Raw genomic sequence first — 65,717 nt, 5'->3', positions numbered from 1 at the left:
CAAAGTCACCAGATCTGTACCCAACTCGACATCAATGGGAGGCTTCGGAGTGTTGGACAGCCCTCTCCACCATCACCATCATCATCATCATCATCATCATCATCATCAAAAACACCAGATGGGGAGATTTTGATCGGATGATGTTTTTCGCTCCAGTAGAGTTCAAAGAAACATAAGCAATTGTTTTTTCCTTTACTTTGTCACCTATCTGTAAATATTCTGTCACACTAATACGTAACAGGTCCAAACTGTTTATCAGGGATAAGTTGTCTGTGTCCGTTACAACTAGTAAAACGACTCATGTCCTCTTATTTTTCTTGTAGCTGCGTCTCCTGTTTGTAAAAGTGATCAACATAATCTGCTTTGGGAGGAAACATCCAAAACAGGAACAGGCTGTGAAATAAAATCAGCACTGCAAAGATTTTGGCTGAGGGTGACAAAAGCTCTTCCAAAAAAAACCCCACACACACATTTTGATTATGGCTGTTGACAAAATTGCCTCAGTGCTTTGCTTCGAAATGGCGCATTTGAAGCAAATCCAAGGAGAAGCATTTCAGATCAGCACAGATAAAAAAAAAAACAGAGCCGGCCGCCAGGATGCTTTGTCTTCACTCAGCAGTTGGACTGCGACTGCTGGAGAGAAGTGGTCAGCTCAGCTTTTTTTCCTGTGTGTGTGTGTGTGTGTGTGTGTGTGTGTGTGTGTGTGTGTGTGTGTGTGTGTGTGTGTGTGTCAAACGCAATCCCACCAAGGTGCAGAGTTAAGCAAAAATCACAGAGATTTATTTCCTTGAACATTTAGTGTATTAAATGCGATAAAATTGTGTGATATCCCGCTCACTGTCATAGAAGACAAAGTAAAAGGGACAAATCCTTATATTTCAGTACCAATCATGTTTCATGGAATTACTTTTTGTGTTGTATTTGTTGAAAATGTTATAACATCCGGACAACAATCAATAAATCAAATGCTCTGGAAAAGAAAAAGGTATCTGGACTGTCATAAGCCCGTCCAGTCATGTCATCCTGAAGTCTTCATCAAGCTGCGAGTGCTAACAACAGCCATCTTCGTCGTTTACGTTCTCAATGAGACCTTTGGAGGAGGGGCCTGAAGCGACGTGCTGTCAGTGTTGATGACATGGCGACTTTCTTGCTAGATTTCGGGCCTTTTCAAGCTAATGCTCCTCGTTACTTTCATTGGAAAAGTGTCAGAAAACACTGGACTTGGCTTTTTGGTTGGATCCTTTAAAAAAATCTATGTTACTCTTATAGTTCCTCAATATAATAGACCCCAGCTTTAATTAGAATACAGCCCCTTAGGGCTCAAACCACCTCCAAGGATAGGCATTGGGGCCGAGGGTCTCGGCTCTTTGCAGATGAGGTCATAAAGATGATCATAAACCAAAGTATTGAACAAAAGAATAAGCATCAGTTATTATAGGATACATCCTTGAGGAAACGAGAATATATGTACCACATCTCATGGAATCAATCCAATGGTTGTTGAGCCGGAAGCAACATGGTGGAGCTTTCCATATAGAATATCTCTAAAAAATGACTTTTCATAAAATACTTGCAGATTAATACTCTTGTCGACTGACAACTTGATTAATCATTTCACCTCTTAATGTGATTGCTTTTGTGGAACTGGAGTTAGGCATCTTGTCTCACACACACTCTCACACCATCCATCATCCGGCCTGTCTGCTGTCTCAGCACTGGGTTTTGATGCAACATTGGCCACATCTCTTCTCATACACACACACACACACACACACACACACACACACACACAGAGAAAACATCGGAGCAGGAGGCCGTTGTCAGTCACTCTTTTTCCACCTTTCATCCTCTCAAGCTGACTTTCCTCTTGGATGCTGGTTAACAGGCGTGTTTTTGGGGTCAGGGTCGTGCTCGATGCTCCGTGTCTCAGAGGAATGAGATGTCCCCGTTTCATAAAGTGTGAGCGCCAAACGAGGCACCAGTGTAATTTTCTATCCATGTGCCCATGTGATCCCCTGAAGCTGTGCGAGAGAGATTAGTTAAATTCATCTATACTTCACAGAGTTTTGTTTTACCCACGGGCCCCCGGGTGGGAGATTACTTGGGAAATTAAACTCTTTTTTTTTTTTTTTAAGTTTCAAAGTTTCCCTTGCCATCGAGGCCTTTGATGTCGGTGTTCAGTAATAACAGTGTGCTATCTTTAACCTGAATCCAATTTCTGTTATCATCATCTTTCTCTCTGCTTATGTCTCTCTTTTTCTAACTTCCTCTTTATTGCATCCAGTGTGTAAACACCATGGACCAGAGCAGTAATAAAGCAACGCCATGCACATATATAACAGTAGATGTCTGCTTCTGCCAGTTCTTTGTCTGTTCCCCACACATGCCCATATGTGATCCTGGATGAGAGTTGGCATCACGCTGATTTTTTTTTTTGTACAAACGCCCGGTTGTCACGGTAACGCGGCGGCTCCTCTCTCAATGTGTGTGTATCTCCCCATCCTTGACTGTTTGTATAGCGTGCACGTCCAGAACAAAAGGGGCGATGGGTGAAAGAGGGAAAAAAACATTTAAAAATAAAAAACATGAAAGAAGAGGACGAAAATCACAACAAATTAAAATCACTGCCTGTCACGATGGATTTCTGGAAAATGGTAAGAGCTTTGAAGATTAACTTAAAACAGGCACGCACACACACACACACACACAGCCTGAGGTTTTGTTATATGTACAGTGTGTGTGTGTGTGTGTGTGTGTGTGTGTGTGTGTGTGTGTGTGTGTGTGTGTGTGTGTGTGTGTGTGTGTGTGTGTGTGTGTGTGTGTGTCGAAGTTATACCCAGAAGCACTTCCTGCAAATCCCATTACACCCGTGCACAGCTCGGCTGAGGCAGTTGGTATGGAAACAGATCAGTAAAGCTCCAAATCTGTCTTTTAACGAATCATTACGTCGCTGCTGCCCGTTAATATCAGCGCCTGGGTTGGTGGGCTCAGTGGTAATCATCTTGCTCCCCGCCTCCCCTGTAATGTTTCCATTCCCTCCTTTTACATGCAGATGCTTTAAGAGGCCTTTGCTGCCACAGAGAAACACTTGATTGGATTCCTGCTTTTGCATCTGAGCCACGCCTCTCGTGATGAAATAACAGAAGGGCTACAGGAGCCCACGGGGGCCATTCTGTCGTTTTTGCATTTCACACCCCATGAAATCAAAAATGAAAACGACAATACAGCATCAATAAAAGCAAAAGGGCCACGGGTGTAGGTGTACATGGAGGGGGGTGAGGGGGGGACACACAGAGTGTTGATTCTGCAAAGGAAGAAGAAAAAAGATCACAGCTATTTTATCACTCTGAGAAGCAGAGTCCCCGCGGAGAGCTCTCTGCTTTCTGCTCTGCCTGTTCTCTCATCTCGCTGACAGCCGCAAAACAGAGGCACAGAAATCAGGAGGATGGCGGAGGAAGACAGGGGACACGCTGAGGGTGGAGAGCTCATGTGCGATGAGAGGGACCTGAAAGGAAAAGCTTACTGATGTTACAGCCGCTCATCCCCAACCTGGCTGGATAACGTGGCCCCGGGGCTCGTGTTATAGATGTGGCTGCAAACACTTACGCAATCTGTTGGTGGAGATCAGCATCCTAGGTAGTGACACCGTGTAATAGGACTTTTATTCATGGAGGGTAATACACATTTACATATTTAATAACGAACAGAAGACTCTCAAAAAATAAGAGATGAAAACTGAAAGATTTAAGTTTTGAGTTAAACGCTGATAAAACTGAACCCTTGATTTCTCATGGATTTAACGGGGAAAAGAAAGTGAGGGAGGAATCAGAATCAGAAACCATTCATTGCCAAGTATGTTTACACATACAAGGAATTTGTCCTGGCTGGAGGTGCAGAACATTTAACATTTAACAATCAACATTTAACAATCAACATTTAACGATAAACATAAAACAGAGTGCAATAAAAACTGAGCATGAATATTTACAATTGGGTCTACAGTATATAAAAAGTAAACAGAATGAAGTGATTATGTGAAAGTGACAAGTGTAAAGTAAAGTGGCAAGTATATTTAAATATGAAGTGTGGAGGGATGTGCAGGGGAGTGAACGGTAGGAAATAGTCCTGGGGGTGACAGAGTCAGAGTCAGCCAGTGAGGGACCCGGGCCCTGTTGATGAGCCCGACTGCTGACGGGAAAAAAACAGTTTGTGTGGCGGGAGGTCTTGGTCCTGATGGACCGCAGCCTCCTGCCAGAGGGAAGGGACTCCAACAAGTTATGTCCAGGGTGAGAGGGGTCGGCTACAATCTTTCTTGCTCGCTTCAGAGTCCTGTAGGGACGGCAGATTGCAGCCAATCACCTTATCAGCAGAGCAGATGATGCGCCCTTGTCCTTGGCAGTGGCTGCAGCGTGCCAGACGGTGATTGAGAAGCAGAGGATGGACTCAACGATGGTTGTGTAGAAGCGCACCATCCTTGTCTTTGGAAGGTTGAATTTCTTCAGCTGCCTCAGGAAGAACATCCTCTCATGAGCCTTCTTTGTGATGGAGCTGATGTTCAGCTCCCACTTGAGGTCCTGGGTTAGGGTGAGACCGCAACAGGCCACCAGGTGGTCAGTCTCCCACCTGTAGGCGGACTCGTCCCCACCAGAGGTGAGTCCGATGAGGGAGGTGTCATCTGCAAACTTCAGGAGCTTGGCGGACTGGTGACTGGAGGTGCAGCTGTTGGTGTACAGGGAGAAGAGCAGCGGGGAAAGAACGCAGCCTTGGGGGGAACCGGTGCTGATGGACCGAGAGGCTGAGACGTGTTTCCCCAGCCTCACGTGCTGCTTCCTGTCAGACAGGAAGTCTGTGATCCAAGACAGAGAGGGTGAAGAGGTTGATGCTGTACTCATCCTCATACTCATCGTCCTTCATCGTGAGCTGGCAGGATGTTTCTCAGACAAAGGATCCACCATGGAGAATGTAATCATTTTTCTGTGGTCTGATCCGGGGTACAGTAAACACTTCCTTTTTTTATCAATTTGTTAATTTATTTTGTGATGAAATTAATGATTTAGTGTCAACCGCTTCTTTATATGAATCAAAGGCAGACTTTTATGTTGGGAATGTTGAGCTGAACAGGGAATTCAGATCTAATTATGAGGCTACACTGCCCCCTACTGGTGGAAATACACATCATCATAATGCAGTTCACATTACACTTAGCTGACGCTTTCATCCAAAGCGACTTACATTTTGCTCTATACACCGTAGACAATTCAATTCAATTCAGTTTATTTTATATAGCCCAACATCACAAATACAAGTTTGCCTCGGAGGGCTTTACAATCTGTACACATGACATCCCTGTCCCGGGACCTCACATCGGATCAGGAAAAACTCCCCCAATAGAGATAGTAAAAACCCTTTCACAGGGAAAAAAGGGGAAGAAACCTGAGGGAGAGCAACAGAGGAGGATGGACAGAAGCAATAGATGTCATGTGCACAGAATGAATAACGTAACAGAGTTACATGAATATGACAGAAAGTATTCATATAATGAGTAGTAGGCATGGTCCATGATCCAGATAGCCAAGATCCATTAAACAACAGGGAGCACTTAGGGGTTAAGTGTCTTGCTCAAGGACACAGTGACGTAGACTAGCAGAGCCAGGGCTCGAACCACCAATCCTCTGATTTAAAGACGGGTATGCTAACCACTGAGCCACAGTTGCCATAAGATTGATTGATTGAACGTAAACGGTCACTCCAGCCATCAGATACACAAATGTGTAAAGTAGAAAAAACAATATGAGTTATTATTTAATTTTTTACAAAACGATTCATAGTTTGACAAATACTATTTAAATTTTTGAATCTGCAGTGTAATAAACATTACTTTCCAATCTCAAAAGTATATAACTCCTGGAATCTGGGAAATACTTTTGCTATATGTCTAAATATATATTCTCGTCCTTGGCTGAAACAAAGATTGAGAACCTCCTCTGTAAATGTGTACATAACAATCAGTCCAGGTGTGTTTTCATCACAGCAGCGCCCTCTTGTGGTCACCCGGACTCAGTGCGCTGCGGTTTCCACCGGACGAACCTCAAGAGGAGCAGGTGTGGTGAACTGACGGTCAAACCATGCGTCAAACTCAAGAGACACGCAGGTCTAAACCGGAAACCACGCCAACTACTCTTCAAAATAAGAGCACAAACTAAAAGCACAAACTACTACTAATAAACAAGACGTCGCTGAACTGCCAAAATACAAACTGTTGGATGATATGTCGAGACACACTATCATAGTTTGATTCGTGATATATTTTTGTCTAAAGATACACAAGGTTTACAGTTCAAAAAGTAGGCTGCAATTAACTTAAGCTTCCTGCTGCAGAGGATTAGCCACATCATTCAGCTCTACCGGGTTCAAACTGAATTGTAAGAATGATAAATGAGAGCAGGAACAAATGCATTTAATGTAGTGCATTAGTCGAGAGTTATATTAATTTATATATTAGTTTAAACACACACACACACACACACACACACACACACACACACACACACACACACACACACACACATTGATATGCCACCAACAGGTGGGGTGTTTGGCTCCAATGACCCCCTCGCCTCTGTCAGTCTCTGGCAAACGGCAGCGTTTGCTTCTTTTATTTTGAAAACTCCAAACCGGAAACGTGTTCGCAACGCAGCAGAGCCGTCAGCATCAGCGAGCTGTCCGTCCGTCCGTCCGTCTGCAGATGAACGCACACCGGTGCCGGTTGCATGCGTGCAGACAGCGGCAGGAAGGACGCGGGCAGAGCCGCTCGTCATGTTCGAGAAGCGGATTCATCCTCAGAGAGAGTGACTGATCTGAACCGCCAAGATGTTGACAGACATGGTTGTGGAGCAGGAATTTGAGATCAAGGAGGAGGAACCGTGGTACGACAAGCAAGACCTTGAACATGGTACAATTTTTCTTTTCAGTCTTTGTCTCTGAACCCCCATTGAATCATATGCATCATTTTATAATATCATCGGTCAAATCAAACAAAAAGGAAAACGGATTTAGGACATTTAATGTGTGTGTTGCGTTACAAACTCAATATTTAACCCCGCTGGTGCACGGGAGGTTAAATGTGTAAGAATTTCCACGTGATTTTCTGAACCTGTAATGCGTAATATTTTCAGCCGGGATGTTGTATTGGGTCTACAAGCTGTTTTTGTGTGTAAAAGAAGCACATAGGGGTGCAGGACAAGGCAGGAGTCAGCAGGACCCTCACATATGCGGCAAAGGGGGGGAAAGGAAAGCAAAAAGGTTCTGTGTGTAATGAAGAAGTGGCTTTGACTTCGACCATCCTTCTCATACTTTTGCATGAAAAGGATTGAAACTTCTGGGTTTGTAATTTGAATAATTGTATTATTTTTGCTTGATCTAACATGTTTTTTTATTGTGTATGAAAGAAAGACAAATAATAAGTGGCTGGGGTAATTATCTGAGTCAGGTAAATTAATAGGCCCGTTAAGAAATAACCAGCAGTCCTTACTTGTCTAAAGACCTAAATATTCAGTATATATATATATATATATATATATATATATATATATATATATATGTGTGTATGTATATGTGGATAAAAGTAGGTTACTGGACTCCTGCCAACCAACAACAAAACCCCACAAAGCTGCTTGTGCTGTAAAGTCCTGCATGCCTCCATTAGTGGGACTGAACTATGAGCGCTGAAGCACTAACGGCTCCTCTCTCCGTCTCTCCTGCAGACCTGCAGCTGGCTGCCGAGCTCGGGAAGACTCTCCTGGAGAGAAACCGGGAGCTGGAGCAAGGGCTGCAGCAGATGTACTCCACCAACCAGGAGCAGCTGCAGGAGATCGAGGTAAAGCTCACATGCACGGCTTTGTGTCTTCCTCCAAGGCACCCGGAGAAAGATACAAATAGGAGGGTATACTGTCATAGAAGTACCTGCTTGGTTCATGAAGCATGGCTTCCTCTTCATTGCTGTTACACATTGTACCATTGCAGGTTTATATTGCATCAGAAACGCCTCAAAATAGCCTAAAAGCAGAATACAACATGCTTACGCAAAGGCGTAACTTCCCCTTTGGGATGAGGAGGACTTGTCCCCGTCAGAACTTACAAGCTGCCCTACATGTTGCTGAAGTTTTGCTTTTGTTGACACAACACTGCTGCATTTTCTGGGTTACGTTTCTTTTTATATGTATTGAAAACTCCCCGAAACAGATGCTAGAGCTGATCATCAAGCACTGCATTCAAAAAAACACATAAATAAAACATTGTCAACAGGGTTTACCATGTTAACAATATTTAAAAGTATCGGTTTGTAATGATGCAACAATTGAAGAAGGCTTTCTTGGTATATTAACATTATTATGGAAAGCGTAACTAATTTAATCATGATATAGCATTTGCTAGATAATATAAAAGTGGATAAATGAAGAACATTACAATTACATTACTTGTGAATACGTGTCTTCCTCTGTACAGATTTTAAAAAGGCGCATGCAGGATCTCAACCTTCAACCGAATCGTTAGTTTAAGGTCTTATTTCAAACTTAAGTTACAGATGTATTTAGCTTCATGTTTTTCCGATTTTTCAGGTCTCCTGCCTTTTTAATTTGGTCAAGTAAGGTTCGTCTGGCACTAAATCTCTCACTGCTGACACTCGGTTTAATCTCTTAAGACCTTTACTGGATCCTTGTGACGTCACATTTCTGAATCCTGCTCATGACCTTGTGTGACAGTTGATTACCTTCTTTACTGTCAGCCTGAACCGGAATGAAAGGCCTCTGCTAAGGAATCCGGCATTCCTTGTAAACAATCTAAACAACTAGAAGCAACACATTACGTTTTTAACATTCCAACGACACGGTATGCTTGGATTTTTAACTGTTTATTTTCAGTGCGCCGCCACAGTCTGACATTGACCTGCAGGTCTGATTCCACTGTGAAGTTCATGTTTGCTCAGTTGATTGACAGCAAGCAGATTACATGAGAAAAAGGTTCAAAGTGTCCTCGCTGCAACAGCTGATAAGATAACCTGTTCTTAAGGAAATTGTTACTTAAAGGAGCCACTGATTTAGAGACATGCAGGTGTAACTGGGAAACAACTTACCTTTTTCTTTTATGATGAAAAAACACATACTTAGCAGCTAAAACGTCTAACTGATAATAATATGGGTTTGTTTCCTGTACGAGCAACATTGTAATCATTAGGAAACATTGATTCTGCTGCCAGTTTGACCTACTTATTATGGATTTGTTTTAATTGTCAATATTTTAAATGCCTTGTAGTAAATAACTAAAGGAGGTTTAAGACCTCAATTTAGTATACATTTGATTTGTTTTAAAATCTTATTTGTTTCACAAACTTCTTCAATGTCCCTGTTTCTTTCTTGGCTCTGTCTTTTTCCGTGCATCTTTTTGTATGAAATGTGCTTTATAAATACTATTTTATTGTATTTGTGATTCAAAATGTCTTTTATTAACTAATATAAACATATCAATACCCGACTGCACTGATAAAAAATATCCTGCTTGATCTACTTTAGAAAATCGAGGCAACGTTTTGCATAAATCTATTACATAGAATAAGCAAAGCTGGTTTTTGTATGAATCACTAAAAAAATGTTATGCAACGAATCAATTTTCCAAGTAAAGTCAACTTAATTTGTCAAGTAAATTTCATGTCCAGGACTAGAATTGTTCATGTAGAGATAAAAACATATATTTCCATTGTTAATATCATACATGTAATTGTGTTCCATGTACATCTTCTCATAATCACTTTTATCAGTGTGGGTGTCTCGTTGTTAAAGACCCCTCGGGAGTTGACGATGCACAACAGACTGTCCCGTCACTCATGCGGCCCTCGCCCCCCTCCCTCTGTCCCCTCCTCAGTACCTGACGAAGCAGGTGGACCACCTCCGGCAGGTCAACGACCAGCACGCCAAAGTGTACGAGCAGCTGGACGTGTCGGCCCGAGAGCTGGAGCACAGCAACCGCAAGCTGGTGCTGGACGGCAGGACGGCGCAGCAGAAGATCCAGGGGTAAGACCGGAGAGGAAAGCACTTCTTTCTTTTTTTTGGACTCGAATGTCCCTGGTTGGTAACGTAGCGGACCTTCTTGGCTCTCTGGCCAGGCTGACGGAGACGGTGGAGCTGCTGCAGACGCAGGTGGAGGAGCTGCAGCATCAGGTGGAGGAGCTGAAGCTGAGTCCAGCTCAGCCGCTGAAGCGTCCGCACAGAGAGAAGTGGGCACCTCGCAGCTCCCAGAGCGTGTCCTGCCTGAAGGAGCTGCAGAACACACTCAGGTGAGGACACTCGCGTCCCGTCGCTGGATACATTATTGGACAGACTTCTGCTTTCCTCCATCTTAAATTGTCATAGATGTAAATATTTTGGGCTTTTCATTTAGACCGTCAACTTGAAGACGTGACCTCAGGCTCGTAGAACCTTTGATGGAACCTGTTTTTATCGATCAAACTAAATGAAATATTGAATTTACTTGAAAAGAGTTTAATCCTGAGACAGTTGGTTGGTCGATCAATCTGCAATCATTTTTCATAATGAGTTCCTAGTCAAAGTGGTTTATCAAAAGCAAAGATGCCAAACATTCGCTTTTTTCGGCTTCTTCAATGGGAGGATTTGCTTCTTTTCTCTGTTTTCATAAAAGTAGTGTATTGGAACATATTTGGCTTTTGGACTCCTTGTTGGAGAAAACAAGCAAATGAATGGAATATTATTCAGGAAATACACGTATTCTCCTTCAAATGAAAAGATCGACACCCCAAATAACTGCGGATTAATGGACTGACACCCGCAATTAACAATAACAACTCGTGATTTGGGGCCGCGACTTATTGAGCTCAAGTGTCTCTTGTGGATGTATTGAGCCTTAAAAAACAGATTTTACGATGGTTTGTTATGAACGTATTCCTGAGCCAGGTAGAGGAACCCTCTTAAAGGCCTTGTCACTGATCCAGAAGCTCTTTGTAAGCTTCAAGAAGAGAAGCAGCAAATCCTCCACTGAGTCCTGCTCACTGCTAATCCTCCCCGCTGGCAGGCGGCCGCCTCGCAGCACGTCGCTCCCTGAATGCCTCACGCTGTGGTCACTTCCTCCCGGCCCGGGCCGTCCTGTGACGGCTTCATCCCACTGAGTTTAGTCTCTTGTGTTTGTGTAAACCTTGTCAGGACCGCTCCCTCAAAACACGCCGATCAGACGGCCGTAAGCCTCGCTGATGAACTCGACACAGAGACATGAAACAGGTGAACTGTGAAGGATGAGGTTGGAAGGAAAGAGGTCAAAGTCTGAGCTGGAGGGTGTGAACGTGTCTCAATATCTCTCTGAGGCTGAGATTGATCCTTCAGCTGATTTCTAATCTACTGATAGGTTTTTGATTCCTTGCTTAGTTTGCTTTTCTTTGGCTTATCTCTTATATTTTTCGCGGTCAAACGCCTACTGTATTTAGGTTTTATTTCTTTCTGTTGTCGGTTTTGTTTTTATCTGTGTGTTGGTTTGGCTTATTCAATCAAAAACATACTTTATATGTCGCAGAAAATATCAGTAATTTAAAACACACATATCCAATTGGAATGGAGGTGAAATACATCATTGCGCAAGACTATATTTTTATTTTTGGTTTGTTATTTTTACCGTCTTCATTTAATGTTGCTTTTACTTAAAATGTAAATTTGAAAAAAAACACAGATATCCAAGACAGACTACAGTACAGTATCGGGTACATATTTGCAAAAATGAAATATTAAATACATTTGGATTTAATGTATTTAAATCCCCAACACCGTTTGTTTGCCATGTACTGCAAAATATGAGTTTTTCTGACAATTGTAAACGTCACATTGTGAACGTCACATTATGCATCCTCAGTGTTGTGAGTTGAATCCCGGCCCGTGACCTTTGGTTCGTGCCGCTGCCGTCTCTCCACGATGCTCTTCCTCGCCACCTTTCACTTTGTTTTGCCGGTTTTATGAATCACACAACCGAAAGTTGTAAAATAGAGGACAAATTATCAGCCTGCTTGGTGCTGATTAAAGTCATCTATCAAAGTTGACAAAGCAATATCCACTCAAGGTCCACTTACTCGCCTGCTGTGGAAATGTTGACCGCATCACATGGTCTTTATCAGCAGGAGGAACTTATTGTGAATTCATGAAAAATTGAGGAAGATGACAAAGAAAATCCAAAAATGTAATTCTAACAGAGGTGTCAAGTAACGAAGTACAAATATTTCGTTACCTTACTTAAGTAGAAATGTTGGGTATATATACTTTACTGGAGTATTTATTTATCAGACGACTTTTTACTTCTACTCCTTACATTTTCACACAAATATCTGTACTTTCTACTCCCTACATTTTAAAAACAGCCTCGTTACTATTTCCTTTTGGTTTGTTTTCACTCCGGCTTGTCATCGTTCAAAAACACACAAAACCTCTCCGCCCCGTTGCCCACAGATACGTGCGCGCGCACACAGGTGAGCACTGAGCACACACACCAGCGGACAGAGAGCGTCGAAAAATATGTCGCGTGAAAAGTAGACCGCTATATCTGCGTTTTAAACGCTCCCAGGGTGAAGATGCAACAGCAGCTCTCCTGTGAGCAGCAACCGGAGTTCTCCTCGCACCGGAGCAGCTCTTGAACCCGGAGCAGCTCTCCTGCTCCAGGTGAAACGAGCCAAAGTGCTCGTGTCTTCTACCAACAATGAGCTGCTGGCTTCACATATTACAAAAGTACAAAGTACACGGATATAAAACTAAGTCATTAATAAATACATGGACAAATGCCTGTACTTTCGGGTAAATGGTTACGGTACGCCGTTAACAGGTTACGCTTGCGCATGCGCGATTTGACGCGACGCCGTGACGCCTTTTCTTGCTGTTGCGTTTCTCAAAATAAAAAAACAGATCTAAGCTCAATATTGAGCATGAATTGAGAGAGGCCGTATCAAATCTACAACCCCGTTTATCACATATGTGTCGAGGAAAACAGTTTACTGCAGACACTAATATGGATACAACCTGATGGCTCACATATCTGCACTCATTCTGTTTTGTTTGGCAAAAAAAATAAAAAAAATATTGTTTTCCACAATGAGCTATTTAGTAGTAACTAAATATGAGTTATTTTTTTGCACAGATAGAACTTACACAAAACATTGTCTGATGGGGCAATCTGATTTACTTGAAAGTGATTGCAATTTTCTTTATTCTGTTATTTATAAAAGCACAGATGAGTCACACAGTTATGTTATTTACATAAAAAAGTTTGAGAACCACAGCTTTAAGTGTTTGTGTCGGAGTCGCCGCCGCCGCCGCCTATTTTGCACTATTACAATACTTATAGGCAACTAGTTATCATGTCTTCCGCTCCATGAAACGCATGTTAATGCTCAGTAGTACACATATGGTACTTTAATGTATTTGCATTGTAATAAAATGTGATCATTTTAAATGGGCATATATACAGCTGAAGCGGGTAGCCTAGTGCATCCCACATTTTTCAACATAACATTTTAAAACATTATAGTCATTATGGCCTTTATAAAAATGATTGTTTTGGGGGAGGTGGGGTAGTGCACTATAGGCCCCTGAGACGCGGCTTAAGAGTTTGTCCTTAATGGAAAAAAAACATTCCCCTTACCTTACTTTTATACTTTTAAGTAGTTTTTAAACCAGTGCTTTTACTTAAGTGAAAAGCTTGAGTTGATACTTCAACTTTTACAGAATTATTTTTATATCTTAGTATCTATACTTCTACTTGAATAATGAATGTGAATACTTTTGACACCTTTGAATTCTAACATTCCTCAGATTGTGTTTTATGCGTTTCTAACCGTCCGTGTCTCTGCGCAGGTACGACTCTGACGAACCTTCAGACGGCCTCGAGTCCTCCGACGTGTCGTGGCACGAGGAGGAGCAGGCATCTCTACGGCAATCCCTCCGCAGCCTCCAGACTCAGTTCGCCAGTGAGCGCGCTCAGAGGGAGGAGTCTGAGCGAGAGGCCGAGCTGCTCGCCGGGGAGAACGCAGCGCTGGAGCAGCAGCTGGCCGGGATGGAGGGCTGTCGGGTAAGTTTGATGAGTCTCTCACCTGTTGGCACGAGGATACTAGTATAGCAAGTCAGAGCTCAGCTTGAGGGATGAACTCTATTTCGCTCTCTGCTCCAGGCCAGAGTCTCCGAGCTGGAGCGTGAGGCCGAGGAGCTTCGCCAGCTCTGGAAATCGGATTCCTCCACCAGGTCCACCAGGCCGGACGTCATGCACGGCCTGCTGCCCAGCGCCATGTTCCTCCACCCGGAGGAGGAGAACGAGGCGGACGCAGCTGCTTCCAGAAGCCCCTGGGTCCTGAAGCGCTGGGACAGCGAGCGGCTGATGAAGGCCACGCAGATGCCCGACACCCCCGACAGGGAATCCAACCACGAGTGCTCCTGCGTGCGCCGCGCCGAGGTGGTGAAGTATCGCGGGATCTCGCTGCTCAACGAGGTGGACGCTCAGTACAGTGCCTTGCAGGTGAAGTACGACGAGCTGCTGCGGCGCTGCCACCTTGGGCAGAAGCAGGATGAGGAAGAGGAGGAAGAGGAGGAGGAGGAGGATGAGGATGAGCCGACCCACAAGTCGGCCCAGACTGCATCTCTCGCCGCCGCTCGTCCCGCTCTGACGGACATGGAGGACTTTCACCAGCCGGAGTACAAGGAACTTTTCAGGGAGATTTTCTCCCGCATTCAGAAAACCAAAGAGGACCTGATTGAAAACCGAGTGGGACTCTCAGCTGGTGAAATGCTGCCTATTGTGCATTAGTAGCCCTCTCTCCTCAAAAAATAAATATAAGACCTGCTGCAAGATTAATTATTGTCTTCCAGTAAAAGAGCGACTGTTTGGAAAGACTCTTTCAGCAGCACATCAGCTGACTAACTCTACACTCTACTGTATATCTGCAAAAGGGGTTCAGAGACGAGGGTGATGCAGGAAGCAGAAGGCCCAACACCACCAGCTCGTGTCTCAGATGGGGCTCATTTTGCACAGAAACACCGGTGCCTCACGCTGCCGTCTCTACTGTGCGCTCACTCTACCTCACTTTGCACAACCCTGTTAAAAACACACAAGCTCCCGGGGGAATCCTTTCTGGGTCTTCCTCTCATGAGGCGTAGCGGTAACAACAGTTTATTCTACTGGTGCCAATTTTCCTGGAAAGACGTAGATTGGTAGAAAGCCTCCTGGAAAAGACGTAAAGACGTGTCATTTGGTGCTAAATATAGAAGAATGGAGGCGATGTTCAGTTGGTGCAATTCAAATTAAACAATTAAAACAATATAACAATTCAATATATCTGAAAAATCAAGTTTCCAAGTCGATTCCTCTGGAAAACAAACTGCAACTAATGATCTTTTCCACTACTGATTAAATTGTTTAACAAAAGAAAATGATTTAGTCTATTAGATGTCAGAAAACACAAGACAAAAATGACGTCTTCAAACCTCTTGTTTTGTCCGAGCAACAGTCCAAAACCTGCATTAAAGTTATCATAGAAGAAGAAATATTGACTTTTGAGAAGCTGGAACTAGTTGGTTTCAAAAACGTCTAAGTGACAATTCAATTATCTAAATTGTTGCAGGTTTTTTTTGATCAGTTTGACTCCTTTACCAGTTTCATCTCTAATTGCTAGTGTGACTTGAAAAGTATGTTAGTCTGTGAACTTTGTCTAAATTCAGAAGTAACAGAGCGAGTCGTGTTTCTAATCCAATATTCACTCTTGTCGCTCTGTTCTTGGTCTCCACCAAGCAAATAATAGCAGCTTTAAGTCAATTCTTCTGCTAATAAACTCAACTAATTGACTAATGTCCCCAAATTAAACCCCTTTCATGAGGAAACTCGCCATAAAACGATCAGGAGATTACTGATCTATTGAATAAGATGTTATCATTGTTTCTGCTGAACCATTTTACTTTGCAGCTACTAAAAAAAAAAAGAAAGAAAGAAAAAAAAGTACTTTTCTTGGTGATAGTTTTGCCTGCGCTTATAAGAGCGACCAATGCAAGTTTTTAAATTGGTGAAGGAGTTTATATTATTAGACTTTGGTGATTGACGTTCACATACATAGGGATGTGTTTTTTTCCAGAAATGCTACTTGACTGTTGTGCGATAGGTTAGATGACTGTGAGTGAGTGTTGCTATCTTAAAGGGAAGTTCTGAGGTTTACCAAAAGACTAACTCCATGTACTTGATAATGTATATTATATTTCACGAGATGGTGTTTGATTAGAAGCTTTTCTCGGCAGCACTTCTGTTGCTTCGCTGCCTGACGTTCGTTTGTCTTCGTTAAGCTAAAGACGGTGCACACTGTTTGTAGATGTCTGTAAAAAAAAAAAAAAAATCACGTTGAGATGCACTTTAGAAAATTGCACATTGTCAATGCTCTTTTGACACTTTCCACGTCTGTTAAATGTAGTTATTATCATATGTCCTGAATAACCTGCTGTTTGTATGTACGGTGTGTTTGAACCGGTTTCATGATTGGACCTCGTGGTTTATGTTTGAGCCATAAAACATGAAGCGAGCCCAGACGGCAGGTTTGTGTCTTTTATTTGTGTTGTGAAATAAGATTCAACTTTATTTATAGAGACACATCCAGACACACGGCTGCACTTCAAACACACGAGCACATCACCAAACAAAGGAGAATCATTAACGGTTAAAATGAAGAGGTGTAATGGGAAACGGTGTTGCTGTGGTAGATTAAAATGATGATATACAAATCCTGAACAACAAAGACATTTGAGGTTGTGGTAATATCTGTAACTGGCCTCTTTAACACAAAACCAAAAAAACAGATTGTTAATTTTGAGAAGGTATAAATTAAAGATCATTGACAGGGAAAGTCCCGTCAGAAAGTGGGGGGGTGGGGGGGAAATATGATCGGAAACTTTAACATAATACTTAGATTTATGAGATAAAACAATATAAATAAGAATGTTGATTATCACATTGATCTAATGAATTAAACCAGATCCTTTCAAACTAAACAGATTTTCTAACAATCGTTTAAGACTAGAGCATAAAGTAACACTTCAACTATTGAAATATAAAATACAGAACTACGATTTAAGTAATTTTAAGTTTCTGTAGATAGGTTGTTGGACTTCTGAGCCATTAAAACGACTGTTGCAATTGTGAAATAACTTTTATTGAAACATTTCAGTGCAAACAAAGATGTACGTCCTGTCTCGAGATCGACAGATAAAATCTGCCACAAAACGCAAAACACTTAAGTTTTTTTTGTATTCATCGAACCAGAATTACATAACTGAACTCAGAATTTAGTTTGAATACAACTTTACGTTTCCTTCATCAATAGAGCGTCTTTCTTTATGCACATAACGAACAGTTTGCACCGAACATTATGAATACTTCAGCAATCTATTCTTTAAAATAAATAATTCATACTGTAAAAAACTGAAAAAGGAGAAGTCCCCTCACTAATCCGGGTTCCCATCTCGTAACGTCTCACCACCGATGACTTCAATAACAGAAGAAAACGTCAGATAAGTCAACATTAACAATGTTTATTGAGCAAAGTAACAAACCAATGCAAACGAAATACAGCTCTGATGCACTATTCCTACTCTTTAAAGGGGGTTCAAAGTATTTCAGGAAGAATCAAAGTATTTGTGTTCCTCTTATTCCGCGTAGGAGTGGGTGGGAGTTTGTTCTGTGAGGCACATTTAGATGGAGGCTCCAGATAGCGGCCCAGTGTTTGTGATCGTCCACGCAGCCGTTCCTCTTTGTTTGGACAAACTAATGAAATCCAGGCAGGTTAATGAACAAAATGTGAAAAAAACATTCAACATTGCATCTTCATTGGCCGTCATCTAAATCAGTCTCTCTCAAAAGGAAAACCATTTCAAACTCTGTACATTCAACCAGAAACAAACCTCAACATCAGCCATTTAATCCACTCCTTCCTCTAGTTTTAGATGATTTCAGTACACGGTCGACTGAATGACCCACAGTGGACCAAATATTCTGAGACTTCAGTTGTACAAGGCGAGCATAATGACATCAGGGACTTTTTGCTTTTTGCATATTGCTTCCCCCCTATGCGTTTCAGTTTTGGCAACGTTTCTTTACGTGCCTCCATGCGTTTTAATCAAGCAACCGTCACAATCAATCATAAAGCTCAACTCTTTCATGTGTGTATTGAGCGTGGCGTTAAATACTCTAAACAAGTCAGATCAAAGACTATGTGGTAAGTTAATAGAGGAGAAAACAAGTCAGGGCTTAACCAATGTTTGCTTTGTTGATGATACGATAAAGCAACGCTTGTTTCCTCTGGCAAAAATGCATGAATCAGGAGTAAAATGAAAGCAGTTTGAGCCACGTTGCTTTAAATGGTGAACGCCATTCTGAACTGGAAAATGTTTATTTAAAAAATATTCAAACATGGAGGTCCAAACAAAATCCCAAACTCTACTTATAAACCGTATATATATATATATATATCTTGCCATTTCTTCATTTTTTTATGTTCTTGTTTGACCCCTCAGACACTCCAGCTCTCAGTGAGAGGATGTGAGGAGTTTCTCCTCCGCGCTGCATCAGAGCGCTCGCGTGAATGTCAGACATGCTTCAGTTGAAACGAGAAGCGCTTCATGTTCGGAGCAGACGGCTGACATCTTTTGTCCTCCAATCTCCCGCCCTTGGAGCTGGGCGAGCTGTGATTGTGATTGGCTCTCATCTCTACGGATGCCCTCCCACTAGACACCCGGGAGAGGATTTGATTGGCTGTTGATGAGGAGGAGGGCGGGGCATCAGACCAAATCAGGACTGTAGGGTTCCCTTTAGGTGCCACATCCCCGCGTGGCTGATGCAGCACTCCTGCAACAACAGACGACAAGTTAGATCAGTGATTCAAATAAAGGCTCCTGAAAAAGATGGTGCATGTTCAGTGTCATCTCTTCTCACATGGAGCAGCCGGTCAACGTCCGCCTTCGGGACGTCTCCGAACTCCTGAGACAGTTTGACCTGGACCACGTTCCTCCTGATGCGGTAGTTCTTGTTGAACAGTTCATACAGCACCCGACGATGCTGCGGGAGGAGAACACAGAACACAGAACTAATTTCAGGTGACAGTTTGGCATTTCGGGAAATACGCTATTATGCCGCGAGTTAGATAAGAAAATCTATAAATCTCAGGCAACTGGGAAGACTGGAAATGGGAGGGAGGAAACACCTTGTCTGAATATAACAAAATCCATCTACCAGCACCTCAAAAGCTAACTTGTGCTTGAACAGAGGTGTTTATACTCTATGCGCTGCATTATTCTCCAAAGCGCCTGAGGGCGTACAAACAACACGGTGTGTGAAGAATCAAAAAGACAACGAGTGGAACCCAGAGATATGCCCACAGACCGAAGGTGTAACTGGCAAAAAGACAGAAACCATCCTCCACAATGCCGAGGAGGGATTGTAATTATCCGTAAACTCGCATCTCTAGACTACTGTATTGCCTTTGTAGTCAAGCATTAGATGCATTAGAAAGAAACGAAGGTTGAACATCATGTAAACAATTTGGTTTGAAGAATATACACAAATGAAGACTTTTGTTTCTAAAGCAACTCAAAACAAATTGGCCTATTTTGTATAATTCCTAGACATGTAAATAGAGTTTTTATCCGTTAACTATTTTGTGAGAGTCACGTGATGGTGTGCGCCAAGGGACGAAAAGGACTTGCAGGACCTACGTGCGCCGGTTGTGATTACGTCATTTAACTAAGCTTAAACGTAGATAGATCTCAACCAGGTGTGTCTGCAACAACCGCCGCTGTATTGTGTGATTAAATTAACATAACACACAACTGTCGTTGCCTCCCATTGCACATTAAAGAAATCAAGAAAGACAAGAAACACACACACACACACACACACTCGGCGTGCAGCTTTGCCTCTTCAACTTGTGGTTTGCTTTACAAACCGAGCCGCGTCCTACTTTTCTCTTCTGTGTTGCTTTGCAGTAATGAAACTAGCTGATCACGGCAACACGCTGGTTTCTGAAATGCAGGCTCTGACTTGTGGTCTGTGGAGCATTTCAACTGCAAAAGTCTGCATGTAGAGTCAGGAGACAAGGAGGATGTTGTGAAATTACTTGTAAACCCATTTAAAAAGTGTTTACCTTGTCGAACTCCTGTCCAGTCTCCCACAAAGCAAACACCTTCTGCTCATCAGCGGCTGCTTTGGTCTGAGCCGGAAACTAAAAGGAGGGAAACAGAAACGTTAGAAAAGCTTTTGCCAGGTCAAATCCCTAAACCTGCTCCGGATGTTAATGCTCTTTCCTCAGTAAAGGTTCTCAGCCCTGAGCTGCAGGTCTGCTGAGACCCTCGGCTCCTTTAAATCCAGATTGAAGACTTTTCGGTTTTCTGCTGCCTTTAATTGAACCAGATTAAAGGATATTAATCAATTTCTGCATCTGACTACTGCATTTTATTTCTTAAACTGCACTGAAACTTTTATTCTATTTTGTTCAGGTTTTAATGGATGTTCTTAATTCTTTTTAAATCTTGTTTTCTTCTGCATTATGTTTTGATGTTCTTAATGGTTTTATGTGAAGCACTTTGAGTCGCCTTGTTGTTGAAATGTGCTTTTCAAATAAACGTGCCTTGCCTTTCTCTCAGACACATTTGTCTGTTGACAAAATGCCAAAACAACACAAGGCCGAGCCCTGCTGCGCCCAGCAGGACCAACACAGGATTACCATCCAGACTGTAAGACTCAAAAACTGATCCATGAACTGTCAGACGTCTAAGCAATAATGTGCACCGACTCCAGATCGCCTGACTCCAGATCTGCCTGCGTCTGCAAACAACAAACCGGCTTAGTCCCCTCCCGGAGCCGTAATGAGCTTTTCTTCGAGGCTAATAATCTGTTGCACAACAAAAATGGCGTCTGGCCAGTCCCTCCTCCCCCTGCGGTGGTTAAAATCCTTTAAAGTCAAGCATACCGAATGGATCAGACCTAAACCAGGACAGGGCTGGTCCTGGCAGGAGACCTGGCTGCTTAATGCAACAAAAGGATGCGGCACCGCCCACGCCCCTCCCTGCGAGCAAACACCAAGTGAAAAACACAGCGACAGAAACAGAAAACATCTCTAGCCTACTAACAGCAACTTTAGTCCAAACACAGAACTGATCAAACACACTGAGGTATCAGGTGGCTGCTGGAACTCGAGGGGAACCCGAGAACCGGGTCTGCATTGCTTCAGTGCACTTCCCGCTTTCCAAGCAACAAAGCGCTCACGAGCAAAACGGCCGTTAAAGCCGTTATTCTGAAAACTGATAGGCTGCATTCAAGCTGAGAAAACCCCCTTTCAGCCCCTACAGGCAGTCTAAGATAGACATGGACCCCAGTCCAGCTCGTAATCAAGACAACGGTGGAGAAATCTCAGCACTTCTAAACCTGATGTGCAGTTGGAAACAGAGGACCACCAGCTCTGTGTGGCCCTTGATCAGATTTTAGCAAAAATCGAGCTTTTGAAATCAGATCTAACTACTAATGTTTGGGCACGCGTTTGAAACTCAGTTAAAAAAAATGCAGAATAAGACACATGAAGCTATCCCGCATCACAGCCACAGAAATAACACGGATCATGTTTAAATCAGTGATGTAGAACGGCTTTCTTACTCACGATCAATTTATCTAAAAACATCAAAATGTGCATCATAATTTCTGAGTCCATAGTGATGTCTTCAAATTGGAAAATGTGGGTGTTTTTGCTTTGAAGAAAAAAAAAAAAGACAAACAATGAATTGATATTCAAAACAGCTGCAGGTATATTCTTTGTCGATCAACTAAGCGTGTCAAACCTAATGGTGATAGAAGGTTTTATCCTTATTATGCAGACCACACAGACCGTGTAGCGTTTACAGTGTGCGCACAAACACACACACACACACACACACACACACACACACAAACCCAAAATATTCCCATTTAGTGTGATATAAGAGTAAGAAAACCTGAACATATTCACATTTGAGAGCCTGCGCTTATTCACTAGCTACAACGGCTCGTCATTCAGAGTTGTAAATCCCTGTCGTAAAGCAACATAAACTGTGTGATCATACTTCAAAATGATTGTGTGTTCCTATTTCCTCATTCTCTCACCGACACCTTTTGCAACGTGCCCACATCCGTGCGGCACCCCTTGCAGAGTTTTTACCCGACCATCGACTTATACGGGGACATGTTTCACTCAACGGTTGGGCTCGAATCGTAGGAATGTGAAAGAACGGTTAAAAACAACGATGGAGAGCAGGAGCATCTAGTGTGAATGAATTGGGCGCTTTACAACCAAAACCTTGTAACTCCGTTTGACAGTAGGAAATCCGGCCTGAATACTCACAGGCACCATTATCTGTTTGCACTGGCAGAGCAGTATGGCGTCCTGTAGCATGTGGTCCGAGATGGAGGGGAAGACGCTCCGTCCCACCGGCATGGAGGCCAGGTGGAGGCTCAGCAGCCTCTTAAACTCATTCAGTGTCAGTACAAAATGCTTCTTGAAAGTCTTTTTCACAAAGTCCTGCAGCTCCAGGGACGACGCGTCCCCGCCGTTACCGTTGGTGTGATCGAAGGCGGGGGAGGCGGCACCGGGGTACCCGTTGGCCGAACCGTTGGGGATGGAGGAGGTGTCCATCGGTTCGTCTTCGGGTTCCTCTTTGACCTGGACGCTGCTTCCTGCCCGCCTGGCGTCCAGGTTCTTCTGTAGCGACGCCTGCTTCCCTTGAGCGCGCTCCTGAGCCACCTTCAGACGCTGCTCCCCGCTGACATGTACAGGCTCTGGAAAACAACACGCACACACATCAGCTCAATTCTGCCGAACGCTTCATTTTCAATGTGTTAACAGCTGACTGCGAGAAACACAGCTCGGTACACACCAGGCTGCGGGGAATTCTTTGGGTGGAAGTCATCTTTGGAGAAGTTGAAGACCTTTTCCAACCTTAAAGGAAATAGATACAGCACTTCCATGACTGACATCAATCAACACCCTGATTCATCAGTTTAAAAAAAAAAAAAAAGAAATATTCCTCCTGCGTCTTTAGAGTGTGACTCACTTGCTCTGAATGCCGAGCCACAGCATTTGCTGCCTGTGGGCAATATCTGGGTGTTTCTTAATGAATTCTACATCAGTAGTCAGCAGGAACTCCCAGCCCCGGTTGACTCGAGGAACGGCCACATGCTCCAGGAACTCCTTCACATCATCTGGAGGAAGCTGGCAGAAGACGGGAGGAAGACGTCGTTAGTTCTTTTTACCTGAATGAACGGACTGATATCAGTGGAGTCTACTTCCACAAACAACTTCCTTGCACGCAGTAGAGTAATCTACTATGAAAGCGCCCTCTGGGTGGTGGTGCCTCAGACAATTTTGAGTTTTTCACTGCTAATTGCTAAGATAGTTGAATTACACAAAAGGGTTGCAAACTAAAACATGTTGGTTTTAAAAATGTACCCTCCATTAAATACATCTATGTTTTGCACAACAATGCATCTGTTGGGCCATCTTGCAATCTCATTACATTAAACAGGAACAATCAGCCATTTGGGGAATATGGTCTTACTTTGATAATGGCTGCGATCTCCTTCCTCATCACAGAGCGCTCCAGAGTGAACCTCCACATCTACAAAAGGAACAACCGAGTCACTGACTTTGAAACCACACTAAACACATTCTCATGGCACGGCCCTTTTATTGGTTTAACTTTGGGTGTCAGGTATCAGCAGCTCACCACAAAGTCTCGGCCACGACAGAGAACTTCAGCAGGGACGCCACTGTGAGGACTGCAGGTGTTTTTAGGATACAGAACATCACTGCAGAAAAAAAAAAAAAAACACAGAGACGTTAATCTGCTGCCAGGTGTGGGAGTTTAATGTGAAAAATATATAACCGTTAAGAACACACACACTCTTGTTGTAGGCTGCCGAGTTCTGTCAAACATTAAACACCTTTAATCTGTTTAAATTCTTTGAGTGACATTTTCTCTCACCTCTTGACGACCCAGTTGCCCTGAACCAGCAGCGACACCTGCTGGATGCAGCGCAGCGCTGCAGTGGAGTCTGTGCCAGAGGCGAGCAGGCCCATCAGGTTAGCGAACGGCATCACCTTCACTAAAGACGAGACATGGGCAAGGAAATATGAAATATTACTACCAGAGGGAGGACAACCCAACTGAACGTTGATTTTAGGGTGTAAATAGGATGCATTGCATGTTTGTGAGAAATGTACAGAGCAAAAAACATGAAAAAGTAAAAGTCTGGCAAACTGAAAACAAGCTGCTGAGGAACGTCTGCACCCGTTTGAATGCATTCAATAATTTTGTACAGAGTTTTAAGTTATTTAAAATGTTTAACATTGATATTAAGGCTTTATTGCCCCCGTCTGGCTTAAAGAAAGACTGCATGAGAAATCTTTAAACGTAATAAACAGATGTCCTACCATCTGACTAATGTGTAAATGGACTGCATTTACTACCTTACCAGACAAATAACTTTACAATTTTCCTCTCATTCACCTATTCTCACACACATATTCATAAATACACTGATCGTGGCAGAGCAGCCATGCGCAAGGCATCGGGAGCAACTTTGCAACCACCAAGCCTGTGATTAAAGGACGACCTGCTCTGCTTCCTGGCTCCGTTTTTGTCTAAATGTGCTACGTTTGGTCTTAAACGCGTTGGCCTACCATTCTTCATGAGCGTCTTGACTTGCTCTCCCAGTGGCAGAGTGCGGAGTTGAGCCATGGAGAGAACATTACTGGGACCAACTGGTTTCACACTAACAAACACAGAAAGAGGAAAATATCAATGAAGCATCTCTGAGTCATCCTCTTTAAATCTCAGACTGGTTAGTAGGGGGAGGAACACTTACATTTGTTCCTCTTCAAGAGGCGGCATCAGCATTGCCAGGTACTCCCTGCACACAGAAAAAGCGAGCATGTAAAAAGGGAATTATCAGGAATTATATAAGGACAGGAGAACTAGAATAATTGAACCAATAGTCTGGAATCCTGCCAGAAGATAAATCAAAATCAATACAAGCCAAACCCAGGGAACGAGTGGTCACCACTATCAGACATCAAATCCATATGTGTGATATTTGCAATCAGACCAAACAAGTATTTTGGTGGCAGAAAATACTCATAGATGCAACATAAAGTAACAAAGGAAAGTCTGGCCAATTAAAAAAGGGAGTGACTATGGACAACCAGGGAAGATAACACTGGCTTGAGATGTCACAGGAGCGGGCTCGACACTCTTGGCAAAATAACAAAGCTAACAGTTAACGGAGGTTCATCATCTTAAACTGCACTGCAACTTTTATTCTATTTTTGCTTTTTGATAGTTTTTTATGTTTTAAAATGAATGTTATTAAATCTTGTTTTCTTCTGAATTATGTTTTGATGCTTTTAATGGTTTCATGTGAAGCACTTTGAATCGCCTTGTTGAAATATGCTCTACAAATGAACTTGCCTTGCCTAATGTGTTCAAGCTCTATTCAGTAAAAATGAGAATTAGGTGATGGTAAGTTATAAAGTCAACATGATGTGTTCAGATGTAATCTTGTAAAATAGAGTTTTGAGCGAAAAACCTGAATAAAATACAGTTGCGTTTCACAGTAATTTAAAAAAAATATTAAAAGAGTGAATCATCAGCGGTTTAAGTTCCTAACACTAGCTCCAAGAGTTTATCGTCTTGTTTTTAAATCATGGAAGCGTAAATCATGGCTTGTATCGGATATCGCGGCATCCCCAATGCAAAGTAAAACATAATCTACACTTCAAGTCACAGTCATGAGATTCAAATGTCATTTGTTGATACTCACTTAGGAGTTTTGACCAGCTCAGAGTTCTCGATGGAGTCTCCCGACTGGCAGAACAGGTACTGCCTTTCATGCTCCGAGCGCCCATCCTACAAGGTAAATAACACGACGAAAGCTCTGTCACGTTTGCCCACAAACCCAAATCTAACGGTCAAAGTATTCTGTCGAGGTAGCCTGATGATGAGTGCTCCCCTACCTTGACACCGTGGTAGCGCAGGTGAACCCAGGGCTCCTCCGCCTGCTTCTTCTGGAGGAAGTCGTACGACTGGATCCTCCTCTGCCGCGCCTGCTCCGACTCGGGTCGAGAAAACCTCACCTGCAGTGGAAACATGTAGAGTTCATGTATATATATTTTAGAAGTGATGGGTTCAGAGTGTGTGTGTGTGTGTGTGTGTGTGTGTGTGTGTGTGTGTGTGTGTGTGTGTGTGTGTCTTCACCGTGATGGCCTTGACGTCCTCCTCAGCTTCATCCTGGGAGGAATCCCCACCTGCAGACAAAAGACTCTGGTCACACAACAGTTGCGTTTTAAGCCATTTTTACAAGTTAGCAAAAGCATCATGGGTATTTCTTTAAAAATAGAACAGAATTCTACATAATAACAAAACCTGGAACTCTATATTTCATGAAGTATTTGTGCGGAAACCCAAAACGTGAGCTCTGCTGAAGGAGCTCTGGGTTGCAACAATATTTGTTCTGAATAGTTTGATTAATTTTCTCCACAAAAGGTGATCAAATGACAAAACATGCAAGACTAATTCTCTATGCGCCGCAAAAATGGCTTCAGCGGAAGAATGATATGAAATAAAGAAGGTTATATAAAACAAAGAAGGGTAGCAAGTAGGGGTGGGAATCACCAGAGGTCCCACGATTCGATTTTATCACGATACTTGGGTCCCGATTCTGCGATATATTGAGTATTGCGATTTTATTCCCTTTTTTTCACCGCAAATTGTCGCCAAAGGAAAACTTTGTCAACATATTGTATCTAAGAAGAAAACGTTTTCAGTCTGTTCATCTCACTTCAATCATTTTTATTGCAGCAAAATGTGATTATCAAGCAGACAAACACTTTCATAAATGTTGCACCTGACAAACTGAACTGCTTGTGTTACAGTCTGCATAATCGCGTCATTCGAGCTGGACGCGCCAGAGAAGGGGCGGGGCTTATCTCTGTGGTTTATCTCCGTGCAAAGAGTTTCCATTTCTGCCGTCCACCATGAAAATAACTACTATTTCTGCGTTATACTTGTTGTGGAAATCCCAAAGAGGTCGGAGCATCAAACGGCGTCGTGTCTGGGTTCATAATATTACTTCTCCAGGAACTGCGTCGGGATGACGGTGTTACGGATTAACAGGCGGCCGTGTTAACTGCCGACTTTCGGCCGGAAGTCACTAGTTAACACGGCCGCTTCCAGCACTACGAGAGTACCAGCAGCCAGTTTGATTCATGCTTGAGTTAACGTCTTTGACCAGCGCCGTGTCTCGGACTTTGTCCTGTGCGCCGTGCAGCAGCTGTGCAGCAGCGCCGCTACGAGTGACAGGAAGTCCAGACGTTTGATTTTCACGCGGATGCCGCATTTCTCATTTCTTTCTCCGATGCCTCCCATAATTGATTACATAAAAAAAAGATCGATACTTGGCTTCCGTGTATCGATACACTATCGCGATACTATGCTGAATCGATTTCCCCCCCACCCCTAGTAGCAAGTATTGTGGCATTTTTGCTTTAATAAAAAAAAAAATGAAATTGATGCAACACTGAATTCTGTCATTTGGTCATTCGTTCATCTTAAATATTATAATGAAAGACAACAGTCCACCGAAAGAGTGAAAATACAAACAAATCTTTCCTCTTGTTCTCCATCATTTAAAAATTAAATAAAAAAAAAAACAATCTACTCTGTGTCAATTATTTAATTTTGAAAAACTGGCACACCTTCATTGGCCGCCTCCCTCTCTCTGGTTTTGGTGTCAGCCTTGTCCAGGTAAGAGAAGCTCGGTCTCATCTGGAGGATTCCCGTCAGAGGTGTGATGTGAAGCTCACCTGTGACACAAATATTAAAACAATCACAAACCCAAATACTACGACTAGTGCTCAATTGTGGATCATAGGGAATTTGGTTATCTTCAACGTAAACACAGAGAAGTTTACACAGATATTAAACAAAGACTGTGAACATATTAGTATTTACAAGAAGCAGCGACGAGGTTAAGACAAACCAAAACACAAGTGCGGTGCTAAAGTGGACTACTGGATCGATTCAGACCTTTACGAAACACAGCAGCAGCATATCTGGTGGTGTTGGTGGTGGCCTGGATGGAGGTGAAGGACTGCTTATCCATCATTTTCCTGGAGAAAAAAAAGAGAGAGAGGAACGCTCAGACCTGACGGGTTAATTATTCTGCTCTTTTGCAAAGAAAAGTCAGCCAAAACTCATCAAGTGCTACAGAAATAATTTGAGTTTTTGGAAAGTAAGCTATTTGCGTTCTTGCCTAAAGTTGGATGAGAAGATCAACAACACACTCACGCCTGTACAGTAAACAGGAAGCTACAGCCAACAGCTGATCATAGCTTAGCATTAAGAATGGAAACAGCTAGCCTAGCTCTGTCCAACAGAAACAAAATCTCCGAAATTAACACATTATATTCCGTGTTTTTAGTCGGAGGGCAAAGTAGCGCACAAATCAGAATTTGCCGTTTTAGGAGGGGTTAGGTGCTGAACTAGTTCCTGGTTCTGAAAAGCTGTGTTGACTTTGGAAAGCTGCTGTTCCCTGCCAAGAATTTAGCGCATTCAATTGGGACGTACTACGTCGTCATAACACTGCACCTTGAACTTTGAGTATCCGCTACGCAGAGGATTGTGGGTCAGAATGGCCAAAAAACATGCTGAAAAGTACTGAAAATAATGCACCTTGATGCTGTGGCACATCCTGATATGTATGTAATGCTGCTTTAACTTACTATGTATGGGAACATACTTCATTTTATATTGTACCGCTCAGATAGTTCCCCTTGTTTCCTGTCTTCATGCTATGCTAAGCTAAGCTAAGCGTTTCCTTACTTGACGTACAAACATGAGATTGGCACCCAGCGTCTCATCTAGCTGTTTGCGAGTTTAAGGCGAATGTTTCCCAAAAGGTTGAAGCTTTACTTCACAACACTAGAGGTGAGTCCCAGCTTGCTCACACTGACATATTAGACAGTAACATGCTGACAGGCTACAGCTGAAGTTTGACAGGAGACTCACGCTGAATAGGTGTTGGTTTCGTCATAAGTCGTGCCGTCCACATTCAGAGCGATCTGCTCTCCTTTACTGCGACAGTAGTTTGGACTCATTGCGTCGATGGCCATTTCCAACTCCACCTATTGAGTGGGACAAAAGATATATTACAAACACGTTCTACACTGATGGATGATTTAAAAAAAGAGCCCTTTTTTTAAACCTTTTGCTGCTTGGGTTTGATCTTCGCTGTCAAGTGGTTGACATCGTCATAGGTCATAGTGGATGGTCGGACAGGGTACTAGTCAGGAAAAATAAAATCCATTAGAGATGACTCATTGTACTTTGAACATGTTGAAAAGAGTTGAGATAACTTATAGAAACAAAGAGTACTCATCAGGATTAAAGGCAACAAAGGAAAGTATTACCTGGAAAAGATACAGCTTGTCTGCCAGGCTTTTGGCAAGATACACATCGATCTAAACAGGCAGGGAGACATTAATCAAAGTTATTTGAGGAGCTGATGAGTCATCTCAGTTAAGCCTCTTCTACAATGTGTGCGTTTGTATGTATGCCTGTGCGTGTGACTGGTTAGCTGGTGGTGTTTTGATGAGTCATCTCTATAAAAGAGATCTTGATTTCATTGAGATTATCTAAAAAGTGTATAAATAGATGTTCTTATGACATTCATTCATTCATTTAGTTTGCAGCACCACAGGCCCCCTGGGTTTACGTTACACAACACAGAAATGATCCCAGTTCAGTGAGGCAAGCCAATTTCAAATGATGGAAAAGAAGAGCACTGGTATATGATTGGGAACCAGGGTTAATAGAAACCCTGAAACGAGGAATCAGAATCAGGAGAGAACAAGTCAGATCAGTGCAAAGCCATTTATAAGCCACAGCCAACATATTAAACTGTGTAAATGTATGTTCTGTATATAAAGAGTTAACACTTTGGACTATTCAATTCCATCGCGTCGCAGGAGGACTGAGCATGTACACAGTAAAAAAACACAGCAGCCGAAGTGAAACGTTAAGGTTTACACACATCAGTTCCCTGGCAGAACCGATACACAAAAAGATTATAAAATGTAAAAAAAATCCAAGATTAATTAAATAAAACCGCACAACCAAAACAATAAATAAAATGGACAAGTTGTACTTAAGTATTGTGACAGGCCTTATAGTCAGCAAATCACCGGACAGTGTTTTAGACAGTGTTTAGTTAGAGAGAATGTCCTCATGCAAAGGTCTGGAACATCACAATAATGTCCAATTTACGCTTTATGATTTTGTGCCATATGTATTGAAGTAGCCAACAGTTGTATTAGCGTCTGTATGTAGTCAACAACTGACTGCCAAATGGATTAAAGAAAGTTCAATTGAATAAGATCTAAACAATATGTATCATTACAGATTTGCTCCGACCTCGGGGTTCCTGACCTCAGGGTTCTATTCTCTGACCTCAAGGTTCTATGCTAAAAAGAGAAATGTGTGTACAGGTACTTTATCTGTGGTTATTAAACCACTTGTGTCATTGTTGGGTAGTTAATTAATGTGTTAGGAAAATATCTCTAGTCCAGTCGGATACTGGCCTGCAGACATACCTCCTCTATAATGGGGTCATCGCCATCCCCGCTGGCCATATTGATGTGGAGAGGAGATGAAACAGGAGCAGCAGATCTCAGAGATCCAACCTGGAGACAAAGACACACTTAGGTACTGGAGTTGATTCTAAAAGCTACACATCACTGTTGCCAAGTGACTACACCCAAACTGGTTATATAAAAATAAAAAAAGATGGCAGGTAGTTAGTTGGTTCAGTAAGCAGAATGTGATTCAGCATATCCAGGTTAAATCAGGATATAATCAGGATTTATTGCGGTTTTGTTCCAAGGTTGTCAGTCTTCAGGAAATTTTCTTTTAAATACGGTCTTTTTTTCCCCCACTTAACAATGAAAACCCCAAAGTCAGCCCACAGCCAGACATGTCAGACTGTCAAGTGATGCTATGATTGACACAAACCGGTAAATCTCACATGATGCAAGACAATGCAAATCAACATTAAACCACTGATCTTCGTGCAAACACTGTGTGACAAAGGTCACACGTAGCTAACACGTAATAAACGTTGTCAACTTATAATAACACTCATTGCAGTATTTGTAGAAATAAGTCACATCATTGGCTAGTTTAGCTCGATTAGCAAGCTAGCAACAAACCCTCCAGTCACAGGCCTGTCCTACACATGCGGGGCATTAATGTATTCTGACATATCGTTGAAAAAATACCTGTAAAAGAAAGCAGGAGAAAGACCCACATATCGATATTGAAATGTCCTTTACACAAACGTACGAGCAACGAAACTAGCTAGCATGCAGCCTAGCACTAGCAAGCTAGCTTGGCGTGCTAACATGCACATCAAAATAGTCACCAACGGCCTGTTTGGTTTCCTAAAACAACCCCCAGAATATGTTGAGCGCTCACCTGCACACTTCACTCTTTAGTTTGAGCTTTCTCATTAGTGTCTAAAAAGTCCAGAAATGTGGCGCGTGCAGAGGAGGAGTAGAGTCCAGCTGAAATCTGTCGGCATCGGTACCATGTTGACTCTGCTCCACAGACACGTGGGGAGGAGCCAGTGCCCACAATGCACAGCGAGATCACTATAAAGTTGTGGTTTGTTATTTCTTTAACTCTTACATTCACAGTGGAGTTTCATGCATTTCAAAAGTTCAGTCATTTTGTAGGAGATATTTTTAGGTAAAAATAAAACAAAATCAAAATTCTGGCAGCGGTGGGATTCGAACCCACGCCTCCGAGGAGACTGGAGCCTTAATCCAGCGCCTTAGACCGCTCGGCCACGCTACCCCCGTAGTGGGTGTGGAAGTAATACGTGAATTAGTTCTCAAAGTCATAGATAGAGCATTAATACAAATAATACAGCCGTAATTTCATAAAATGACAACCCTTATTATCAAAGAAATGCGCCGGTCACTTTGAAAGTATAGATGTAGATTTTCAATTTATTAACGTCTAGATACTGTAGCGTAAATAGTATATTTAGTATCACATTACTGGAAGTATTTGAGTTTAATTTGGTGCACTTTTTTTATTAATTAATGTGCATACATTTCAAAATAAATTATTAAATAAAACATGAAAGTATATTTGCTGCATTTCTGAACGGTAGAATATTCTTTCTCGTTTTGTATGGGATGCTTGTTTGGACGCATTTTTAGGTTATTGTGTTGTAAGTGACAAAGTGTGTTGGTTGCATTTGTGAATTTGGGATTTGAGATGAACTGTTCTGAGAGCAGCATTTCTATTATAACGAGAACCATGTAAAGAGTGTTGAGAAAAGTGAACTCAATATTATGAAATGCTTTTGAACATTTGTTTTCCTGTCCAAAGACATGTAACAGACCTTTAATGACAGAGCTCTTGTCTACTGGAGAGAGAAAGAAAACAGGGAGAAAAAGTGACATGTTTACTCATGAAAAGCAAGCTTTATTTAACCGTTTTATACTCCAATAATTTTTAAACATGCATTCTTCCGACATGAATGTAGAGCAAAGTAGGTAAACCATTTTCATTGTTTTTATAATTCAGACCTTCTCTTCCATGCAACCACATTCAAAAGGTCTAAAGGTCAAAAGATAATCAGAGACAGGGAATTAAAGAACAGAAACCTGGATATTTAAGCCAGATTCTAGAAGGCTGAAAACACACGCACACCCACACACAGCAACTTAGCAAAAAGATAATATCATACAATAAAAATATGTAAACTGTACCCATTCAGGTTGTATTTGTAAAATTAACTCCGGTGGTCTTTTTGTGATAAAAATGTGTATCTAAAATTACTCCTCCATTAACGCCCAGGCTTCTTCAGCTTTCGTGTAGTACTGGTTAGCCAATCGACCTTTCATGGCCTCCATGGCAGCTTCTGCTGCTTCTGTAAACAGATCACCTGCAGAGAAGGATGGAAGGAGCCGTTAGGATGGAGGCAGACACGTTTATATACATCAATTAATGACATTCAATGAGAAACATTCAATAGAGACAGTTAAGAGAAAATTATTACACAATTCTGCCCATTCTCAGTAAACTATTCTAAGGGAACACCGCACTGAAAATCTATCTTTTGAGTATAACAAATAATCAACCCGTGGGCTGCACGTGGTGTAGTGCATGCATTGTCGCCTCACAGCAAGGGGGGCCAGGGTTCGAATCCCGGTCTGGGCAATCCTTCTGTGTGGAGTTTGCATGTTTTTCCCGTGTTAGCGTGGGTCCCCTATGGGTTCTCTGGCTTCCTCCCACAGTCCAGAGACATGCAGCTTAGGTTAATTGGAACCAAAATTGCCCATAGGTGTGAATGGTTGTCTGTCTATATATGTGCCCTGCGATAGACTAGTGACCTTGCCAGGGTGAACCTTGCCTTCGCCCAATGTCAGCTGGGATCGGCTCCAGCGCCCCGCGACCCTAATTAAGATAAGCGGTTCGGATAATGAAATGGAATAATCCACCCGTGAGGCTCTGAAGGGTTTGAAGCTTAGATTCACAGCACCGGTGACCTCTGGTGTCCCAGTGTCATGAGTCTCTCAAACCACTTCTCCGCTGTTGATCTGTGTTATTATCAGTATGTTCCAAACAATCAATCAACAAACTACTAAATGCGTGTTTTACAGCAGAGAATCGGCGCGATAAGGAAGCTGAGATGTAAAGACGCAGGGCAAATTTCAGTGGACTATTCCTTAAGATAATGCAGGTATATTCAACACATTGAGGTTTGTTGACCCACCTGCTCTCTGTGGGTCTGCGGTGACTTTGTAGCCTCCCGTTTGGTAGATCTCTGCCAATCTGGCCAGCAGCAGGTAGCGAGGCTCGTCCTGCGTCCCATCGAACTCTCCTCCCTCGTCGTAGTCCGTCATGTTCAACACATTTTCATACCAGTGAATCGCTTGCTCCCAGTCCTGCTTTCTGGATAATAAAAAAAAAGCACAAACCCTTCAGTATCAAAAAAAGTCATGTCTTCTCTAGAAATCCCTCTAGGGGGCAGTGTTTTCACATCTTATCTTCATCCACAAGTCCATTCATAATACAGTCCAGTTTTCCAGAGTTTAAAACTCAAACACCTACCTGTCAGCTGACAGATTGATCCCAGAATCAAAGGCTCTGGCCACTGTGATCATAGAAGATCTGTCACCGGCCTCGGCAGCCATCACCAGGTACTTAAAACCTTTCATCTTGTTTCCAGCGTTATCCTGCCAACAACACAGACATATTAAAACACAAGTACAAAACGCTGTACGAAACCAAAAGGCTGAATAAACTTGCGCGGTACCTCCAGGTCGATGTCCGTCAGTATGTGATGAGGCAGCTGCAGACAGCACTGCCCCAAGGCCACGATGGCCTCCAGCTCTCCGCACAGCGCAGCTCTCTCCAGGTGCAACATGGCCGAGTCCTGATCCCACGGCTCGTCCTTCTCAGAGAAGCGGCCGCCTTCATGGTACCGCACCATCGCCAGGTGTACCTGGTTCAGGAGGAAGGTGATCCAGAATATATTCAACAAATGAAACTCACTTTCAGCAGACAGGTGACTATCAAGACTAAATCAATCTGTGTTTGGTGTAAATGTGTGTGAAGTGTGTAGTTTTTGTTGAAAGGTTTATTCCTGTTTGAGGCCCACAAGTGTGAGTTAATTTCATTCCTTCGACCCAGCCACATACATGATCTTTATTACCGTCAAACCAACCACTCTGATCTTTCACCTTGCCGAGGATCGACTGGCCAATCTTCTTCTGCATCAGAGCGTTGAGCCGCTCCACCTCGGTGGCCACGCAGGAGGACCGGTGGACGTGAGAGCGAGACGAATGGTAGAAGCTCCAGTTCTCCTCCGTCAGCTGAGTAGGAAAAGGCAGTCAGGATATACAAAAAGGAGAAGGAATGGTGACGCTCTGAACCTCAACCGTCAGAAAACAAAGCATATGATGAAGGGAGAGTACCCAGACAGACAAGTTTGGTTTAAAATATTAGCTGATGGATGACATGATTGTCCTTGAGCTCAGAGCTGGAGGAATACAGCCATGTAGGACTCAGTGAATGCAAAAATCATGCAAAGCATGACGGGAACAGAAGCGCACGCACGCACGCACGCAACACACACACACACACACACACACACACACACACACACACTACTATTAGCAAGATGACAGAGTTGGTGAAACAGAGGTAGATGGTGTTTCGGGTCCAAATGTCAGTTTTGCAGCCTGTGTAATCCAATCAAATGTAACTTGACAGAGTCGTGCTTGTTAAATAGTGATAAAACAACAGGGGGAACACCTGGCGTCACATGCCTCCATGCAAATAATCACCCATTCGCTTTCAGCATTGTAAGAATTTAAACTTGAAGTGACTCTTGGAGACGCTACCATCTTCCTCTAGTGAGGGAACACAGAGAGCAGGAGGAGCTAAATCAGAGGAAAGGTGAGGAACGGCTTTTGCTGTTAAATTAAGTGATGAGGGGAAAAAAAAAGTAAAAACAGAAAAGTGAGAGAAAAACAAGGATAAGGGAAATTTAAAGGAGGGTTGTGTGATCACGGTGATGGTGATTATGACATTTATACACTGCTGTCTCTACGTTTGTTTACCCGTTTGAAACTGTCCTCATCCGACTCCGAACAATGTCTTTGGTTGTGATGATGGGCCTGAGTGACAATACGACATGCATTTATAAAACCTTACACTTTATGTGGAAAACAGCTGCGGAGGACTGAAGGGCAAAGGAGAGTGAACAAGAGAAGTCTTGTATGTCAGGGTCTAATAATCATTTGTTTAAGATAATATTCGTGAATAAACTTACAAATAATAAACTCAGCGTGAAAAAGTATTTCCATTTAAAAAAATTTAAATCGAACAAAAGTCAGACGTAAATATTTACCCCGTCCACGTGGTCATTCGGGTCTCCTTCACTCCTCCTCTCGCTGGGGTAGCCGCTGTCCCCGCCGCTATCACAGTCCTACAGACAGAAATACGTTTTAAAAACCAGTGCAGTGACTCGTATTAGTTGTGTGCAGCACTGCAGTCTGCCGAGTGCAGCTCAACCAGCTGAGAAGCATCTCAAAAATACAAGTGTGTACTGTTTATATGTAAAAAAATAGATACAAACGTAATGTAAAAAGGACAAAAATAGAGCGTTTGCATTAGCAAACATGGAGCTCTTGGGACTCAACATGGACCTGAGGTACACTGACTTAACTACAGTCGCTCACCTTGTTTTCCCCTGTGTTGTGTCTTTCATGGTCGCCCATTCCGATAAATGAAAAGCCTGTAAAATGTAGAAATATTACAAAACAATTTCAATGGTGGACACCATGGTTAACTACATTCAAATGTCCTGTTATACACATGCAGTATGTAATAACATTGTTCATGAACACCGTACCCATCGGGGACCTTCCCAGATATCCGTGTGCAGCCAGCGGGGAGCAGGGCAGAGTGAGAGGGGAGCAGGGGATCGAGTCCACGTCGCTCGAGCTCTCGTCCACAGAAGACGTCTCAGACATGCGGGACAACAGCGGAGGCGCCCGGCTTCCTGACATGGTGCGAACATGAGGAGAACCGCAGGGCTCCTCGCACCCCCTCAGCACCGTCTTGGCTGACTTCTGAAGTAAAAAAAGAGATCAATCTTTCTTGATGAAACAGCAGCAGAACAAGTATAATACACTGAAGATAAGCCTCCCTCCTACGCTAATCCTGCAAATGTGCGGCAGAGCAGGAAAGGTAACAGTTCTTAAATTACTGTACGAGTGTAATTATATTAGTTAAAACATAATAGTTATAGTTATAGTTTCAGGCTGCATATTCAGTTGATATCTCTCAATCTTACAGAAAATAAGGTCCCAAAGACGGTAAGACTCATGACTAAATATGACAACTGGGAACTTTGTTTCTTGGTTGTTTTTGTTTTTTTGTCCGTCTTTAATAAAGGAAAACAACTGGCCCGATTTTCATGAAACTTGGAAAGTGTGTAACATGATTCCAGGGAGAACCCATTGAGTTTTGGGGCAGCTTGGCAGCGCCCACGAGGCAAACTGGCAGCTCTCCAGCTACCAGTCCACACTCCATACTTGGTCCTCCAGTTTCCAAGCTGAGTCCCCTTGGACGGAGCTACTGCCGCCCCTTATTGTTCGCGTATGGGAACAGCCCTGGCGGAGGTCTGCAGTCTACTAGTTTCTAAAACTTGGGGACATTTGTTCCACATTTGTATTTATTATTACTATCTGGTGAACTATTTTTACCCTGACCCACTGCGGTTTTTCCTGCCCCCACTGACACTTTATTTATTATTGTAAACATTTTAAAATTACAAGCAGTTTGTTGGTGCAGTCCAGCTGCGACTTCTCTGCAGGGGAAATGTCAAAAGGCGTCAGGCCCATGCTCTTGCAGATCTTGTTACACAGGTGGGAGTGGAAGAACAGCGCCATGCCTCGCACACCTGGAACACAGGTATGATTTTTTTAAATAATAAATAACATAATTTCTCACTTCACACGTGTATCTAGCGCATCAAAGGGGAACTGTACCTAGATTTCCATCTCCGAAGTCCGTCCCCTTCTCTGTGTGGATCTGAGGGTCAGTGTAGAGATCTCCGACTCCTTGGATGTCCACCACGATCAGCTGGTGGCCCGATCGCTCAAAAGAGAAGTGACTAAAGGCCTAATGGATGGAAAAATATATTAAAGTTAATAATTTAGTATTAGCGCTCACATGCATTGACACTAAAAGGTGACGCAGCGCACCTGTGGGGTGAGTCGGATGTTGTCGTCCCTCACGAAGCCGGAGTTGGAGTTGTATTTTATGTACTTGCCCTCGATGTAATGTTCCAGGTGGAAGAGAGGTTTACCTGGTCTGTCCGTCATCTCTATCGCACACATCTGCATGATGTCCACCTGAGGATTAGAGAGAGGTAAACAACACTCACATCCCAGCAGTACAGGCCCTTCAGTGCCCAAATGAAGAGCAGCAAGGCTGATGGTTACGTAATGCAAATGTCACAATGGGTTATTTGTCATAAACACAAACAATATGTGCAGTGAGATGCATAGTGACCCGCTGCAAAGGAATATTGAGGTGAAAATATCAAGACAAACATAGACAAAACATACAATTTTGAACATGCTTGGTGCATTGCTTTTTGCAGCTACTGATACTCTCTGGGAAATATTTCTAAATTATTACTATCCTTCTATTTTGATGCAATTCTTGAGCTGAAATCATGAGAGTTATGGTAACTCCCAATTCTTCAGTCTGAACAGTGAAATGCAAACGGTAGTTGAATTGACTCCGAAACTAAATCGAGAAATATGTGTTTGTATAATCAAAGTATTGTACTTTATATTACCTTGCAGTATAATGTTAATAACACAATATGCATAGTAAACACACATAAACAGAAAACAGAATAACCAGAAAGGTTATGTCATCTGATCTCTCAAGTTCCATCAGAGGAACAAGTAGTTTTTGGTGCAAATCTGGCTGCAGGTGAGATTTCTTAATATTGAGAAAAGATGTTCTCGTGAACTACTGAATTTCGATTGTTTTTGATGCAGATTCAAACCCAGATTAAAGAATATTTTTGGTCAGACAAAACACTACATTTTAGGATGCAACATTGGCATTTTTCACAATTGTTGGACATTTCATGGACCAAAACGATCAATTGCTTCAAGTAAAGAATTGTTAAACTAATCGATAATGAAAATAATGATTTGTTCTAGCCCTAAACCTAAGATTAAAACACTGGGGAGGAGGGTTGTGCTGTCCTATAGGCAGCACCTCAGACGACTGTAGATGTTCTTTCTGTACCTGTTTGGGAGGCCGGTGGCGGTTGTACTCCTCTCCCCAGAGTTTGGCCTCCATTTGCAGCCTGACGTCCTCAAAGTAAACATTTCTGTCCACCGTCTCCATGTAACGCTTGGTCACATAGTTAGATGCTGACTTCCAGTTGTTGCTGTGTGAGAAATTTGACAACTTCTTCCTGGAGGGATAATAAATACGATATTACATTAGTGAGCAGAATTCCAGTTATATTTAAATGTATTTATAGTTCACTTACAGATAGAAACCTTAATAAATATACATAACTAAAGCCACATTCTATCATAGCATCAACTGGAACTGATGTCAGATAAACCCAAAACTGCTCTAAATCAGGCGCCACAGTATATGTACAAATCCCACAGGGACCACAGATCAGCCTCCCTGATTTTATTATTTTTATTTGTTTGGGCTTGTAAGAGCTGGATGATTTATTTTCATGCTCAAGGTTTTGTCAGAGTGGAATATTTCTGTGGGATACTGCAAACAACAAACTGCTAAAGTGGGAGGTTGTTGGAGGCCTCTCATTCCCACATAATGGAGGCTTAGACATGAACAATAAGACCATTATTCCTTCTCTCTTTCACTCAGCAGTGTCATGCAGAAGCCAAAACCCAGCAGAGCAGGGACAATGCCGTACGCTAATATTCTATTTCAACAATAAACAATAAGCGGATCAATTGAGCAAAACCACCGACGCCATGATGGAAGACTGCATTGAGCTGGTTCGGTGTGACATTTTCCGTACCATCTTTGGCTCGGAAATGACAGAATTTGTCAGTGGCTGTCCTCCCGAGTCGGAGCAAGAAATGTGAGGAATGTGGTCCTGCACCATTAAAATGACCCTCTGCCTCCGTTACTAGAACTCGAGGGCATTAACCGCTCGATGAGAACTGATGAATGGAGAAAAATATTTCAACTTACGTTCTGAAGCACTCCCTCATGGCCCCTTTCCCAAAGGGCTGTGAGACAAGAGATTAGATTTTTAAATGTATTTTTTAAATAGTGTGAATACAGTCCTTATCTAAAGAGCAGTAATACCTGGGCGGCCATCTTGATGTGGATCTTGTCTTGAGCCCACTCTCCTGTGATGGCATTGTACCTGCAAAAAAGGGACAGGGAATTTAAATGAACCTTAAATGCTAACTCAAATGTGGCTCTCTGAAGGACGCTCTTTAAAAAAAAAAAAAATCACATCAAATCCATCAAATAAACATTTTCAATAGTCCACTTTGGTTTATAATATTTTTTTTGCAAAATGTATGGCATTTCCAACAGTCTCAGTTTCATTTTGTGTTTCCTGCTAATTTGCAAATATTAGCATGTTAACACACGAAACTAAGATGGTGGATATTACATCTGCTAAACATCAGAATGTTGGCATCTTCATTGGAGCATGTTTGCATGCGGAAGTTAGCATTTAGCTACATTTAGTACAGCTATGCCCAAGTACAGCCTCACAGAGCTACAAGCATGACTGGAGACTCCAAGTTGTGTTTTATTCTGAAAGGACAGGTAAACACCAAATTCAGTTTCAGCTTCTTAAAAGTGACATTGTGATGCTTGTCTTTGTTTAATATCACTATGATCTTTGTTGGCTGCAAAAAATAAAGTTATCTGAAGTTGTCAGCTTCGGTTCTGGGAAAGTTGTGATGGCATTTTCTTCATAGAATTGTTATAGCGTTAAGATAAATTGAAGACAAAAATCAGGAGATAAGTTACTAATCAAAATAATTATTTTTAGTGGCAACACAACCTCCATTAATATGTAATACTAAATCTACTGGAGCTCTGTAAAACAACATCTACTTTCAAGCAGAGTGGTCAAGAGTCTGTCTTGTGACCCACAGACAATAAAATGCTTGTTTTTCCTCCACCTGTTACGTTACAAGTCACTCACTCTGGATGCCGGTCGACAACACTGAGCAGAACCTGTTTGTCTCTTTTGAGTCAACTTCTGGTACAAAAACTCTCAGTTACGTTAGCCAAGTCTTTGCCCTCTGTGAGGGAGTTCCTATGTCAACAGCTCATTATGAATTCTTATCATGGAGGCACATAAAGCATCTGGCTTCCTCTCTGCGGAAAAACAACAAAGAGTGAAGAATGAAAGGAGTTGTGTGTACTTTTGTGTTTCTTCCCAAAGAGAGGGCACTTTGTCTCTGCAGCCATTACTTTTTGGATTTAGGGTTAAACTCGAGTAATCAGTCGATATGATGATACAAGTGTGTGTCTCCACACTGTATGTCTGGGTCAGCGTGTCTGTTTGGCTTGGCGGCATGTGTGTCCTGAGTTAATAAATACTGCATGAACTGTAGGTGCAGCTGCAAGTGTTCACAGCTGGAACTTGTGTGCCTTTAAACTAGACTTAGTATTGGGCTTTCCACCTCCACTGAAACAAGAACAGCGCTCTTTTCTCCGTCCAAACTGTTTTCTGCCAACCAGCCTTTTCAGCCTGAGGAGCACAGCGTACCACCGTGACATTCATTCCACCAAGTTTAAGCTCATACCACAGTGTGTGTGTGTGTGTGTGTAGGGTTACATGCAAGTAAAATTAGCACATGAAAAGAAAAAACGGAGGCGAATCCCAGCTCCTGCCAATCCCTCCTCTCTCCAGTCAAGTCCAAGTCCCGCTTGTTATGTAACAGCAGCCATAACACACACACACGCACACACACACACACACACACACACACGCGCACTCGCACGCAAAGGACACTGTTTTTTTCTTCTTTCTATTCTGCAAACACCCATTTAATTGTGATCAACGTCTTGATATAATGCATCCCACGTCTGAGAGCTCTGCAAGAGGTGTGTATGTTCATGTAGCCGCCTGTAATATCTGGGTGAACACCCGAGTATTCCAACCTGCAGGACGAGACGCTAAAAAAAGACCTGGGAAGGGCAAAGGGCATGAATGTGCCCAGTGTGGCAGTAATGTTTGTCAACAGTTCAATTTTAGCACCACTGACCCATATATGAGCCAAATGTGAATAGCAGCGTTGACTAAGACCATTTCATCAATATTTCATAACAATGAGTTAGATGACTATGTGTATTGTGAAAGATGGTGTTAGTAGTGAGAATTATTTGTTGACGCTGGAGTTTCTCTTAGATTTATAACATCTTTCAAGTTAATTATTTTGGTTTTCCAGCCCCGCAACATCTCACCGCTCTCTCCAGCTTTGTTTTTGGTCAAAGCAGTCAGCTGTATGTGTTGTAACATGGGACATAACATGGGTTAGGATTAGGTGAGCTGGAAAAGATTATGACTGGTTAAGCTCATCCTGGTATTGTGCATGCTGGCTAACCGTCATGGCTCACTGGGTGCACCCGGTGGAACGGAGACATCGTTATCAAAACGTGTTCTTTTACTGCTACAAAAAGTCAAAAAGCCTCCCGTGTTGATTGACAGCCACACACAGTTGTTCGTACCTGTAACGAATGCAGGGTTCAGTCTCGATGTCCTCCAGGTGAAACTGGGCCCAGGGGTCAGGCATAGCTCTGGCCTTTTCGATCGCGTGTCTCCAATGCTCCTGGAATGATCAAACAACACTTATTAGCTGACATTGTACACTTGTATGCAAAGACAACGGAAAAATCTGTTTCCCAAACAGGTTTGCAAGAGGAGACATTTAGGAAATTCAAAGCCTTTTTGTGTGCTCTCTCTGCAGAACACTTCCTCTCTGAATTGTGCTAACTAATTGAGCAAAGTAAATGGAACAGTTTCTGCATTGAGTAGCTTTCTCGTATTCTTCAAAGTGTTTGCATTTAATCAGCTTAGGGCTTGCAATGAGATGATGTTGATAACTTATCAACAAGACTCAGGGATGATTACACTCATTTAGTTTGTTGCAGAGATGGACCGATAGCAGCCCAAGTCTGACTCAAATCCCTGGATCAGGTATCCGTTACAACGGGCTTATCTGGTATTGGATACCATTAATAACAATGCAGGAAATTCAAATCTATCTATTTATTTGTAATATTTTGTTTTACAAAGACAGGAAAGCAATGTTTAAGTTAAGCTGTTGTTGCCTTACACATACAAGAATGATCCCAGTCACTTCCACACAGTGAGGCATACAGCTTCTTTATTAAACATCGGACCGGTACTCGGTATCGCCTGACACCTAAAGCCCGGATATCGGATCGGGTGCCGGATCAGTGCATCCCTATTTTGTAGCAGTGTGCAAATCAGGATGAAAGAAAGGTTAAGGGAGGAGGGAAACAAACACACATATCTTAAGCACACACTCATTCAAATGAAAAGGATATTTAAACAATTTAAATATTAGGCAGGCCTCAGAATAAATTCATGAATTGGTCTCCTATTCCATAACATTAACTGCAATAAATCCACTGCTCCCTCAATATGAATGTGATAACCATGTGATGTTTCTTGGCCATCTGCAGCCGTGCCATTTGCAAAAAATAACTTTGTTGGTGGGAATCAAGTATCACTGGTAATCCAGACCTGCTCCGGTAACACCGAACCTTGAACCACGCGGCACTGCACAGCAGCACGTCTCCCTCGTACACCACTGGCCACTGAGCAGCAGGCGCTCGGGACATGTTTATATTTAGAGCGAGGGAGATACATGAAGAGAAACGCGAAGGGTCGGGTTGTTTGTGACAAGAACCTCGTTGTATAGTTTTGTGAAATAGCAGTATAACATTCATGGTTTCTGTTAAAGTGGATTGATTAATAAACACATAGGACAAAAGAACACAGGCATACGGTGAGAAGAAAGGAAGGATGAATTGATTAGAATACACATCAGTCATGAAGAGATGAAATAAAAATACAAAAGTTGTTGTTGGGGTTTTTTTAAGTGAAGGAAAAGGAAAGGAAATTAAAGAGTGCAGTTGGGAAAAGGGAGGTGCAGGTGGTCACAGGTGAAGAGGGAGAAAAGGAAGGAATAACTGATCCGTAACATACCCGCGCTCTCAGAGACAAAACCCTATACGGTCGAGGTTCTGCCAACTTTTCTGTTTCATTCTAGGCAGAAAGGTAAAGAAAAATGCCTTTTCATTAACACACAATATAAGAAAAGTATCTGACATTTACATTGCAAAATCAAACAGTTCAGATAACATTAATTGCCTTCTTGCTTTAAACAACAACACTACACATTCCGGGTAGTTGGCTGGAGTCCAGTGGCTCTGATAAGAGACCAGCCCTTGTATCACTCACATGTGGAGGAGGCCCGACTGAGCGGTGAGAGACGTGTTTATATGCAGCATAATCACATGAAGGGAAAAACACTGTTCTTCAGGGAGAGTGCAGCTAAGAGGTGTCTGAACAGCTTTCCCCTTCAATAAATAGATACACACGTGCTGATGTGTGTGTGTGTGTGTGTGTGTGTGTGTGTGTGTGTGTGTGTGTGTGTGTGTGTGTGTGTGTGTGTGTGTGCATGCACAGATCATCTTTCCTTACAAGGCAAAGAGCTGGTCTCAGAGACAACTGCAGAACTAAACAACCCCCAGCACTTTATTCCAACATTTTCTGGTACTTTTCACCATCCCTGTCCATTTGGCATCATGTTGCCAAGCCGGCCGCTCACCTTGAACATAAAGTTGCTCTTAGGAAAAGAGTTTGACAGCTGCCGGGCGTAACCCATATTCTTCAGGTAGTGACAGATCTCTTTGGCGGAGTCTTCCAGGATGGGGCGGATGAAGTGGTCTTCGTAGTCGTCATCACTGGCGTTGGATTCACTGAGGGAGGAGGCCCGCTGGCTGGGGCCAGTTTGTTGGACATGGGGCCTCTTGGCGCTCCCATCCTCCTCCATGCTGAACATCAGGTCATCCTCCATGATGTCTGCTGTGGTCTTGACAAGACAGGAGAGTGTGAGTGGACTGAGAGAGCAGTGAATGGCACCGAGTGGAAAGTAGAGCCACATGAAGAGTGTGGAGTTAGTTTGTGGCAGGCAGCCATGTAAGTAAGTGTTTACAACAACATCCCTGCGTCATAGCTGCACAGCAGAGCACCAATGGTGAGAGAGTTATCCGTGTTGCCTTAGATGTGCATACACCATGACATCCCCTTCATATACATAAAACATAAAATCAAAAATACATACTTCTGTAATAATGAATCCATTATTAGTCCCACAGTGGGAGCATGTATTCTCTGCATTTTAACCCATCCTTAGTAGTTAAGGAGCAGTGGGTTGTCAGGGTTCAGTGTCATGCTCAAGGACACTTCGACATGCAAACTATGGGGAGACCAGGGATCGAACCGGCGACCTCGTGGAATGTGAATTTAAACTATAAACGGTGAGCGTCAGCATGCAAAAACAATTAACATTTATGTTGTTCCGCAACTGTATGCACCAACATGAAGAATGCAAATCCAAGCAAGATATTCAACTTGCACAACAATGTGCGCCTGCGGTCAAGTGAGCCGTCATCCCACAGAAATCATGCAGCAGCTAACATGGATTATATATATTATGTTACAGCATGTTGCAATAAGAATTTCTCAAAAGGCATTGATGTTAGTTTGATCTATTGTGGTAAAAAAAAACCTACCTTCTAACCGGAGGCGCAAACACGTCTTTAATCAACGTATCTTGACAGACTGTGTGAGACAATGTAACAATGGTGAGTTCCTCTTCCGTCTCACGGTTTCTGTGAGACGTTAAACAGATAGGAGCAGCAGCAGCGGCGGATACACTCTCCTCCCGGACCAGTTCGACTCGGTCCTGGTTCTCCAATGTATCCTGAAGGTCCAGGGACACGCTTGGCAGCGGGTTGTAGTTCTCGTTACCGTCCGCCACAGCGACGTGAGCCCTGAGCACGTAGAGCTTGTCTCTGAAAGCCACAACCCTGCGTCCTGCTGCCTTCAAGGCTCCCGGAAATAGCAAACCACACGAGCAGATTATATGGGTGCTTAGACTGCATGTGTGGGACAGGAGTCAGTCGCGAATGTAAAAGGACTTCCAAGAATAGACTTACAATTTATGGGGCAAAATACAGGCATAAATAACAATTAAATAGTCAAATTGAAAGGCATAAATGGTTAAAACCTTTTTAACGACTACGGAATAGCATTCGAAAGCAGCATTGAGTAAACAAACGGCTAAACCGTTGAAAATGTAATTGATTCATGTTTTAACGGTCGCTCAGCAACTGACGTGAGGTAGCGTGGCCGAGTGGTCTAAGGCGCTGGATTTAGGCTCCAGTCATTTCGATGGCGTGGGTTCGAATCCCACCGCTGCCATGTTTTTTGTGTGAAATTAAAGACGAACGATAGGCGATATCAACCGGTGATCCCCGTTTCAGTGTCTGCCTAATGGCAACACATAGCAAACTTACACACCAGTTCCATCATTTGGCTAAATAATCAAGATTTAAGGTTAGATGCAAATATCGAAATTCCATGATAAGACAGAGACAAAAACTAAATCCTCTCAATTGAAAATAAATATGAATTCTTTAAAACATTGATTAATCCAAAAGTGTGATATGATGCTTAAATTCAGTTTCTTTATAATATATATATATATATATATATATATATATATATATATATATATATATATATATATATAAATAAACCACACAAAATACATTAAAAAAGTAAACAAACTTTGACAAGATTCTGTGGGTCATTCATTTAATATTTCCCAAAAAAATTATTCAATTAGATTAAAGTTACTCCAGTTGTACAGTATTTGTGCTGTGTTTAACCTCTCTTACTAGCCTGAGAAAATGTACTAAAATCAGTTCAAGATATTAGATTATACATCTAAGGAAGTACCAGGTTTCACTGGGCCCTGACATTTTCCTCCAAGTACTGAGAAGCCACAAATTGCATTTTCCGGATGGCCAGCTGTGTATCTTCAGGGGAAATCCCAAGATGCCATACGGCCCGTACTGAATTTCCAAAATAAGGGTACATGAGAACTTGTACCCGCTGTCCCAGTGCTGCCTCCTCTCCCTCGCCAACATGAGCCATGCGGTCACAGAACTCAGATGGGCTGAAACTGGACTCCTGTAGATGGAAACGTAGGATGTTTGTCTCCACGGCAGCCATGTCTACAGCAAATAGAGGAGGGTCACAGTCGAGCAGAGCTGGTGAAGAAAAGAGGAAAAGTTATGAGCAGGCAGTTATACATTTCATTTTCAGAATTATGAGCGGCTCACCTTGAGCAAAGGTTTTTGCATTACGGTGATCCTCCTCCAGTCTTTCAACCATCTCCAGTAAAGCTATTTTACCAGCTGCTGCCAGTATACCAGCCTGTCGCATCCCACCACCCAGAGCTTTACGACACCGCACTGCCCGGGATATGAAGTCTCGGGGTCCAGCCAGCATCGTCCCCACAGGGGCACCCAAACCCTGTTCGCATAATGTGAATTATTTTTTTATTTGTTAGTTCACATCAATTTGTATGTTCTGGTCCATTCTGTGAGTGTGTTTGTGTTTTGCAGTCCCACCTTGGAGAGGCACACACTGACGGTGTGTGTGTGCTGCAGTATGGTGGATGGAGGCACCCTCTGGGCCACAGCAGCATTCATCACTCTGGCTCCGTCCATGTGAACTGACAGACCGTATCTATCTGCCAAAGCACGGACCTTGGAGATGGAAACAAACCTGTGATAGCTGCTGCAATTTATATTCTGTTGTAGTAAGGAAATGATATATAAGTACAACAGATATCCACACACACCTCCTGCAGGAAGGTCAGTGGCAGCACACGCCCTCCCTTTACGTTGTGTGTGTTTTCAACACATATGAGGCGTGTGCGGGGGTAGTGGGGGTCGGGGTAATCGTGGCGGATCTTTGATTCCAGCTGCTCCAAGTCAAACGATCCATCAGGTAGAGTGGTCGCTGTGGTGGCGTGGACCCCTGCTAGCTGTGTCAACACACATATAACACAATGAATGCATGTATATGATGAGGAGAGAGGTGCGTAGGGCCCGTCTGCTGTTGTGAGACACTCACCTGTGCGCTCCCTCCTTGCTCATAGATGTGTAAATGGGACAGGTCGCCCACAATCATCTCGTCGCCCCGCTCCCTGCAGTGCACCATCACTGCATAATGAAATGTGCGCACATTAATGGCCATTCTGACCTCATGTGGGTCGATTCAGACTCTGCCAATGGACGCACAGCTCACCTGCGATGAGATTACCCATGGTTCCAGAGGGAACAAACAGTGCAGCTTCCATCCGGAACATATCTGCTGCAATTTGCTGTAACTCTGCAGAAATTAGTCAAAAATACTGCAAGATTTAGGTTTAATTTTACATGTAAAGATGAAGGGCTCCATCCATGCATTCAGATTGTGCCACGACATACAGAAGAATAGGCTATTACACGTATATAAGCCTTTACATACACACCCACATATTATATCCTGACTCTGAATAATCAATATATCTACTCCAGTCCTGGATTCAGAGTAATTCAGTAATTACTTGTTAACTACATAAGTTGGTTCCAAATGTGGTCATTACTACGTAAAGGCTTCGGCTCTAACCGTTAACACTCGGGTCTTCCCTCATGACGTCATCTCCAACCTCGGCCTCCGACATTGCCTGCCTCATCGCCGGCCCGGGCTTGGTCACCGTGTCGCTGCGGAGGTCCACAACCCGGCCGCGGGCCTCCCTGGCCGGTCTTGGGTCCCTGGGTTTCCCGGGGTTGTAATAGCCGCGCGCGCCAGCGGCTGCATCTCGTGCACGGAGCGGTTTGCTCGAGGCGACGACACCGTGATGAAAACATTTGAACAAAACTCTGCTGGAGAATGTTTTCGAATACATGATGGTCCTCTTACAAACAAGTTCATGTGATGTTTTGTGTCAAACTTTGGATATTGTAATCGATAATCATTGACTGCAAGGAAAGTTAATGGATGACCGATCTGCTCATCAGCATGCACCGAGCAATGTACACCTCTAGGTGTCGCTGTTACCCCAACAAAGCTAATTATACTGCATTTGAACTCAAATAATGTTAAAGGATTCTGTTGCGATGAAGTCTCTATTTCTGTTTCTAACTGTAATTTATGTCATTTCGAAACTGTAGCTTTTTTGCTAATAAAAACATAGACATAACAATGCTGCTACACATTAATATTGAGCTCGGTCATAATTCATCTATTGGGGCGCAAACTGCCAGAAGGTACCAGCATTGGGTTTTTAGTATTTCACAGTGAAACAGAAATGTGATTGTTGTTGCTGTCTGCATTCCTCCTGAAGCAAGTAAAAAAAATGCAGGAATGTATACTATATTTGATATGTTGTTTGTCATGTTTTTACTTAGTGAATTGGCTACAACCGCATTTCATTGAGCAACCCTGTATTGCAAAATGACAATAAATTATCCTTGGATTTTCATGTCAGTATTTATTAGAAATAAATAGGCAAAAAAACATTGAAATGCGAAAACAATGGAGAAATATACAAAGCTGGTATTTAAAAACTGTGCTTTTAAACCAGCCGTCACCATTTTCGTTCTGTTGTGAAGTCACAAATAAACTATAATAACAAGCATTTCCCAGTTTTAACCGTAAAACATATCTGATTATTTTGGGGATTGCAGTACATGTTATTGGAAACAGCTGACAGGAAGTAAACATGGACCTAAGTTGTTGCCCAACAACTCAATTGCCAGTAAAACACACCAAAACGGAGCGTTTGGTATATTGAGATTGACTATAAAAGAAAAAGAAAGAGTTTTTTTTTACATTTAGGATGTCAACGTGTTTTAACAGAAACATACAAGTATGAACCCGGAATTAAGCATGATATGGAACTTTTATGTGCATGCGACACCAAACAATTTAGCTTCTTTAGCCTGCTCAGTAGCTACCCCTTGCAAAGAGATGCAGATGTATTGATCTGTCCTGAGAGCATTCTTGGAGCCAACTATCATACTCTTGGTTTTTGAGATGATCAACTTCAGCCAACATTTCTCTCCGGTTGCACACCCTTCAGTTGCTTTCTCCATTAGCCTGCGGAAATTTACTAAGATCAGTTCAAGATATTAGATTATACATCTAAGGAAGTACCAGGTTTCACTGGGCCCTGACTTTTTCCTCCAAGTACTGAGAAGCTACAAACTGCATTTTCTGGAAAGCCAGCTGTGTATCTTCAGGGGAAATCCCAAGATGCCATACGGCCCGTACTGAATTTCCAAAATAAGGGTACATGAAAACTTGTACCCCCTGTCCCAGTGCTGCCTCCTCTCCTTCGCCAACATGAGCCATGCGGTCACAGAACTCAGATGGGCTGAAACTGGGCTCCTGTAGATGGAAACGCACAATGTTTGTTTCCACGGAAGCCATGTCTACAGCAAATAGAGGAGGGTCACAGTCGAGCAGAGCTGGTGAAGAAAAGAGGAAAAGTTACAAGCCGACAGTTCATTATTTCATTTTCACAATTATGAGCGGCTCACCTTGAGCAAAGGTTTTTGCATTACGGTGATCCTCCTCCAGTTTTTCAACCATCTCCAGTAAAGCTACTTTTCCAGCTGCTGCCAGTATACCAGCATGTCGCGTCCCACCACCCAGAGCTTTACGGTACCGCACTGCCCGGGATATGAAGTCTCGGGGTCCAGCCAGCATCGTCCCCACGGGGGCACCCAAACCCTGATACACAGCGTAATGTGAATTTGAGCATTTCTGTTTTATTCATCTACCAGCTCTTTGTTGGTTCACATCAATTTGTATGTTCTGGTCCATTCTGTGAGTGTGTTTGTGTTTTGCAGTCCCACCTTGGAGAGGCACAGCATGACGGTGTGTGTGTGCTGCAGTATGGTGGATGGAGGCACCCTCTGGGCCACAGCAGCATTCATCACTCTGGCTCCGTCCATGTGAACTGACAGACCGTATCTATCTGCCAAAGCACGGACCTTGGAGATGGAAACAAACCTGTGAGAGCTGCTGCATCTTGTATTCTGTTGTAGTAAGTAAGGCTATATAAGTACATTGTACAGTGTATAACAGATATCCACACACACACACCTCCTGCAGGAAGGTCAGAGGCAGCACACGCCCTCCCTGTATGTTGTGTGTGTTTTCCACACATATGAGGCGTGTGCAGGGATAATTGTGGCGAATCTTCGATTCCAGCTGGTCCAAGTCAAGTGATCCATCAGGGAGAGTGGTCACTGTGGTAGTGTAAACTCCTGCTAGCTGTGTCAACACACAACAATGAATGAATGTACATACTGTAGATGATGAGGAAAGAGGTGCAGAGGTCCTGACCACAGGTGTCTGTAGGGGTGGGGGAGCGGGGAATTGATGCAGTATAGTATCGCGATATTTTGCGCGGAGATAAGCCACGCCCCCTTTCCGACGCGAATGACGCGAACAGTTCAGTTTGTCAGGTGCAACATTTAAGACAGTGTTGGTCAGTTTGTCCTATTTTGCTGCGATAAAAATGATTGAAGTGAGATAAAGAGACTGAAAACTATCTTATTAGATCAAATATGTTGACAAAGTTTTCCTTTGGGGGCAATCTGCGGTTGAACAATGTACTAAATCGCAATATATCACAATACTCAATATATCGCAGTATCGTGATAATACCGTAGTATCGTTATAATATCTTATCGTGACTTAAGTATTGTGATAATATCGTATCGTGGGACCTCTGGTGATTCCCACCCCTAGGTGTCTGCAGCTGTGGGACACTCACCTGTGCACTCGATCCTTGCCCATGGATGTGTAAATAGGACAGGTCGCCCACAATCATCTCGTCTTCCCGCTCCCTGCAGTGCACCATCACTGCATAATGAAAAATTGCACATAATTGACAATTCTGAAGTCATAAACATGTATTCAGAGTCGGCCAATAACTGCATAGCTCACCTGCGATGAGATTGCCCATCGATCCAGAAGGAACGAATAGTGCAGCTTCCATCTGGAAAATATCAGCTGTAATTTCCTCCAACTCTGCAGGAATTAGCAAGACATTAATCAAATACTGATTTATGTTGCATTTTACAAGTAAAGATGGATGCATTTATATTTGACCATCACATAGAGAAGAATTATTCATTTTAGTTTTTAAGGAGGCCCATTTCTACAAGGGTGATAAAGCATGCATTGCACCCTCGATTTAATATCTGGCCCCCTCATTTATTACTCATATTTTAACTTATATAACTGTTACGCCCCCTGATTTAACTCCGCTGTCTTGTGTAATTATTGCAGATCTGTTGCACCTGGAGCAGCGGGAGACCACTTGAGAGACATCAGGAAATCAGTGGGCTGGCCATATAGAGACCAAGATCCAGTGCTCTCTCTCTCTCTTCCTCTCTGAGCGGCCGGACCGGAGTTTGGATGGTGCCTGAGTGCAGGCTATCATTTATGACATTTTGGGGAAGCTGTGTAGGGGTTCGCTCCCATTTTTGTTGTCACTTCTGTTTTCTCCCGTTTTGTGGCTAGCCAGGGAGGTCAGTATTGTTGTTCCACGATAGGCAAGAAATACTTTGTTTTCTATGGGTTTTTTGTTTGTTTTGGCCTTTGAGACCCTGAGGCCTATCGCTTCCATTTTAGTTCTTTTACCTTTTTGTTAGCTGTCAATAAATTATATTTATTGCCGCTTATCTCACCTGCCTTGTTGTTTCCTTTCCTGGTTCCACCTTTGCCAAAGCTATTTTCCTTTTGTGTGTTGTATTAGGCCTGTGTACCCCTAGGCACACTAGGCAGGCCGTAACATAAGTGGGGACTCGTCCGGGAAATAAATTGACTGTAATGAAATTTGCTCTATTCGCCGAACAGTAATTATATGACATTAGTCCTATCACATCATAATACTCCTACATTGTGGCAGATGTCATGTTTAGTTTTTGTTATTGTCTGGTTATTATGTATTGTTTTTTTGTCAGGTTGTAATATTTAGTTGGGTTTTCTCGAGGAACCGGATCTGCACCTGTATACTCGAAAGGCAAACAACTTCTGAAAAATAACGACACACTGTATTCATGGTTTCATCTCGGTTCGGGCTTTTGTATTTTTTTTTTTTACAGAGGTGCATGTAATAGAAGTCTTAAAATAATTGCTTAAACTAGCGTGTGTGTGGGTGTGTCGACGTGGTAAATGGATGATCTCGTTATAAATTAATTACACGGTGGTTCATTGATTACGTCATCAAAAGAGCTGAATAATTGTATGAATGCATTATTGTTTGAGCACATTTTGCTTCCATTTATGTACTTTTTGAGACTAATTCATTTTGGAAACCGTAGAACCATATGTTACCACTTTTTTTACTTCTCTACTTTTGTTCTACTTTAGTTATATTACTTGTATTATTTTATATAATTTTTTTCAGAATTATTTTGTGGAAAAAATGTTTATTTTACAATAAAATTACTTTTCAACCATATTTTGATCATAACTATGAACATCCAGCATGATCTAAGCAAGATTTCTCAAACATATCTTTTGGAGCGATCACGACATGTGCTACCTCCATGGTTCAGACCCTTACCAACATCCCACATACTAATAAAACACCTTTTGGAAAGGTTATGACCTAAATAATCGGAATATGCAAGAAAATCGAAGCCTATGGGGTGTTGGCACCTATTTTTAGTAAAAAAAAAACTGTGTCGTTCGGTTGAAAAATGGGAAAATCACTGTTTCTATGTGAAAGCCTTCTCTCACCGACAGCTGCCTGACCTTAACATTTGCATAAGCCTTCACCCTTGCGCTGTGACGTGGTTTTACAAAGGTGGGGCTACACAGGGCGCACAGCACAGGGAAATGTCCAGAGGAAGCGCTTTTTTTCAAACTTCTTGCCGTTTTGTGTTGTTTCAGGTACTTCTAGGTGTGTTTGTTAGTGAAATCCGACGTTGTAAGGGATACTTATGAAGGATCTTGTGAAACCGTTTTGGCCACTGCAGCATGTGACGTAGGGTCGTTGGAGATTACATAAATACTCAAATTTAACGGTTACTTTAATTATTTTCTACAACATATTTATCTTCTCACAAGGGTTGCGGTATTTTAAGCAATTTAAATGAAGTTAAACAACGCTGTGGTTCCGGAGATAATTAAGGAAACGTAAAAAAAAAAAAAGTTGAAATTTGTGTCTGATAATAGGCGCATGCGGCGAGGCTTAAAACAGGTTTAAATTCAAAGTGATCCGAGCTTCTCCTTGCATTATTGACATATCTGGGCCGGTTATACCTGCTCTAAGTACACGCTGTTCGCTCTGTAAGCACTTTTTTTATAGTTTGCACCGTTAGCTATGAGCCATCGGCTAGACCTGTTGACAGCCGTTGATTGAAATGTTGAAATTGAAGCATCAAGTAGAACAAGCCTCAGAACAACAAGAACCACTCATTTCAGATGCCTTAAAAAGTAATGTTAGTTTCTGTAATTCATAAATATGTTAGTTGCTTTGACTCTAACCGTGAACCTTCTCCTCTCTTTTCATTGGGTCATCTTCAAGCACGGCCTTCACCATGGCCTGCCTCATCGCCGGCGCGAGCTTGGCCATCACGTCGCTGCGGAGGTCCACCACCCGGGTGTGGGCGGCCAGGCCCGGCCCTTGGTTCCTGGGCTTCTTAAAGTTGTGATAACTCCGTAAAGACCTCCATTCCACAACAGCTGCTGCTGCTGCTGCGTCTCGTGACCTGAGCGGTTTGCTGGAGGCGACGGCGCCATGGTTCAAAACTTTAAACAAAACTGTGCTGGAAAAAATTTTCAAGGACATTATGTTGCCTTTTTTTTTTTAAATCGTGACCATAAACGGGTTACAAAAAGTTCCTCAACTCTCACCAAAATAAGTGTGACAGGTGAGGAACCTACCAGTCACACCTTCTCTCTCTGACACCTCCCCCTCCCCCCGTTCTCCATAAATATCTAGCAGCACCATTACACAGTGAAGAGCACAAACCCCTCCCATATTAAATTAAAGTATTTAAAAAAAATTCAAAAATAATATTTCTATATCAGAATCAGAACCATTTATTTCCATGTATGTTTTCACATATAAGGAATTTGTCATGGCTGGTGGTGCGTAACATTAAACAACAAGAATGCAAGAAATGGGAGCATGTTTACATTTACAATAGAATATACAATCAAAATAAAGTGCACAGAAAAACATAACAGTTCTCGTGGACTCGTCCCCACCAGAGGTGAGTCCAATGAGGGTGGTGTCATCTGCAAACTTCAGGAGCTTGGCGGACTGGTGACTGGAGGTGCAGCTGTTGGTGTTGTTAGTGTGTGTTAATTATTGGATGCCTGGTGTAGCGTCCGGAAGAACTTAGTCAAACAACTTCTCTCGTTCTCGGAATTTATTTTCCTTGATCACAAGTAAGGTAACAAGCGCTGCAATCGCGATAGCAGGGAGTCGTCCCGTCAACACGCAGGTTGACCGTCCAAAAACACCCCGAACAGCCGGAAGGTCGGCTCTTTAACACACGGGTCTCCATGTGTGGAAATTAGTCTCTGCATTTTACCCATCCTTAATAATTAAGGAGCAGTGTGCTGCTGTGAAGCACTGGGGGTTCAGTGTCTTGCTCATGGACACTTCTACATGCAAACTATGAGGAGAACAAGGATCAAACCGGCTACCTTGTGGTTTCAGGACGACCACTCTCCCCATGGACATGATAACTTTACGAAGTACAAAAGTACAAAGTGCCTGTACTTTCATGGAAGTGTTTACGTTACGCCGTTAACAGGTTACGCTTGTGCATGTGCGACTCACCGATTTATTTTTTGCTAAATGCCTACTACCGGCGTCAGGACTGTTCTATTGTCTTTCAAAGCGACAGTACAACTCGTTCAGCTCGTCTGCCAGGCGGAGGTCGTTCATGGAGTGGGAGGTTTTAGGCTTGTAGTTGGTGATCAGAGTACAGTCGTTTAGCATTCCTCACCGCCTTGCAAAGCCTGTATTTTGACTCTTTGAACAAAGCTTTGTCCCCACATATAATAAACTGAAGATTTACCAAACAAAAGTAAATGTAGCATAAAAATCCTCTACGCCAGGGTTATTCAATTAAAATTACACGTAGGTAGAGAGAGTTTCCTCAGGACATCACAATAATGTCTAACTTGATTTTGTCCCACATATTGAAGTAGCCTAGCAGTTCTATCAACGTCTGTACGTGGTCAACAACTGAAATAAATTTCATGGTCACTAGTAAAAATACCGTTTCTATCCAGTTGCTGCTCATTTCTCCAGGCCCGAGGAAAACATTATATTAATTAATGATTATTAGTTGTAATCGATAATCATTGACTTAAAGGAAAGTTAATGGATGACCCATCTGCCCATCAGCATGCACCGAGCAATGTACACCTCTAGGTGTCGCTGTTATCCCAACAAAGCTAATTATACTGCATTTGAACTCTGACCAATGTTAAAGAATTCTGTTGCGATGAAGTCTCTATTTCTGTTTCTAACTGTAATTTATGTCATTTCGAAACTGTAGCTTTTTTGCTAATAAAAACATAGACATAACAATGCTGCTACACATTAATATTGAGCTTGGTCATAATTCATCTATTGGGGCGCAAACTGCCAGAAGGTACCAGCATTGAGTTTTTAGTATTTCACAGTGAAACAGAAATGTGATTGTTGTTGCTGTCTGCATTCCTCCTGAAGCAAGTAAAAAAAATGCAGGAATGTATACTATATTTGATATGTTGTTTGTCATGTTTTTACTTAGTGAATTGGCTACAACTGCATTTCATTGAGCAACCCTGTATTGCATAATGACAATAAATTATCCTTGGATTTTCATGTCAGTATTTATTAGAAAGAAGCATTAGCATTGAAATGTGCAAACTGTAGAAATGGAGAAATATACAAAGCTGGTATTTAAAAACTGTGCTTTTAAACCAGCTGTCACCATTTTTGTTGTGAAGTCACAAATAAACTATAATAACAACCATTTCCCAGTTTTAACCGTAAAACATATCTGTTTATTTTGGGGATTGCAGTGCATGTGATTGGAAACAGCTGACAGGAAGTAAACATGGACCTAAGTTGTTACCCAACAACTCAATTGCCAGGAAAACACACCAAAACGGAGCGTTTGGTGTCAACGTGTTTTAACAGAAAAATACAAGTATGAACCCGGAATTAAGCATGATATGGAACTTTTAAGTGCATGCGACACCAAACAATTTAGCTTCTTTAGCCTGCTCAGTAGCTACCCCTTGCAAAGAGATGCACATGTATTGATCTGTCCTGAGAGCATTCTTGGAGCCAACTATCATACTCTTGGTTTTTGGAGATGATCAACTTCAGCCAACATTTCTCTCCGGTTGCTTTCTCCATTAGCCTGCGTAAATTTACTAAGATCAGTTTAAGATATTAGATTATACATCTAAGGAAGTACCAGGTTTCACTGGGCCCTGACTTTTTCCTCCAAGTACTGAGAAGCTACAAACTGCATTTTCTGGAAAGCCAGCTGTGTATCTTCAGGGGAAATCCCAAGATGCCATACGGCCCGTACTGAATTTCCAAAATAAGGGTACATGAAAACTTGTACCCCCTGTCCCAGTGCTGCCTCCTCTCCCTCGCCAACATGAGCCATGCGGTCACAGAACTCAGATGGGCTGAAACTGGGCTCCTGTAGATGGAAACGCACAATGTTTGTTTCCACGGAAGCCATGTCTACAGCAAATAGAGGAGGGTCACAGTCGAGCAGAGCTGGTGAAGAAAAGAGGAAAAGTTACAAGCCGAGAGTTCATTATTTCATTTTCACAATTATGAGCGGCTCACCTTGAGCAAAGGTTTTTGCATTACGGTGATCCTCCTCCAGTCTTTCAACCATCTCCAGTAAAGCTACTTTTCCAGCTGCTACCAGTATACCAGTCTTCCAGATCAGTCCACCCAGAGCTTTACGGCACAGCATCGCCTTGGATATGAAGTCTCGGGGTCCAGCCAGCATGGTCCCCACGGGGGCACCCAAACCCTGATACACAGAGTAATGTGAATATGAATTTGAGCATTTCTGTTTTGTTTGTTCAGGTCCATTCTGTGTGTGTTTGTGTTTTGCAGTCCCACCTTGGAGAGGCACACACTGACGGTGTGCGTGTGCTGCAGTATGGTGGATGGAGGCACCCTCTGGGCCACAGCAGCATTCATCACTCTGGCTCCGTCCATGTGAACTGACAGACCGTATCTATCTGCCAAAGCACGGACCTTGGAGATGGAAACAAACCTGTGAGAGCTGCTGCATCTTGTATTCTGTTGTAGAAAGTAAGGCTATATAAGTACATTGTACAGTGTATAACAGATATCCACACACACACACACACACACACACACACACACACACACACACACACACACACACACACACACACACACACACACACACACACACACCTCCTGCAGGAAGGTCAGAGGCAGCACACGCCCTCCCTGTATGTTGTGTGTGTTTTCCACACATATGAGGCGTGTGCGGGGATAGTTGGTCGGGGTAATCGTGGCGGATTTTGGATTCCAGCTGCTCCAAGTCAAATGTTCCATCAGGAAGAGTGGTCACCGTGGTAGTGTAAACCCCTGCTAGCTGAGTCAACACACATATACACAATGAATGTATATAGATAATAAATAAGGAAAGAGGTGCAGAGGGCCTGACCCCATGTGTCTGCAGCTGTGGGACACTCACCTGTGAACTCGATCCTTGCCCAAAGATCTGTAAATGGGACAGGTCGCCCACAATCATCTCGTCACCCCGCTCCCTGCAGTGCACCATCACTGTATAATGAAATATTGCACATAATTGACTATTCTGAAGTCATAAAAGTGTATTCAGAATCTGTCAATCACTGCACAGCTCACCTGCGATGAGATTGCCCATTGATCCAGAAGGAACGAATAGTGCAGCTTCCATCTGAAAAATATCAGCTGTAATTTCCTCCAACTCTGCAGGAATTAGCAAGACATTAGTCAAATACTGTTCGATTTGTGTTGCATTTCACAAGTAAATATGCATGCATTTGATCATCATAGAGTATAATGTATTGATATCAAATGATTTGTGTGTGTGTGTGTGTGTGTGTGTGTGTGTGTGTGTGTGTGTGTGTGTGTGTGTGTGTGTGTGTGTGTGTGTGTGTGTGCGCCGGTGAAATGGATCTTGTCCTTGTTATAAATTCTTCATACAGTGCCTAATTGATTACGTCATGTCATCAAAGCAGCTGAATTATTGTATGAAACACATTATGCTTGCATTTATGTACTTTTTGAGACAAATGAACATTAAATTCAAAGTGATGGGTGAAAACATAACATTTCAGAAAACACAACGACATTTTCACAAAAAGGTCTGTGCAGAAAAAAAGAAGAAATTTGCGATGAAAACAACTATACGTTCGCTTGGATAACCCTCTTCACTGCTTTGTACTAGTTTTATAATTGCACTCGTTCTAGTTGCAGACTAAAAAAACATTGATGTTAAGAAAAACAAAATATTTCCTGGACGCTGACGTAACAGTATCAATATAAGGATGTGGTGATTTATGTCATTGTACTGCTTGTTGTACAGAATAACACATCACATGTGAGAGTTGCTGGGTCAAATAAACATCAACTGCACTCAGATATCTATCTCCATCTAATTAAGGTTGTAAACTGGTGGTATAGTAATTTCAGGTGCCTTAAAACCGAATGGGTTTTAACATTGACTTTTAACATTAATGAACTTTTCCTTCACAGAACAAGACTCACATGTCCCAGGAACATGTGGACCAAATAACAAGTTCATAGCTCCTTTATTTATATTTTTTAATCTATTTTTATTGACGATTCCCAAATTTTTCACAGGATTTTGAGCCTTTTTTCAGGGTCTCCCTGTGGTACCTGTTTATCGTTTTATGCAAAGTTCTATAGGGTAAAATAAAAGAGTACTTCAACTTGCTTTGTATTGTTGTTTTTGAATATATTTCGATGATAAGTATATTTTATCAGGTGCATTATATTGGGTGAAATTCACCCGACGTTAGTGATAGTGTGACTATTTTTAACGTTAGTGTTCTAGGGTTAAAAAGTAGTGTTAGTTTCTGTAATTCATAAATATGTTAGTTGCTTTGACTCCAGCCGTGAACCGTCTCCTCTCTTTTCATTGGGTCATCTTCAACCACGGCCTTCACCATGGCCTGCCTCATCGAGAATAGATCAAATATATTATAAACTGAAGATTTACCAAACAAAAGTAAATGTAACATAAAAATCCTCTACGCCAGGGTTATTCAATTAAAATTACACTTAGGTCCAGATAGAGAGTTTCCTCAGGACATCACAATAATGTCTAACTTGATTTTGTCCCACATATTGAAGTAGCCTAGCAGTTCTATCAACATCTGTATGTGGTCAACAACTGAAATAAAGCAAGTTTAATTAAATAATATATCAACAATATTTAGACAGTTTTCGAAATAAACTGAGCGAGAGAAGGTTTGGCTGGAATCTTCCTCAGCCGTGACACTGTTTCTGATGAGAGTTGTGGAACTTTGTGCAACCTGTTTATGGTCACTAGTAAAAATACCGTTGCTATACAGTTGCTGCTCATTTCTCCACCCTGCTTTACATCTAAATCCCGCTGACCTTCATCCTGTTTGTAAGTCTTCACCACCATCAAAACCTTACCGGTTGCAAGAGGAATATCATGTCCTGGAAAATATTTTCCATCAGAGTTTTGAACCATGGTGCCGTCGCCTCGAGCAAGCCGCTCAGGGCACGAGACGCAGCAGCAGCAGCAGCCGTGGTGAGATGAAGCTCTGTACGGAGCTATCACAACACCAAACAAACCAGGTACCAAGGACCTAGCTGACACTTATGGGTGGTGGACCTCAATTTTAACATGTACCAGCATGTGTTTTTAGTATTTCACAATGAAACAGAAATGTGATTGTTGTTGCTGTCTGCATTCCTCCTGAAGTAAGTACAACAAATGAAAAGGAATGTATACTATTTGTTATGTTGTGTGTAATGCTTCTACTAAGCAAATTGGCTACATTACATTTCAATTAGCTGACGCTTTTATCCAAAGCGACCGTGGACAGGCTAACAAACCCTCAGATGTCAGTAACTGCTATGCTCCAATACACCTGGGCATGCAATCAATTTGCCTCCTTTTTTGCTGACAAAATTCAGAAAATTAGACAAGCAGTTGGTGGCTCCACACCAACCACAGGATATGTGTTATCCCCATCTTTAAATAACAAGCCTAAGACATTATACAACAACTGAACACATCCTCCTGCTGCTTGGATATTCTACCAACACACTTTTTCAAAGATATTTCACACTGCATGACCGCTGATCTTTTACAAATTGTAAACACATCCTCTCTCAGGTGTCTTCCCACAAGCCCTAAAAACTGCAGTTATTAAACCACTTCTAAAGAAGGCTAGTTTAGACCCCGAAATAATGAAGAACTATAGGCCAATATCAAACCTCCCATTTTTAAGTAAAATAATGGAAAAAGTGGTTTTTCAACAGCTGAACAACTTCCTGGCTGAAAATAACTGTTTTGATGTCTTCCAGTCCGGCTTTCGTCAGCACCACAGTACTGAAACTGCTCTTGTTAAGGTTTTCAACGACATCCATAACAGTGGCATAACCAGTGGCGGCTGGTGATTTTTTTTTTTTTGGGGGGGGGGGGGGGGGGTGGGCGCGGTTTAAATAGCACTCCACAATGAGAAGAAAAGAAAGGTTTTGAGTAGAATATTCTAAAAAACAAAGCTTTATTTCAAGACAACACAGTACTCAACACTGTCCAATAACAACTATCAACAAACTGTAACTTTGGGCATGAGAGGTTCAGAGCAGAATGGTTTAAGAAACATTGGGTTGGGTTTCACAGGTTTACAGAATAAAAGCGGTGCCCACACCCTCACATGAAAGAGGTTTAGAGCAGAATCGATTCAGAAAGAGAGACATCACATTTTACATTGGGTGTTTGACAGAGTAGGCCCCACTACTTGTAAAGACATTTAAACTGGGGGCCCTGCAGAAAGGTGGCACTGGTGAGGTGGTCTTTGAAGGCAAAGCGTTCCCTAGTGTGTCCAAGTATGGTGTCACAAACCTACAGATAAATACATAGAGAGAGACGGACAGATAAGATGTGGGGAAATATCTACTACAAACAGGCTTCCTACTACAGACAAAAGCCAACAATCAGAGTTGACAAAAAACTATGTTTTGTGTGTCTTGATGGCTCATCAACAGACACAAGGCCAGGAGCCACCTTGATGCTCTAGCCTGGAGCTAACTCACACACACTCAAAACACAGGCATCTGCTGATTTTGACCCTCACCTCTGCAGCAATCCTTCCAAGCTCATCTGCCCGGCGCTTCCTCGCTGCTCAGAGCCACTGAGCTCCACACTTAGCATCCAGCTAACCAGCTCCGGTTAGCATATAGCCTTGAGGAGAAGCTCCCGCGGTCAGTGCTTTGCTGCTGAATTTTTAAATCCGGACGTTCGGGTCCCAACTCTTTCAGCCTCTTCTTGTCAACATCTGATCGTCGGTTGAAAGGTGTTTCGCGTAGAGATACCACAGAGTTTTCAGTCGCCATACTGACATAATCAAAGCCTCTGCTAGTGTTGCTCGCGTAGCTACGTGGGAGCTGTATTGGCTGTGAGGGAATGATAAAGGTCTCTGATTCGACGAATAGTCCAACCACGTTGCAATAAGAAACGATGTCATTGGCTAGGGCGCAGTTTAGTGCGCCCGAAGACTCTCGTTTCATCCGCCAATGAGAAGCTGTCCTCGCCGTAACGCCCTTGAAATGCTTGCTGGCTTCCATAGACTTCCATTGGTCCGGCGCCCCGAGAGGGGCGGGGCTTTCCTCAGTGACGATGAACGGCGATATATTATATTTGGTCACATTTAACTGGTTTTAAGTGGTTGCTGACAGGGGCTTACGGTCTCCCACATACATTTAGCGCGTCAACACGGTCTATTTCGTATTTAAATTATTTGGTATAGAATGTTTTTTGACAGTATATATTACTTTTTTTTTCTTCTTTTTTTTTATCGCAAAATTTTAAGAGGGGCGGCGCCCTAGCGCCCTCTATTGACGCACCGCCACTGGGCATAACAGTCTTATTATTACTGGTTCTCAGTGCTGCATTCTGGGACGGGTCTACTTTCTGTTCCAAGACTCAGAATTAAACATGGAGAAACACCTTTTGCTTGCATTTATGTACTTTTTGAGACAAACGCAGGGCTCTCAAGTGTCACGCATTGAGCGTGACTGTCACGCATTTCGGTCTTAAGTCACGCCCTCCCGCCACACATCGTATTTCTCACGCTGAAAAAAAAAAACTCTAGGCTATTTAATGTGCCGCAGCGCGCAAACATGACCTGGTCGCGCTGCCCTCACCATGGAGGAATCAAGCACGTCTCCCCCGAATCCCCTGCCAATCAATAAAAAGAGATGGGCGACACGAATAGCCAATCAGAAAAACGTATCTGTTGTATCTGGGGGAAATGTAATCCCGGCAGTGCCTTCGCCCCCCCGGCCACGCCTACGCCCGGGGGGAGAGAGAGAGAGAGATGTCACACTTACCTGTCTTAAAAACTTGAGAGCCCTGCAAACGTATACAGAAAATGCAATGACATTGTTACAAAAAGATCTTGCTGCAACACCTGCCATTTGCGGTGAAAACTCGGGAACGCAACTGTGTCCGTTTGAATAACCCTTGTGGTTTACAAGTGAGATGTTTAGGTCATTGAACTAGTTTGACAGGATAAGAGGAAGAGCACTGCTGTCGGACAAGTCCAAGTAAGCTCGTCCTGTCAAAAGAAGGATTGGGATAACGAGGATAATAGCGCCATCTGGCAAAGAAATAGCATGTTTCGACAAGGTATGTTGTTAATTGCAGGTGCCTTTAAAGGCAATTAGTTTCTGTAATTCATAAATATGTTAGTTGCTTTGACTCTAACCGTGAACCGTCTCCTCTCCTTTCATTAGGTCATCTTCAAGCACGGCCTTCACCATGGCCTGCCTCATCGCCGGCCCGGGCTGGGCCATCACGTCGCTGCGGAGGTCCACCACCCGGATGTGAGGGGCCAGGCCCGGTCCTTGGTTCCTGGGCTTCTTGATGTTGTGATAACTCCGCACAGACCTCCATTCCACTGCTGCTGCTGCTGCTGCACCTCGTGACCTGAGCGGTTTGCTGGAGGCTACGACACCATGGTTCAAAACTTTAAACAAATCTCTGCTGGAAAATATTTTCCAGGACATGATGTTCCCCTTTTCTTTTTTTACTAGGGACCAGTGGCGGTGCGTCAATAGAGGGTGCTAGGGAGCCGCCCCTCTTAAAGTTTTGCAAGAAGAAAAAAAAGAGTAATATATACTGTCAAAAAACATTCTATACCAAATAATTTAAATACGAAATAGACCGTGTTGACGCGCTAAATGTGTGTGGGAGACCGTAAGCCCCTGTCAACAACCACTGAAAACCAGTTCAATGTGACCAAATATAATAGGCTCGTTCGTTAGAGCTGCGCCTCGCCTGGAGTCCAGAGAGAGCAGCGGCCGCAGCAGGAGGCGTTGACACAAAACTGAGGTCAAGTCGGACAGTTTTCAGCTGCCTTCAAAGTAAACACAGAAAGTCACAGAAAAATGACTTCCTGTTAGTTCCGAACTTTTGTCTACTTGTAGTTTATAGATCACGTTTGGATTTATTCATATATGTTTGTAAATATATATATATATATATATATATATATATATATATATATATATATATATATATATATATATATATATATTCATGTAGAAATGTGTGTGTAGCTGCATCCTTTGGTCTTTTTTATGTCTGCCTGTGAAATACATTACTAGTAGTTTGATGTGTGTTGTATAAATACGATTTTGTATTAACAACCACAGAATAAATGTGTTTAGATCAAACATGAGACTAATAGTCAATAATAAGAGTTGGGACCCGAACGTCCGGATTTAAAAATTCAGCAGCAAAGCACTGACCGCGGGAGCTTCTCCTCAAGGCTATATGCTAACCGGAGCTGGTTAGCTGGATGCTAAGTGTGGAGCTCAGTGGCTCTGAGCAGCGAGGAAGCGCCGGGCAGATGAGCTTGGAAGGATTGCTGCAGAGGTGAGGGTCAAAATCAGCAGATGCCTGTGTTTTGAGTGTGTGTGTGTTAGCTCCAGGCTAGCGCATCAAGGTGGCTCCTGGCCTTGTGTCTGTTGATGAGCCATCAAGACACACAAAACATAGTTTTTTGTCAACTCTGATTGTTGGCTTTTGTCTGTAGTATGAAGCCTGTTTGTAGTAGATATTTCCCCACATCTTATCTGTCCGTCTCTCTCTATGTATTTATCTGTAGGTTGGTGACACCATACTTGGACACACCAGGAAACGCTTTGCCTTCAAAGACCACCTCACCAGTGCCACCTTACTGCAGGGCCCCCAGTTTAAATGTCTTTACAAGTAGTGGGGCCTACTCTGTCAAACACCCAATGTAAAATGTGATGTCTCTCTTTCTGAATCTATTCTGCTCTAAACCTCTTTCATGTGAGGGTGTGGGCACCGCTTTTATTCTGTAAACCTGTGAAACCCAACCCAATGTTTCTTAGACCATTGTGCTCTGAACCTCTCATGCCCAAAGTTACAGTTTGTTGATAGTTGTTATTGGACAGTGTTGAGTACTGTGTTGTCTTGAAATAAAGATTTGTTTTTTAGAATATTCTACTCAAAACTTTTCTTTTCTTCTCATTGTGGATTGCTATTTAAACTGCCCCCCCCCCCCCCCAA

The 65,717-nt window shown here is 42.6% G+C and overlaps 5 protein-coding genes and 1 pseudogene across 8 annotated transcripts; 1 reads left to right on the top strand and 5 right to left on the bottom strand.

Moving 5' to 3' along the window:
* Positions 1-6,870: 6,870 nt before the first annotated feature.
* LOC306733136 (cerebellar degeneration-related protein 2-like) lies at positions 6,871-16,552 on the top strand (the record flags this gene model as incomplete). Its single annotated transcript, XM_079214330.1, has 6 exons — positions 6,871-6,952; positions 7,764-7,876; positions 9,919-10,067; positions 10,160-10,330; positions 13,893-14,106; positions 14,206-16,552. 6 exons carry the CDS (start codon positions 6,871-6,873, stop codon positions 14,833-14,835), a joined length of 1,359 nt encoding a protein of 452 aa, XP_079070456.1. The 3' UTR covers positions 14,836-16,552.
* Positions 16,553-17,656: 1,104 nt separating this feature from the next.
* polr3e (polymerase (RNA) III (DNA directed) polypeptide E) lies at positions 17,657-29,418 on the bottom strand. The gene is made up of 18 exons (XM_079236093.1): positions 29,347-29,418; positions 29,151-29,266; positions 28,170-28,252; positions 27,839-27,946; positions 26,340-26,389; positions 26,099-26,218; positions 25,906-25,991; positions 24,952-24,996; positions 24,767-24,858; positions 24,069-24,189; positions 23,811-23,892; positions 23,643-23,702; positions 23,139-23,296; positions 22,962-23,023; positions 22,430-22,863; positions 20,204-20,281; positions 18,997-19,119; positions 17,657-18,909 (listed from the first exon to the last, which is right to left on the bottom strand). Exons 1-18 carry the CDS (start codon positions 29,401-29,403, stop codon positions 18,853-18,855), a joined length of 1,932 nt encoding a protein of 643 aa, XP_079092219.1. The 5' UTR covers positions 29,404-29,418; the 3' UTR covers positions 17,657-18,852.
* Positions 29,419-32,605: 3,187 nt separating this feature from the next.
* eef2k (eukaryotic elongation factor 2 kinase) lies at positions 32,606-45,710 on the bottom strand. Of its 3 annotated transcripts, none has more exons than XM_079214293.1 (19): positions 45,540-45,710; positions 44,573-44,836; positions 42,441-42,541; positions 40,050-40,110; positions 39,933-39,970; positions 38,997-39,168; positions 37,931-38,080; positions 37,715-37,847; positions 37,499-37,626; positions 36,574-36,793; positions 36,401-36,456; positions 36,070-36,147; positions 35,780-35,836; positions 35,504-35,569; positions 34,898-35,029; positions 34,471-34,659; positions 34,266-34,390; positions 33,928-34,106; positions 32,606-33,096 (listed from the first exon to the last, which is right to left on the bottom strand). In XM_079214293.1, exons 2-19 carry the CDS (start codon positions 44,819-44,821, stop codon positions 32,987-32,989), a joined length of 2,244 nt encoding a protein of 747 aa, XP_079070419.1. In that variant the 5' UTR covers positions 44,822-44,836; positions 45,540-45,710; the 3' UTR covers positions 32,606-32,986. The 3 variants fall into 3 exon arrangements, with proteins under 3 accessions (XP_079070419.1, XP_079070420.1, XP_079070421.1); XM_079214294.1 differs by having other exon boundaries at positions 36,574-36,790; XM_079214295.1 differs by lacking the exon at positions 35,504-35,569.
* A 911-nt stretch (positions 45,711-46,621) lies between these two features.
* LOC306753438 (uncharacterized protein) lies at positions 46,622-48,772 on the bottom strand (the record flags this gene model as incomplete). Its single annotated transcript, XM_079237304.1, has 7 exons — positions 46,622-47,084; positions 47,157-47,349; positions 47,448-47,585; positions 47,681-47,866; positions 47,956-48,044; positions 48,130-48,213; positions 48,493-48,772. 7 exons carry the CDS (start codon positions 48,770-48,772, stop codon positions 46,777-46,779), a joined length of 1,278 nt encoding a protein of 425 aa, XP_079093430.1. The 3' UTR covers positions 46,622-46,776.
* Positions 48,773-49,729: 957 nt separating this feature from the next.
* Positions 49,730-55,846, bottom strand: LOC306753437 (uncharacterized protein; the record flags this gene model as incomplete). Its single annotated transcript, XM_079237303.1, has 8 exons — positions 49,730-50,336; positions 50,409-50,601; positions 50,727-50,864; positions 50,977-51,147; positions 51,653-51,741; positions 51,826-51,909; positions 54,379-54,614; positions 55,755-55,846. The coding sequence occupies 8 exons, from the start codon at positions 55,844-55,846 to the stop codon at positions 50,029-50,031; spliced, it is 1,311 nt and encodes a 436-aa protein (XP_079093429.1). The 3' UTR covers positions 49,730-50,028.
* A 1,483-nt stretch (positions 55,847-57,329) lies between these two features.
* Positions 57,330-64,186, bottom strand: LOC306753436 (annotated as a pseudogene). The gene is made up of 7 exons (XR_013771259.1): positions 63,893-64,186; positions 58,778-58,892; positions 58,605-58,693; positions 58,319-58,502; positions 57,995-58,132; positions 57,710-57,902; positions 57,330-57,637 (listed from the first exon to the last, which is right to left on the bottom strand). The product of XR_013771259.1 is annotated as an uncharacterized misc_RNA (transcript).
* Between the last annotated feature and the right edge of the window lie 1,531 nt (positions 64,187-65,717).

The sequence above is a fragment of the Taurulus bubalis genome (genome assembly GCF_910589615.1).
Source record: "Taurulus bubalis genome assembly, chromosome: 2".
Lineage (NCBI taxonomy): Eukaryota > Metazoa > Chordata > Actinopteri > Perciformes > Cottidae > Taurulus > Taurulus bubalis.
This window is presented reverse-complemented; position numbering and strand designations above follow the sequence as displayed.

Coding starts and splice junctions, on each gene's coding strand:
- polr3e (XM_079236093.1), bottom strand. CDS start 29,403: ATGACCTATGACGATGTCAACCACTTGACAGCGAAGATCAAACCCAAG. Junction 24,997..25,905: donor GAGCTGGTCAAAACTCCTAA/GTGAGTATCAAC, acceptor TTCTGTGTGCAG/GGAGTACCTGGCAATGCTGA. Junction 24,859..24,951: donor CCTCTTGAAGAGGAACAAAT/GTAAGTGTTCCT, acceptor TGTGTTTGTTAG/TGTGAAACCAGTTGGTCCCA.
- eef2k (XM_079214293.1), bottom strand. CDS start 44,821: ATGGAGGATGACCTGATGTTCAGCATGGAGGAGGATGGGAGCGCCAAG. Junction 39,971..40,049: donor ACATCAAGATGGCCGCCCAG/GTATTACTGCTC, acceptor CTTGTCTCACAG/CCCTTTGGGAAAGGGGCCAT. Junction 34,107..34,265: donor ATCAATCTGTCAGCTGACAG/GTAGGTGTTTGA, acceptor TTTATTATCCAG/AAAGCAGGACTGGGAGCAAG.